The sequence below is a fragment of the Pelobates fuscus genome, chromosome 2 (genome assembly GCF_036172605.1).
Source record: "Pelobates fuscus isolate aPelFus1 chromosome 2, aPelFus1.pri, whole genome shotgun sequence".
Lineage (NCBI taxonomy): Eukaryota > Metazoa > Chordata > Amphibia > Anura > Pelobatidae > Pelobates > Pelobates fuscus.
The window spans coordinates 425,692,452-425,764,540 of record NC_086318.1 but is presented as its reverse complement, the minus strand read 5'-3'; the positions used below and the strand labels follow the sequence as shown (position 1 = coordinate 425,764,540).

The following is a 72,089-nucleotide window of genomic DNA, read 5'->3' as shown; positions in this document are numbered from 1 at the left end:
ACCGTGATGAAACTACAAGAGCAAAACTCACACATGTCTCTGAGACTAGACTTACTGGATGAAAGGACCCGCCAGAAGAATATAAAGATCAGAGGGGTCGCAGAAGCAGTAACAGCGGAAGAATTGCCGCACCTCATAAGACGCCTAATAACTACATTGCTCCCAGCAAAACAGGCGAAGCAATTCACACACGACGGCGCTTACCGTATCGCAAAATCCCCTAGGGCGCCACCTGCAGCACCCAGGGACATTATGCAGAACGAGGCAAGACAAACAAGCCTTGATGAGAGCTATCCATAATAAATCACCTATGGACTTTGAGACCCACAAGATCTCACTCTTCCAAGACCTTCAACGCACCACTCTAATGTGGAGAAAGACCATGAAACCCATCACCCAAAGGCTACAAGAAGAAGGGATAACATATAGATGGACTGCCCCTCGATCACTCACAGTAATTAAAGAAGGCATCCAGTTCAAGGCCACCGATGTGGCGGAGGCCAGCACCTTTCTGACAGCGCTTGGCATAGGAGACGCCCCGCAAGTGCGGAAGGCCCAAGCTACCAGTGGGACATGGGACGTTGACAACGTCACCCCCTTTGTCCCCCGACATGAACATGGAGCAGTGACATAGGGAATCACACCTCAGCCATAGATTGAGAATCTAGTACTCCTTTGACCCGACCTTCGTATTGAACACCCCCACTTCTACCCCCACTGCACCGATTAGACGAATGCCCCGGAAAAAGTCTGTGCCCACCATAGCCCTACTAATAGCGATGTCCATGAAAGGGCCCCATGTAGGCCTACTCCCTAGCACCCTTCCCCCCCAGAGTCCCCTCCGGTTAAGGAATACACTAGACCCCCAGCTAACAGACGACAACCAGCAACCCAGACTAACCGCTAAGGTCCCATATTCCAGTACTCTCCCCTCCCTGATGAGCCCCTAAGATACACTCAGGTTATGCAGACCTTCAATCTCCCATTATACTGGTATTTTTCCACAAATAGTCTGGACCATAGTTGTTCTTATTTTTTGATTTTTCATCTTATTTTTAAGTTTCCTTATGTATGGTATATGGTGCTTAATTGTCCTAAATATTTAGACACCCTCACTACCAACAAGGGGATCATTTACTAAGCGCTGAAACCTCCCTGTGCACCTCTACATAGAAATGGATACCTCGTTTGTTTCAGCAGATGATCACCACAGTAATAGTCACAATATTATTCTTATTTATTTTACTTAGTTTACAGATCATTCCGTTAATCAGTTAGCAACTTAGCTTTCTTTTATTTTCTTGTATATTGTCCTAAGATACATAGATGACTCTCGTTAGGGGGGTCTTACACCCCAGACGACAAAGCGACATCAGAACAAGCTTTACTAGTCATAGCCCCTAGTTTGTGGGCTATAGCCCACTGTACTTCTTTCTTGTAAAGCTTCAGACGGCAATAGCCATACATTGAGATAACTTGCTAATATAAAACTTTGATGAACCTTAGCTATGGTTACTTGAGTGTCACGAGTTTCACTGGAACTCCGATATAGATCAATCAACAGTGTTTAATAGCCTGCTCTCCTCTTGTTATATATATATACAACTACTTAGTCATGTTTTATGTTTAGTTAAGATAAATGTACGCTAAGCGACTCTCAAAAATATAAAAATGAGGCACTGAAAATAATGTGGAAATGTATCTAACGGTGCTATCGTTGTATCGATCCTACTCTGTGAAAACCTTTGCATTTCCCTTTCTTTATTCTGTACCCTTCATCCGTGCCTTAATAAAAGAAAGATTGACAAACAAAAAGTCCAAATCTCAGCCTTTTCAGCTATTTCTAATATTCAATGAGTGCTCGATCCTACTATCAAGCGATTTATGAGAGGTGTTATGTGTATCAGACCTTCAATAAAAAAAATTTGTTCCGGCTTGGGATCTACCCACTGTTCTTCGCAGCGTTGCGAGTTCTCCTTTCGAACATGTGGAATCCTCATCTATGTGGAATCCTCATTTATCCGGGATCTATCTTTAAAATGTATTTTCCAGGTTGCGATCAAATCAGCTCGAAGAGCATCAGAATTACAGGCCCGGTCCTCCGAACCGACCTTTACTCAGATTCTAGGAGAAAAATCGATATTAAGACCGATTACAGAGTTCCTGACGAAAGTCATCTCTAGATTTCATCTTAATCAGGAAATAATTCTACCCACCTTTTTTCCTAATCCACCGTCGGAAGAAGAAGTCTACTGGCATCATCTGGATGTCGTAAGAAGCCTGAAGGCATATCTTGAAAGAACTCAAACCTTTAGGAAGACTAACAGACTCTTTGTTATACCGTTCGGATACAGAAAAGGAATGCCAGCATCGATTCCTACAATAAGTAGGTGGATAACGTCGGCCATCCAAAAAGCTTACAAAGTGGCTGGTAAAGCTATTCTAGAAGGAATTAAAGCTCATTCAGCTAGGACTGTCTCGGTATCCTGGGCATCGTTGGTGGATGCTTCTCAATTAGGGCAGTCTCGGCATCCTGGGCGTATGCCTCGACTGAGGAAATATGCAGGGCTGCAGCTTGGTCTTCATCAAACACGTTTATGAGACATTATCGTCTGAATATCTCAACTAACGATTTTCAATCTTTCAATCTTCAGGGAAAGTGTTATTTCTGCTGCTTTGTCCCACAAATAAATGTAATCTTAGCATTAGCTAATAGCTTTGGAAGTCCCATTGGTGATGCTGACATGGATTAGCCAGAAAAACAGAAAATTAAAAAAATATTTACCGTAGTTTTCTTTTCCTGGCTAATATCCATGTCAGCATTAATAAATTCCCTCCCCTTTGCTTGGCTTGGACACATGACTGCCGGTATAGGGGAGGAAGGTCCTAATATATGCTAACTCAAAGTTTATTATTCCTGTCCTATCACCCATTGGTGATGCTGACATGGGTATTAGCCAGGAAAAGAAAATTACGGTATGTATTTTTAAAATTTTATGTTATCATGTGTAGTAAAGAAGCTGATCAATTCATCAGAACTTGTGATGTCTAATTTTGTTTACTCTCTGAGCGCACACACCAACGTAACTATATATGTTAAGCAGTCCATCAATTGCAGTACCAATTCAAGCCATAAAGGAACACTCTAGGCACTGTAACTACTCCTCATTGACATGGTCGTAGTGTGTGGAGTCACCTGGCGCTGTCCTTCCATTCAACGTTGAACCAATTTTAATGCTAAACAAGAGTCTCCAAGCAGTCCATTCCCTCTGTGCTGCTTGGGTTAATGAGGGAGTATTGAGTGACTGGCTACGATAGGTTGAGAGTGTGATCTCACTGCTTTCAGTCTATCACAGCGCCTATTGCTGGTATGAATCGGTATGGCTAGAAGGAAGTGTGTAATACCTTCAGTGGGGGCCAAGCTGTGGATGGCCAGGGACCATCATTCATCACTAAACTGCTTTACAATGGTTTAATGCAGAATAAAGGGGTAATGCAAGGGAGACTTCAGGAACTATAACTAATTCAATGAGCTGAAATAGTTATAGTGCTTTCAGGGTCTCTTTAATGTGAGCGAACTTATTTGGACATTTCTGGATAATCAAAACTTGACTATGTGGTGAGGTATAGTTTGTTCAGACCTTGTTATCATCCTAGAAAGGATAGCATGGTGGGGGAGATTACCATAACACAAGGGATCCAATTGATATAATGCATAATACATTGTGATATATGATCACACATATCTAGTTCTTGCAATTTAATGCGGCCAGTCATATGATACGAGACGTTTGTTTTCACGATAAATATAGGACATTATGTCAATTCTACACATGGTTTTGTAATTACACACCTGCTTTACAAAACTATCACATTGCTAAAAACAGTTTTCTGTCACCAACTATTGTTCCTGTTAGAATTTTCCTGACTGTTGTTGGTTGCAAATATGGCTCTTGTCTCTTTTTCATGGTTAATATAACAAACAAATACTATCTGTCCGGGCTTCCTTTGTGATGTGTTATAATTGCTGCCCCTCGGACTTTCATTCAGTAAAAGGCCACCAATTTGTGTTTATTTTGAAACCTGGTAATGAAGGTTTCTATGAAAGCCGATACATCGATATTCACGGTTTGAGGTCGTATGTTTTGTACGGTAATTGCAAACCAAACGTTTGGAAAGAAAAACATAGTGTAAGGACTGGACAAACACACAGACATTCATTAAAACTAGGACCGATAGCTATGGAGTTTTTTTCAGTGAAAAGCTGACAGCTTCCTAATACATTTAGCTGTTAATTATTAACTAAAAGTTACCCACTTATACAGGCACATTTTAACGTAGTGACAAATTGTCCTCCCTCTCCCCATTGAGGGCATAGCCCAATTTGCAGGTTAATTTGGGACAATGAAAATAATGTTTTTTAATAAACTCAGTTATCACTGCAGCAAAAATGTGATATTCTATATAATGTAAATTTGTATTTTTCAAGAAAACCACCATAATCACTACAATGTGAAGCAGATGGTAATCTATCAAAGCATTTATAATTTGACTCTTACATTGCTCTGTAGAGAGGCTTTGCGCTCTGATAAAGTGGGAGTTTTTATTAAAAAACTATAGTATAGTTGCTTAAAACCCCTTAAGGACACATGACATGTGTGACATGTCATGATTCCCTTTTATTCCAGAAGTTTGGTCCTTAAGGGGTTAAAGAGTTCAGAAGTGTGGGGTGGTGGGTGAGGGGGGGACTGACCGCCATGCTAAGCAGTCGCATCAACCTGGAGCTCTGGACCAAAATCTGAGTTTCAGCCCTAATTCCTGTCATTTGGCCAGGCTAACTACTTGCTGTAAGCCCATGTGAGCACAATCAAGAAAAAGCCGATTCTCTTGGTACAGCGGTGGCAGCTGGCAGCTGGACCGTTTTGCTGCCTAATCGGTGGTGTGGGCAGGGGAGAGGCGGCCGATCTCTCTGCCCACTGTTCCCTCAAACCAGAGCCTGCAGCGACCACAGATCACCTGCTATCCTCACCCAGGTATATCCCAGTACAAGCAGTGTACTTACGTTTGCTATAACAACCTGCAGAACATCTTGCAGAGTAAACAGCATGGACACTGTCCTGCCCAAAATGGCAGACGCCAGGCAAGTCACTGAGGGCCCCTCGACCTGGGCAAAGCTGTACACACAGATGCCCACCTCCCCACCTGCGGAACAGATAGTCAATGTGCCCTCATCTATAGGTGTCTCATGCTCCACGAGTGGTGGTGGCCACTGGAAGGCAGACGTCAATGGCCCTTTGAGACGAGGACGACATTAGGACAGGGCTCGCAGACTGACACAGAGAGCCCGTCTACCATACAGTCTTCGCCTTTAGGTGGGGAAATCAAACTGCTGGAGTACTTTAACAGCTGACCGTTCTTCTGTGCAGCCCAGATCATCAAGATATGTCTGTCTGTGCCAGCGAATACCTACTGCCTACGACACTCCAGGAAAGGAGAATATGAAGTGAAGTGTCCTTAGGGAGCTGATGGACGTCCTTGTCAAATCATTGATGCTTTAAAAGATGGGAGTACATTTGTATCGCTGCACAGGCGAAAAGCAAGGAGTAATTCAAAGTTCTGTGCCAGCAGGAGAACAGAGCACAAACCCTCTGGAACACACTTCCCGTAGCTGTCAGATTTTCCTCTGTTTTGCCTTCCTTTAAATGGACACTATAGGCACCCAGACCACTTCAGCTTATTGAAGTGGTCTGGGTGCAGTGTCCCAGGTCCTTTAATACTGCAATGTAATGTAATTGCCTTAGAGGGTTATCTCCACCTCTAATGGTGGTCTACCAGCGGCACTTGAAGCGCATGCATATTAGGTCCCCGCATCTGCTGACATTGGCAGAGGAGGAACCTGAACCAGCACCGAGGGACATTGGTGCTAGAATCAGGTAAGTGACAGAAGGGGTTTTTATTTTTTATTTAGCTAGGAACTCAGCAGGTCCAATAGTGCAGCAAAGGCCAGCAGAGTCGCTTTCAAAAAAAGGTAATAAAGTTCATTAACAGTTGTTGATTGGATCCAGCTGTCACGCGGCCTCGTGCCACATAGGTATACCCCCTTTGGGTGATTCCAGTGGTGCAATTCATGGAATTCCCCTTTTTAACCTGCTCAAAGACATCCTGCATCATGAGATGTTGGAGGTATGTAAAACCCCTGATCTGTTCTCCTCTCCAGTTTTTCATACACTAGTTGCATGTATGTGTCTATATTCTCACAGTATAACTCAGTTTTCCATGTTCCCAAAGGCGCTTCTATTGTGCACAGTCACCGGGCGGCTACTGATGCGGTCACACACTGACTCCATCACTTGGACTGCAGCCATGAATTAAGCACTGATGCGGTCACACACTGACTCCATCACTTGGACTGCAGCCGTGCATTGAGCACTGATTATGTCACACACTGACTCCATCACTTGGACTGCATCCTTAAAACTAAAAAGCAGGATTATAGGAACTCTGAAACGGCTATAGGGACATTGTAGTTTATTAAATAATATTTATTAGCATTTAGCACTTTGTGTCATGATTGCAAACAAAAAAAAACTGCCAGTATACTTAGAGTACATTTTATTGGAATCTGTTTAAACAAAACAACCAGAAGTGCCTTGTTAATGTAAATCATACAACAGTGATGCTTGATCTGCAAATAAAAGAAGGCATCACGGACTAATCATATCTTAGTCACCCTGTGCCCCAGTCATCTGAAACTTTGCAAGTCAAATGGTTAAACCTACAATGAAAAGCTTGGCCTGTGTGATCTTTAAAATAGATTCTTAAAACATTAAAAAAAAAAAAAAAAAACAAAGACAAAGAAAAAGAGCAAACAAACCACAAATGTCAATTCAAGATAACGTGAGTCAAGGATCCTATGAGGAATTAAAGGGACACGCTAAGTACCACAAGCACTACAGCTCAATGCAATGGTCTTGGTGCCTAGATGCAGCCCCTGCAGGCTGACCCTACAGTCAAACAGACAATTAATCAGACAACCACTTAAGGGACATATTCGCGAAGACTGTGAAAATGTAAAGACTTCACATTCGGCGCCATGACGACACCAAACGTAGTTAAATTGTAAAGAATTTCTAGAAAGATTTGCCACACATTGTAATGCTATTCTACGAGGAGAATTGCCCCACATGTGCAATATGCAAGTCTCATTGCTTCTCTTTGGGGACAAGTTTGATTGGCCGACATCAGTCAAGATGCTCTAAGACAAAGGAGGAGCAGTGGCTTCGGTGGGATTGGGACACTGCTGGATATAAGGTGAGTTTTACTTTATTATTTTACTTTCTACAGAGGGCCTCAATCTAAAAGGGACTAGAAACACTCCAAAATTATAATTATATACATGTATTTATAACGTGACCAAAGGTTCAGGTGCCAGGTACTCTCTCGAAAAAGGTCTGGAAAAATAAAATGAAATGTAGAAATCCACATTGTGTGTTTACGTCTTTCCTGGTACTGAGTGCCACCATCCTAGTTCCCTGTTAATTAAGAAAAATATTGCGACTAAATTGGAGAGGGAATTAAAGAACAAAATTAGTTGGGAATTACATATTAATACCTTGGGGGAATACGCAAGACAAAAACGTATTCCAAGGGGTCTAAGGGTCAGATTACATCCCACTCTTGGTAAAGATAACCTGGACCACTGTGAGACCTGGTATAGAATATTAAATAAATGTTCAGTGGATTTGATGGTTTTGACCATCGATACATTACAAAAGGAATTGGTGAAGTTAATTAAAGAAATAGAAAGCCTAGAGAGAGAATTAGAACTGTCAACTGCCCAAACAGAATTGGAGAAGCTAAAAAAAGACATAGAAGACAAACTGACACAATACCAGAGAGACACTGAGGAGTATAAAAAGAGGACGTTTCAGAGAGATACCAACGACTACCAGAAGGATCAGGTATACACGTGGTATCGCAATAATTATAGACAATTCAGAACAGACAGGGAGAAGCCCATTGCAAGATGGCGACAAAATTCAGATACACCATCCACGTCCTCCTCTGCCTCTTCCTCCTTTGGAACCACTTTTTTAGGCCAAAACACCGATCACAGAGACCAATCAGGAGGGGGGGTTACCACGAGAGGGACAAAAGACAGGAGGCGGGAGAAGCCCCCCAACAACAGGAGGAGAAATTGATATATAACCTCTCAGGTAGGCCATTATCACCACCGGAAGAAAAAGTATTAAATAAAGGTTTAACTTTTGTTCCTACCCCATCTCCATATTGGTATGAGTACGATGTTGCCATTTATAAATTCTTGAGACAACTTAAACTAAAAGCACATTTTTTTATCACAGATGGTGAAAGAGACTTACAGAGCCAGATTGGGAATAGAGACACACTAATGGAGACATCACAACTGTCGCATTTGACCACAGATCAATCTATCCCACTGGACACAGGTTTGAAACCTAAGAGTACTTATACTCCACACATATTTAATCAGTCAATTGACATATTTTCTAATTTAGTAAAGAAAGACATTAGAAACCTAAGGAAAAAGAGGCAGAGGAAGGGTAGATTTTACCAACAGAAACCAAATTTCACTAGGAAAGAGTGGCAAACACTAAATACCCTAAAGGATGATAACTCAATAGTCATTAAGCCCGCCAATAAGGGTGGGGCATTGGTAATCATGGATAGGGATTACTACATCAAAGAAATTAGATCACAATTACATGATATAACGAGTTATCAACAAATAGATGGAAATCCCATTCACCGCTTACAGACCATTTTAAGTGTACTTAACAAGGATGCCCTGAAGAGAGGCATTATCTCTGAGGGAGAGTTTAGGTATATGAACAAGAAATACCCTACTATTCCGGTCTTTTATACTCTCCCGAAAATCCATAAAAATGTAGAAGCCCCGCCAGGAAGACCCATAGTCAGTGGAACAAATTCAGTCTTACAACCGCCAGCGGTAATCCTTGATAAATATCTGATCAAATATGTACCACAACAGAAATCGTACATTAAAGATACGAACGAATTTCTGAAATTGATAGATAATCTCATACTGGAGGAACATACAGAGGTCTGGCTAGTCACACTAGATGTCCAGTCGCTATATACTTCAATTACTCATGCCGATGGCATAAGGGCAGTGGAGTGGACACTAGACCAAGATGATACATTAACAATACACTCTGATACAAAGAGATACATCTTGGAACTATTACAATTTGTCCTTACTGAAAATTACTTCCTATTCGAGGATAAGTATTATAGACAAATAAAAGGGACCGCCATGGGCTCGAATGTAGCCCCTACCTATGCTAATATGTATATGAATAGGCTGGAGGAATTGTGCATATATACTACTCCACTATTCAAAAAGTGCATTACATGGAAGAGATTTATAGATGACGTGTTTGTTTGTTGGGGTGGGACAAAGACACAACTAGATACATTTTTTGACACTTTAAACGTGTAAGACCCCAACATTAAATTTACAATAACCTGTGATACAGGATCCGTACCATTCCTCGATACCCGGGTACATTTACTGGATAACAAACTATATACCAACATTTATACCAAACCCACGGATAGGAACAATCTCCTCGAATATTCGAGTTACCATCCCCAACACCTTAAAAACGGTTTACCGTACAGTCAACTCCTAAGGGTTAGGAGAATAATTTCACAAGAGAGTCAAGTTGAACCAGGACTAGATGTGATCTGTAAAAAATTTGTGAATAGAGGTTATCCACCAGATTTAGTTAACAAGCACAAAGAAAAGGTTCAACTCATGAATAGGAATGAAATACTTAACCCCACTAGAACCGTAAAGAAAATTGAGAGAATACCCTTCATATCCCCGTACACACCCTATAGTAGGGACATTAAAAATATTATTCTAAAACACTGGAATATCTTTGAAGGAGACATTAATCTTCCCATTGAGTTTGCAAATCCTCCACTGTTCTCCTATCGTAGGGCACAGAATTTGAAGGATAAACTAGTTCATTCGGACATTGGAAGTAGCAAAAAACAACAGAGATTTTTCTCCGAACCAAAAAAAGGCACCTTCCCATGTTTAAACTGCAGACATTGTAATAGTATCATCAGGGGTGAATACTTTGCCCACCCTCTATCGGGTAAACAATTTAAAATTCCAGATTACTTTACATGTAACTCAGATTATGTGGTGTACATATTGAAGTGTCCCTGTGGTTTTCTTTATGTTGGAGAAACTATAAGACCAGTCAAGGAGCGCATTGGAGAACATAAGAGAGACATTAGAGCTGCCATACAAAAGGGTACATGTGTTAAACCGGTGCCGAGACATTTTATACAACACGGTCACAGCGTTAATCAACTACGCTTTCAAGTGATCGATACCGTCAAGCCCTTACGTAGGGGTGGTGATAGACAAAAGGCACTCTTGTGTAAAGAGACCAAGTGGATCAGTATCTTGGAAACATTACATCCACAAGGCTTAAATGAGGACTATGATCTTAAACATTTCCTATAATAATCGTTGAATCAATATGCTCTTCGTGTAGCATTGATTATCCGTTATAACATTTTTATTTTATATTTCTTAATATCAGACAATAACCAGGATTGGTCCGCCTGGCTCCCTGATTCTCTCTATGGCTCTGACATTATTGACCAACGTTGGTCCGCAACCCGATCAGAAAAACAAGGGGTCCACATTCAGAATAACCGCGGATATATTTCATGAGTTACACCACTGGTGAGTATGTCTCTTTGTTAAAGAAGTGGCGGACAGTTCATCTCTGAGGGACTGTTACAGTGGTGCAGTACATTTCAAAATAAAGGAACACATGCTGGTATTCTAATCTAGGTACTTCCATATAATAGTAAACACGTCTCACAAAAAGCATAATTGAAGTATCTCTTTGAGACATACTACCAGGCATTTGTGTCTTTAAAATTAAATACAATTGTACTTGTATATTCTTTGCCCTATGGTGTATATATTTCCCTCTGTGTAACCCAGGGATGCATTTTCTTTACATAAGAATCTCAACAATTAACTATTATTGCACTTACAAGGTATTAGATTCCTTAAATTAAAACATTACATATTGGGTCACTACCACACTCAGACAGAGAGGTAGTACATAGGTAGTACATAGGTAGTACATAGAAATTAGATTTATCTAAGGGACTGTCTCTTTAGATACAGCGGACAATTGTCTTATTACCTGATCGCTATATGGATATATATTCCCTTCCAATAACTAACCACACACTAAACATACTATTCATCATAATCTTTGTTTTTATTTTTCCACTAATGTTTTTAAAGTTCTTTATGTCTGTGTCAATAAAGTTGGGATGAAGTGTAGGCTCACAATTGTATCAATAAAGTTGTTTCAAGGACTCTGTGCAATGCAGCACATTCATGCCGAGCCAGATGTGACGTCATATTGGTGCGACCCGCTAGAGAAGGTGGGCGCACTTTATGGATTTAAAAGGCACCTCACACCTTCTCCCTACAGGGCCATTGAAGGGAACGTAGGATCCCGAGCGCGCAGCCCAGCACCCCACCGACGACGTAGTGAGACCCCCTGCCTCATCCAACAGCACAAGAGGACTGTCTGGAGGTTTCTTCAATTGCTGCAAACTGAAAAGAAAAAACGCTTACCTTTGGGTTTTTCCAATCGTCAAAGACAGGATTTCTGAATTCAAGATTTGGTGAGATCAAACCATAAACCATAAAGCATTGAAGAGACACCTATATACTATCATCAGTGTGTACACACTTGGACTGTAAATACATTCTTTTTTTCTTTTTCTCTTTCTTTTTTTATTCTTTTTTGCCTTTTTTTATATTTTTGAATATATCTATTTTTTCTAATATACACATTCTTCAACATTATTTTGCTGATGGACTTCTGTATATATTGTGTACAGCAGGTAGAGGGCTCTCTACCATACAGTGCCTTGCGGCACGCTTTCAACTGACGGATTGTATTGGGTTTTTTTTTGGTATTGTTTAGTATATTCATTTTAAGGTACTCATGGTGAGATTTGATATACTTTATTCACTATAGGATACTATTTTTTGAGATATTTATTATCTCCACAAATTCAATAAATTAATATTTGCTAGTATCTGCCTTACATTACTCATTCTTATTCTTATTATAGAGTGCGGTATCAATTGTTGTTATATACCCTGTTAATTAAGGTTATAAAACTATTTTTGGGGGGCGGGGCTCAGCCGCCATAGTGAACGGACACATGATAGCTGAGCTCTCCTTATAAACTGGGAAAAACACTTTAAATACTAGCTCACAGCTAATTAAATTGAAGTATATCGACCTCAGGGGGTACAGAGAGGCTACCGGATACCAAATGCTTTGATGTGCCTTAAAGGGACGGAATATCGGCTTGAAGTATTTGCTACCTAGCAGGACCTGATTGGGAGTGGCGGCCGACCTCCATGCAGGGAACCTAGCAGACTACGTGGTGGACGGAGCCCGGTGGGGGTTATCCCGGTCCCAGCAGAGCTTTTTTTATAAGCACACTACCTTGACACCAAACTCGAGACCGATTGTAGCAACTCATTCTGCCCAAGATGGCGACGGCCTCTCCCCTGGACACACAGGTCCTGGGCCTAGAGCAGCAACCAGTATGCAGCTATGTTGAACAGGGCCTACAGCGCTTGGACGAAATGCTCAATGCCTTCTGGGCAACACTACAGGCCCACATGCAAAAGACATCACAGAGGCCTACTATAGCTGAAAGGAGCACTGTGGCGAGGAAGGGGGTGCCTTCCCTGGGCAAGCCATCAACTACTCACAAACCAGCAATGAACGGCCATCCGGGGTCGAGAGCCCCCCGAGGAATAGCCCTCAAGTGTCAACCACAGCGACCGAAGACCCTCCACCAAGGCAAGCAGGCACCATTTGGATCTTCCACCTACCCCGGTAGGAGCAAAGACCTGGCACCACAGCGACTACAAATGCCATCCGGACCGCACCCTACTCCAATCACTCACAGGGATCAGCTGAGCTGAGCGCCGGTCATTTCACCAGTGCCATGCCCCACTGACACGAATTAACTGAATTAACTGTACATGATAAGTCCAACAATGCAGTAGCATATCAGATAGCCTAGGCCTAGCAGCAGCATCATATTAAAACCATAGCCTGTATAGCACTATTATTTAGTCACTAAAACCACATGTTTAGCCAGTTATACTACATTGCAAGCTTAGCTGCTGTCCTATGTTGTTGATTTTTTTTTTTTTTTTTTTACACAATATTAATCACTAAAGCATGAGCAGTCGGGTACTAAGCCATGGGTACTCAGTTCAGTCTAAAATGCCCTAGCCTGACCCTTAGAGTTAAAGGGACTCTCCAGTGCCAGGTAAAGTTCCTGGCACTGCAGGTCCCCTCTCCCTCCCACCTCCCATCCCAGGTTGCTGAAGGGGTGAAAACCCCTTCAGTCACTTACCAAAGGCAGCAACGATGTCCTTCGTCGCTGCTTCTTCCTCCACCACCGCTCCTCCCCTTCATCACGTCAGCCAGCAGGGGAGACTGATCACGCCTCACGCGCATTAGACCTCTCCATAGGAAAGCATTGAAAATGCTTTTCAATGCTTTCCTATGGGGGTTTTAGCGACGCTGGAGGTCCTCACATCTATGGCACAGATAATCTGTGCTATGATCCCAGAAGTGCCCTCTAGTGGCTGTCTAGTAGACAGCCACTAGAGGTGGAGTTAACCCTGCAAGGTAATTATTGCAGTTTAAAAAAACTGCAATAATTACAGTTGCAAGGTTAAGGGTAGTGGCAGTTGGCACCCAGTGGTCTGGGTGCCTAGAGTGTCCCTTTAACCCCTTCACGACGGGTGACGGACGAGGTCCGTCATCCAGGGGATACCCTTAACGACGGGTGACGGACCTCGTCCGTCACGCGGTAAAATTAACCCCAGATCGCCGCAATCGCGGCGATCGTGGGGTTAATGGTGCTCCGGTCTGCCTCTGCATTAGAGGCAGACCGGGAGCACCGGATCGGGCTGTCAGAGTACATGTGCCCGCTCTGACAGCATGCCAGAGCGGGCACATGTGCTCTCTATACTCACCTCCGCCTCCCTGCACTTCCGGGTTCAGTGTGAAGTGCAGGGAGACGGATCTTCAGTGATCCTGCCCCCTGCTGTTAAAAAAAAAAGTTAAATTAAAATCCCACCCCCCCTTTACCCATATTAATAAAAAATTAACCCCTTCCCTGCCAATTGATCACTGACTACAGTGATCAATTGGCAGGGATTACATTTTAATATGATCTGATTTTTTTTTTAACCCCTGAGGGTTAATTCTTTTTTTTTTTAACCCTCAGGGGTTAAATTTATTTTATTAATTAATTTAAATATTTTAAAATTATAAATTTAGCTAGCTGGGGAGGGTGGAAGTTAGTGGGGAATTGGGGGATTTAGTGTTAGGCTAACTAGGGGTTAACGTTAAAAAAAGTTTTAAAATAAGCTTTAAAAAGTTAAAAAATTAAGTAAAAAAAAAAAGTTTTAATAACGTTTAAGTAAAAAATAAAAAAAAAATAAACCCTTTACCCAGTCCAAATAAAAATTAACCCCTTGCCTGCCAGTCTATCACTGCCTACAGTGATCAAAATACAGATCACAGTATTATACTGTGATCTAATTTTTTTTTAACCCCTGACGATTAACTTTTATTTATTTTTTAACCCTCAGGGGGTAAATTAATTTAATTAACTAATTTAAATATTGTATAATTCAATATTTTGCTAGCTGGGGTGGGTGGGAGTTATGGGGAAATGGGGAATTTACTGTTAGTGCTGCTTACTGCTAGTTAGGGGTTAACGGTAAAAGAAAAAGCTTAGAAAAATGTTAAATCTGTAAAAAAAAAGTTTTACGAAAGTTTAGGAAACTTTAAAAAAATGAATAAGCAAAACAAAAGTTTAAAAAATAGTTTTAAAAAGTAAAAAAAGTTTTAAAAAGTAAAAAAATACATTTAATAACGCTCATTACCACTACACCTGGTACAAGCTAGCGGAAAAATGATCCCACGCTAAGGTTCAAAATATGCCTTTTGAAATACCCTGGGATGTCTTCTTTAAGAAATGGTATGGCTTTATGGGGTATTTGGATTATATAGCCTGGTAAAATACTCTGAAATGGGACATGGGCACAGCGTAAAAATTTAAAGTTTGAAAAAAATGGAATGGCTGTGTCCCAAATGTGCCCCTCCGATGTCCACATATACCTGGCAAAGGTACATACGGGGGTATTTTTGTACTCAGCCGACATAGCTGAGCAACATATAAAGTATTATAGAGTGGTGGTACACAAAATGTTTGCAAAATATACTGTGCAAACTCACTTTGTGTGTCAAAAAGGCAGAAAAAACGCTTATTACCACTACACCTGGTACAAGCTAGCGGAAAAATTATCCCACACTAATTTTCAAAATATGCCTTTTGAAATACCCTGGGATGTCTTCTTTAAGAAATGGTATGGCTTTATGGAGTATTTGGATTATATAGCCTGGTAAAATACTCTAAAATGGGACATGGGCACAGCGTAAAAATGTAAAGTTTGAAAAAAAATGGAATGGCTGTGTCCCAAATGTGCCCCTCCGATGTCCACATATACCTGGCAAAGGTACATACGGGGGTATTTTTGAACTCAGCCGACATAGCTGAGCAACATATAAAGTATTATAGAGTGGTGGTACACATAAGGTTTGCAAAATATACTGTGCAAACTCACTTTGTGTGTCAAAAAGGCAGAAAAAACGCTTATTACCACTACACCTGGTACAAGCTAGCGGAAAAATTATCCCACGCTAAGGTTCAAAATATGCCTTTTGAAATACCCTGGGGTGTCTACTTTAAGAAATGGTAGGCCTTTGTGGGGTAGTTTGAATTTAAAACTTACGAAGATGCTTGGAAATTGCACATAGGTCCAGCGTCAAAATTCAAAGTTCTGTAAAAACTGATATGGCTTGGTCTCCAATATGCCACTGTAGCTTCACAAAATAGTGCCAAAGACATTCATTGGGGATGTCTTTTTACTCAGAAGACTTAGCTGAGCATAATTTGAAGGTTTTGAACTTAGTGGCACATATGAAATATACAAAATGCCCAGCAAAAATGCAATCCGTATGTCAAAAAATGCACAAAATTATTTTTTACCACATACTTTGGCATGTAATGGTAAAAAAATGGGGGCATGTTAAGGCACAATATGCACCTTATGAGATACCCTGGAGTGTCTACTTTTACAAATGGTAGGCCTTTGTGGGGGTTTTTGAACAGTCAAACTGTTATAATACCCCAAATGGAAGCATAGGCTCATTAAATCCGTCTCTCAAAATTCTACTGTGAATACTGAAAAGGACAGGTCTCCTGTATGGCACTGTAGCTTCACGAAATAGTGCCATAGACATACAATGGGGGTGTCTTTTTACTCAGAAGACTTAGCTGAGCATAATTTGGGGGGTTTGAACTCAGTGGCACATATGAAATATACAAAATGCCCAGCAAAAATGCAATCCGTATGTAAAATATGCACACAATTATTTTTTACCACATACTTTGGCATGTAATGGTAAAAAAATGGGGGCATGTTAAGGCACAATATGCACCTTATGAGATACCCTGGAGTGTCTACTTTTACAAATGGTAGGCCTTTGTGGGGGTTTTTGAACAGTCAAACTGTTATAATACCCCAAATGGAAGCATAGGCTCATTAAATCCGTCTCTCAAAATTCTACTGTGAATACTGAAAAGGACAGGTCTCCTGTATGGCACTGTAGCTTCACGAAATAGTGCCATAGACATACAATGGGGGTGTCTTTTTACTCAGAAGACTTAGCTGAGCATAATTTGGGGGGTTTGAACTTAGTGGCACATATGAAATATACAAAATGCCCAGCAAAAATGCAATCCGTATGTAAAAAATGCACAAAATTATTTTTTACCACATACTTTGGCATGTAATGGTAAAAAAATGGGGGCATGTTAAGGCACAATATGCACCTTATGAGATACCGTGGAGTGTCTACTTTTACAAATGGTAGGCCTTTGTGGGGGTTTTTGAACAGTCAAACTGTTATAATACCCCAAATGGAAGCATAGGCTCATTAAATCCGTCTCTCAAAATTCTACTGTGAATACTGAAAAGGACAGGTCTCCTATATGGCACTGTAGCTTCACAAAATAGTGCCAAAGACATACAATGGGGGTACCGTTGTACTCAGCAGAAGTAACTGAACACATAATAAAACTTTGTACAGGAATAGCACACACCAACTTTACAAAATACACATGAGAAGTTCTTTGTTATACGTTTGTGTGCGAAAACCCCCAAAAAACACAATTTTACTCCAATATTTAGCAGAGGTTGGCGGTAAAATGGCTACGTAGAAAGTGTCAAAACAACCTTAGGTAAATAGCCTGTGATGTCTACTTTATATAAATATATACTTTTGTGTGGCAATTTTGTTTTATTTTATGGCTATTAGGCTTACAAGACAAACATACCAAATTCTAAAATCGCTCCACATTAAAATTTTATTTTACTCCTTGTGCTTTGTGACCTGTAACTACCAAAAAAAACTGAAAATCCCAGACACATTATATATTCTGTAAATCAGAACAAATAAATGAATTTATTTTTAATTACTTTCCTTAACCTGCACTAATTATGCACACATTATGATTGCAAAAACTGTAAAAAAAAAACCAATATTTTTCTTTTTTTTGCATTTTTCTGTATTTTTTTTATAATAAGTAAGCATTTATATATATATATGTTATATCAAATTAAAGCCCTTTCTGTCCTTTAAAAAACAGTATATAATATGTGTCGGTGCAATAAATGAGAGAGATGCAAATTGCAGTTGAACGCAAACAGCAAGAAAATGCAAAAATTGCTTGTGTCATTAAGCGTAAGTCAAGCTTCTGAAGCTCTGTCCTTAAGGGGATAATGCCAGTTTCTCTGTCATTTTATGAAGCGTACAAAATAATCTTGTTTACTTCCCTATAAAAAAAAAAAAAGCAATGTTTTTGATGCCATACTATTGTTACCACGCAAATTCAAATCTGTTTGCACCAGCTGTTGTGGCAGAGCAAACCTACATGTTCAATATCTGCACAAACAAAATAAGGAATTATAAAAAAAAAAATATATATATTCTTTGCACCTCCTTGATTAAAGTAATGTACAGCAATGTCACAGCACAGGTTAGGATTGCAGGAGCCCACCCTTGGCCTTTCCAACTGAGTAATGGCACAAGGCAGGGCTGTCCGCTATCTTGTCTTAACCCCTTTTGCAGACATCCCAACATACACGGTGTGAAAGTGGGGAGACAGGGACTTCTGGTATCTGCCTATGGGGATGATGTTCTATTAACTAGAACTAACCCAAAGGACTCCATAGCAGCTCTGAAAGAGGTCCTTGCACAATACGGTCTAATCTCGGGTACAGGGCGAATATGGATAAGTCCAGTGCCCTCCTAATAGGGCTGTCTACGGCAGACAAGGCAGGCATCCATTCACGAGGCCCGCCACCACATCCAAATACAGAACTGATCCATTAAATACTTAGGACCCATCAAAATTATACAAACTAAATTATCCTCCAATCATGAAACAATTGAGGAAAGATATGGAGAGTTGGATAGATAAGCACATATTGTTGATCAGCCTATTTTACTCCGTTAAAATTAATATTTTAGCTCGTATACTCTTACCGTTTCAGGAACTCCCGCTTTCCCTGACTAAAACCGATCTGGCACCTCTACAGAAAGCAATTGGCTCATTTGTGTGGCAAAATAAACGACACAGGACCTCTAGAAACACACTGTATCGCCCCAAAACACGCACTGGCTTAGGCCTGCCACGTCTCCATTTTTACTACTTGGCAGCACAATTGCCCCAAATCACTATGTTGCATCTCCCCTTGGAAAAACGGAAATTGGTCGATCGAGTCTGACTTGATGGGTGCGGACTTCCCACAGTTTCTCATATGGGTACCAAGGGAACAAAGTGCGCTACTGCGAACATCCTGCCTGGCTACCCTAAATTCACTTAAGATCTGGGACGCCTCGGCCACAAAATTTTATCTGGCTTTAACTCCCTTCACTGTTAATGTCATTCCTACGAAATAAAGCTTTTATACCTGGCTTGATAGCTCATGACTCAAGAAACCTAAATTGCAGGCTTGCAAATGATATACCACCTATTTGAGGGGGGGGGGGGGGGGGTGGAGGAGGGAGACATTTGACTCCATCTGATTTTTTTTTTTTTTTAGATATTTACAAATAAAAGACTTCGCACAACAACTGTATATCAGAGAACCAGCCCTTAAATCTATGACATTCTTTGAATGGATGTGTCTGAACTAATCTATGCAAAAAGGCCTTATCACCTTGTTGTATGCTCACCTCTGCTCAGAAACCAAAGAATGGGGACAGCTGTCCTACGCTGAACAACGGGAGAGAGATCTAGGGAAGGTACTGGAAGTTCTAGAATGGCAGAACATTTGGGAAGCTAATTCCACCACGTCAATCTGTGTACCCCCACCAGGAGCAATCGTTAAAAATAATGTTTCGGTGGTACACCACGCCAGTAAAACTATACCTCATGAAAAAGGTCACTACTGATGGCTGCTGGACGGGATGTGGCCCTAGAGATACTCACTTGTCTAATGGATGATTTAACAGCCAGAGTACAGGGATTCCCAAAGAAACATGACAAAACATAAGAACCACTGGTGAATAGCAATTTATTTTTTGGCTCTATTCGCGGATCAAATTATTTTCTTGGCTACAACAATCACTTTTTTTCAATAAAAATGTTCTGGGCGTTTTTCTGTTTTCCCCAAGTGTAATTACTGTTGGCTTTATGTCAATAATGCATTATCTGTTTATATAACTGGCCTGTTCATACCTGATTTAGCATTACGTGTTATATAAGAATCTCCAAGATAAAATGGTTATGGCTGTTGGTTGTTTAAGTGTTTATTGTATTAGTTTGTTCCCTACTCTGTATATTTTTCCATCTATTTCCTTCTGCTGGATTACCAGCGTGATTGGACAATGTATTGTATTGCAGGGGAGAGAGGCATGTTGAGTAAGTTTCCTGTTGGGTCATTCTAACCCCTGGGTGGTTTAACCCTTGAGTGTTAACAAAATCTGACTTGTTGCCAAATCTGGCACTTTTAGTTTTTTTTATTTTATTTATTTACATTATATATTGTAATTAACACAGTGGCTCAGTCTGTATTGGAGCCATACACACAACTTAGAAAGGGTCTTGTCCAAGTTGAAAGGAAACTATAGGCCAAGACTAAAACATGTATTCCTAGCACTATAGCTCCCTAGGGTGCCTCCCCCGCTGCACAGAAACCTTTTGTCACTTACCTTTTGTCAGGCCCCGCTTTAGCTCCTCTTTTCCCAACGTCAGGGACCGAAAGCGCATGGAACGCATTAGATCAGACACATAGGAAAGCATTGTAGAATGCTTTCCTATAGGATTTTATGTTACGCTTGATATCCATAGCGCGAGAGAATGTCCACTGTCAGTTAGGCGACCAAATGTCACCTAAGTACCTTGAATCGCCTCTACTGGCTTTCTGGTAGAAGCCACAAGTGGTGGCGTTACCCTGGATAGTAGTTATTGCAGTTTCTCAATAACTACAAGAATTACTATTGCATGGTTAAAGGGACTAGGACAGTGCACCCAGACCACTTCAATGAGCTGAAGTGGTTTGGGCGACTATAGTGTCCATTTAAATATCAGATTTCTGCATACCTCCCAAAATTTCCAATGGACAGCAAAGTACACTAACTTAAAGGACCACTCTAGGCACCCAGACCACTTCAGCTTAATGAGGTGGTCTGGGTGCCAGGTCCTTCTAGGGTTAACCCATTTTTTCATAAACATAGCAGTTTCAGAGAAACTGCTATGTTTATGAATGGGTTAAGCCTTCCCCCTATGTCCTCTAGTGGCTGTCTCATTGACAGCCGCTAGAGGGGCTTGCGTGCTTCTCACTGTGATTTTCACAGTGAGAGCACGCCAGCGTCCATAGGAAAGCATTATGAATGCTTTCCTATGTGACCGGCTGAATGCGCGCGCAGCTCTTGCCGCGCGTGCGCATTCAGCCGACGGGGAGGAGAAGAGGAGGATCGGAGGAGGAGAGCCGGAGGAGATCTCTCCGCCCAGCGCTGGAAAAAGGTAAGATTTAACCCCTTTCCCCTTTCCAGAGCCGGGCGGGAGGGGGTCCCTGAGGGTGGGGGCACCCTCAGGGCACTCTAGTGCCAGGAAAACGAGTATGCTTTCCTGGCACTAGAGTGGTCCTTTAAGGATGTAACCAGTGGCAGGGCTATTCTGAGGTTACTTATGAATAAGAATTTATAAAACTAAAATGTAACAGAACAAGAACAATGCATCTTATTTACACAGACTGATTTCTAATCACATTTATTGTAGTTTAACCCCTTAAGGACCAAACTTCTGGAATAAAAAGGGAATCATGACATGTCACACGTCATGTGTCCTTAAGGGGTTAAAGACACATTACTGTGAGTATTATTGCTGTGCTATGCACTCAGACACACCAAAAATATGGATCACCTAGAAAAGAGGAACATTAGGATAGAAAGAGAGACAGAGGGTGTTGGGGACACTTGAGAGGTATGCATCTAGAACTCTTGAAAAGGAGAAACACAAAAATGTGTCATTTACCCCTTAAGGACCAAACTTCTGGAATAAAAATAAAAGGGAATCATGACATGTCACACGTTATGTGCCTTTAAGGGGATAAAAGGCGGTCCTCTAAAATAATCGTTCAGACACAGTTCAATTAGGTTTGGGCTCAACGTGACACAGTTAAAGAGAAAAACTGAACAGGATATACTTTAAAATTCTACAATTTTATTTTTGAAAGAAAGACGTGATCTACAAAAAGACCACTTATCAAAATGTGGTTATATGAAATTTAAGTACATGGGTTTAAAGTCACTCGAAACAAACCACGCTTATTGCATCATATGCCTCTCCTTTTACCAACACCACCAGCAAAACAGAAACTATGATAACAGCTGCAAGAGTGATAAAATGAGATACTATCACTGGACCACCAACAGTGAAACGATTACAACCAAGTAATTGGAACACAATAACTTGCTTTAAACTAGACATTAAAGAAGGTCTTAGCCCATGAATTTGAGGTGACAACCAATTTGTGCAAGTAAAACTAGTTTTGATTTTCAAGGAATGTATGTATGTTCCCCGTGAAATGAGAATGGTTTTGGTACGCTTCTCTTTATGCAATGGATCATCTGGATAAAGGGCATATACCCATTTGGTGTTAACCGATAGGGGGGAAATAGACCCGATATATAATTCGGACGTCCATCTCTTGAAACGACTCCACAGGCAACAAGTTGGTGAACGTAACAAGACTGAGGATTTCGGATTTTTTCCCCCAGAGATATTAGGAAAGCAAGAAAGCTGCTTAGATAGAGCATGTGTTACCGCAGCATGGTACAGTGTGATGCTAATGTGAGAATAAATCAGACTTACAGAAGATTCAAAAGGGATAGGATATAGTTAACTTTATTTGGAGATTACGTTTTTTTAAATATAGGTTTTTCTCCCATGTGACTCCCAATTCCTGGTCAGACACTGAATGCCAAGGAATTAAGAGCAGATGAGTTCTCCCACAGGACATCCCTCTGTTTTCTGCCCATAGCCACCACAGTATGTGCTTTGGTTGCTATGGTAACGGATAGCGTTGGCTAAGGAGTATAGGAACAGTGACATGATGTCACTCAATTCAGACGCTGGCACACCATGGAGGTTGTTTGCGCTGCTTGGGAACGGGAACGTGTATCACAAATTAGGTCTATTTTAAAAACAGACGTAAATTATTACTACATCTATATTTTACCCTGCACGCAGCTCTTCTTCAAAATGTGCGGAGGAGGAATGGAGTCGCTAATGCTGATCTTTCTTTATAAACAGATTAGGCATTGCATGCATCTGCCAAAGACTTGTGTAGACTGTACATTTCTTAACTAATAAAATACAGAACACAATGCATCTACGGTGCAAATACTTGTGTCACAAGTTGAGTCAAAATAAAGTAAAGTAAATATAATTCTTAAGAAACTTCCCTATAAAAAGCATACATAATATTTGTCAGGCCTTGCTATTAAGCTATGAGAAGAAAATAATGAGATGATCCTAACACACACCATCACAGCCGCAGCCAGGGGTGGCAAAAAGACAGATTTTCACCTGTTAACCTTTCATGATGTTTTGCTAGCTGATGTTCCACCATTCGCCAATTCTTCCTGGGCTGTATTTGTGTCGTGCCAGAGTGTTTAAATACAGGATTATCATTCTATGGAGAGTGTCTGGGAATGAAGGTTAAATTTGTGTTTACTGTTGGTTTTAAACACCGGTGTGTATTTGAGTGCAGTGTTGGCGTTTGCAGGGATATATTTGCATAAACACAAACGCTACCATACTCACAGACACTGCTACACACAAACGGTCGCACAATGACTCTTACATGCCAATAGCATACCATACACATGGTACGAATGACTGGTTATATTGCATCTGTAAAACAAACGTTAAATTGTTGACATCACAATGATGTGTTCCTTTAAATAGATTGTAAAACCTTTTCCCAATACAATGAGCATATAAAACATGGGCTTACGTAAATCATTCACTAGACTGGTAATGACTAACTGGGGCAGCGCAAACCGAACATGCTGAAAGTTTTCTTCACTGAAGAGTTCCATTTATTAAACCAGTTTATAATACAATGACCAATTCTTACACAAGGATTGCAGACGTTAAACCCTTCCATCTCATAATGAACAGTGTTGTTCATTGTGTGAATTGCTGGGAGTTCAAAGCATTTCAAATTTGAAACCAAAATAGCCAAACTTAATTCTGATCCAAACAAGTCAGTGTGTAGCACAATAAAATGAAAGACAAAATTGGTTGTAAGGATAGTTCAGAGTAGACAAATGTTGTGATGGTATACATTGTGTGGGGAGATGGGTTCATTTTAAAGAGAAGTCATTTAAAACTACTCTATCAATTTTAAAACATTTTTTACATTATTTTTTTGCAATCAATTTTGTGTCCCTTCATTTCTCCTTGTTTTATTTTATAATTCACCTTAGGGTTTTTTTTGTAAAAAAATAAATAAATAAAAAAAAACCACAAAAAAAACCAAACATAGGGACTATTTGTTTCCATGGTGAGCATAATCTATGGCAATGATAGAGGGGGGGGAGGGAAGGGGAGTGGAGTAAAGTTTAATTTCAGTTGCAAAGATAATTTACCCACAAACCATCAATCAAAAGAATCCGGACAAGGCAAACATCATGGACAGGGGAGAACAAAATGGAGGCACCAAGGTATAAAATGCGCTTTAAATTGGATATTTCTGTGAAAGAGGCACACATTAGACATTGTGTGTTTAAGGAGATGAGAACACTTACAGACAAAGTATTTTCAAAGAATAAAAAATAGCTAAAGTAGTTCATTTTTACACCACCCCCGGGTTAGCCCCCCCATTTTGAGAATTTTAACAAAAGATTATTCCATTTGTTAGATCTTTGTTAGATCAGGTTTGATCAACGATTTTTTTTCGTTAGATCTACTTTAAATTATGCGATATTAACAATTATTGTCAGGGGGGGCTAACCCGTAGCCAGCCCCCCCTCAACAAAAATTTGTACAAAATGTTGTTGATTATGATAGCTCTACGTTAGATCAGGTTTGATCAGGCAAAATTTTTGTTAGATCTAGTCTAATTACTGAGATATTGCATATATAATTAGGGGGGGCTGGCCCCCCCTCAACTGAAATTGTAATTTTTTTTAATTGATTTTGGTAGATATTCGTTAGATCAGGTAAGATCAACAGTTTTTTTCGTTAGATCTATCACGCAAGAGGCGGTATTCACTACTAAACTTTGTGGGCGTGACTACGGGTTAGCCCCCCTCAAGTGAAATTTTAATTTTTTTTAATTGATTTTGGTAGATATTTGTTAGATCAGGTAAACTCCAACCAAAATCCTAAATTAGGAGAATATTTGTCTGTGGTATCTCCTGTTTATGATGACACCTGTGTCTTGACATGAAAATCAACTGGTATTTATGTGCAAAATCAAAATAAGATTGTGAATACCGCCTTTTGCGTGATAGATCTAATGAAAAAAACAGTTAATATTACCTGGTTTAATCCACCCCATCCTCCTCACACTCTACACCCTTATCCACTTTCTACCCTTGCATTCATAAAATGTAACTGTTCACAACAATGTAATGAAGCCATGTAAAGCGTTACCAGTTTGTAAGCTACAGACATCACGATTTTGCAATTGCGCTTGTACATTCTATTGTTACGAATATCTATCAAAATCAATTTCACTTGAGGGGGGGCTAATCCGTAGTCACGCCCACAAAGTTAAGTAGTGAATACCGCCTCTTGCGTGATAGATCTAACGAAAAAAACTGTTGATCTTACCTGATCTAACGAATATCTACCAAAATCAAATTAAAAAAAATTACAATTTCAGTTGAGGGGGGGCCAGCCCCCCCTAATTATATATGCAATATCTCAGTAATTAGACTAGATCTAACAAAAATTTTGCCTGATCAAACCTGATCCAACGTAGAGCTATCATAATCAACAACATTTTGTACAAATTTTTGTTGAGGGGGGGGCTGGCTACGGGTTAGCCCCCCCTGACAATAATTGTTAATATCGCATAATTTAAAGTAGACCTAACGAAAAAAATCGTTGATCAAACCTGATCTAACAAAGATCTAACAAATGGAATAATCTTTTGTTAAAATTCTCAAAATGGGGGGGCTAACCCGGGGGTGGTCATTTTTACTGTGAATATTTTAAGAGACGCCATCTTGTTACATGAAATTCTTCAGTTGATGGGAGGGGGTGCTCAAATGGCCATTTTGAGTAGTGAATGAACACTGGTACATCTAGTAAATAGACATTTTACTAACATTAATTTACATCTATCACAGAACCACTACCCATGCCTTGCGAGTGTGGGCTATTCAACTAAACGGGGGACATAGGCCCCCATCCATGAGTGGTGGGTGGGGGCCCTAAATGACAATAGGGTACCTATTGTCCCCCCCCCCCCCCCCTCCAAAATACATATATAAAGCAGATGAGGGCACTAGATTTTAGACACAAACATAGAAACATTTAAACCACATCTGAAATGTCCTTGCCTCTATTTTAAAATTGCCCGCCTTAATATTTTAATGATTCTTCATGATATTGCCTTCAAGTTACTGGCTAGAAAGGCGAGTATTACGTTAAAATTATACTTGACAAAGGAAGTGGAGATTCCTTAAGCTCCATCCGTTAAGATTTGTTGAGCGTAGGAAAAGTTCATGAGACAAAAAGTAGTCTCCTTAAGAGAAATTGATCAGAAAAGATTTAGAAATTGGAAGAGAAGTAGAAACAATTGGAGAAAGGCAAGTTTGGGGGGGTTACATAGTTGCTTTAAGCTGGTTATTTTTCTGCTGCTGAGTAAAGTAATTATCGTAATACAATTAAATCCTGGCAAAATTTGAATAAAAAACATTTGATAGTCTGTATGAGGTAGACATTAAGCACCTGTAATAAATGCATGGGATTATTCAGTAATACAGATTTTAAAAAGCAGGAAGTTTAAAAATAACAAAGTTGTCTGGCAAGCTTCTATATTTAAAATGTAACCTTTAAGGGGGGCGGGGCATGGCCGCCATGCAGACAAGTTGCACATAGAGAGAGCTCCTGACAAAACCCACTAAAACCACAAAAATAACGACTCTCCACTCGAGAGACCAAGCAAAGACTCTGCCGGAGTAACTCTACACGCATGAGAGATAGCTTTTTAAAGGCATCTCACTAACCTACCGGAGGTCGCACCCTGAAGCCTCTTTGGGCCTACTCGCGTGCGCAGTCGAGAAGATACGGCCGGTCTCCCGGCTGCCTATACTGCTGGGGCACATAAAGGTGAAAGGGGCCCCCTGTACTCTACTGAATGCAGAGGGAGCTGAGTCCCGGTCCAGGAGCGCCCCTGCAGAGACAAACACCGAAGGCAAGAAACAAGTCACTGCACTGGGCATAGGCTAAAGGGACTACCTCTGTGCCTCATAAGCGGGCATGCCTCAATGGGGACAGTCAGCAGTCACTAGTCTACCCCCATCCTAATGGACAGTACGGGACGTTTATTTTTCTGTTTTTCTCAAACGCACTTGTTAACATGCGAAGCAGAGTGGCCGGTCTCCAGCTCAAAGCCGCCAAGAGGCATAGGTTGACTCAGCCTGATACCAACTGGGCGCACAGAGTATGGGTCTTACTAATTTTCATTTTCCCAGTTTTTTCCACCAGCCCTCTCTGGACTGACTGTGCATGATTTTGCTGCCTAATTACTACTTAATGCGACATACATACTTAATACAGCGGGAACCTGATCTGCCATAATGGTGGTCCCCAAATAGGATATTCCACTATGTTTTATTATGTTCATCTTGGTACTTAACAAAGCGAGACTTTAAACGGTTGTAACTATGGCATAAGTATAAAGGTTAGCGAATGAATGTTGCATTAACTCTTTGTTTATCGGGATGCTTGTACTTTGCATATCTCCATTAGCCCACTATCGACTAGCTCTGAGTTACAAGACGGCGCTGCATTATTACCATTATTTGTACTGCCCCTGCCTTATCTAAAGTGGCAGTTAATCCTTTGCACCTAACCACATGTTACACACAACATGTCGTCTAGCTGACACACCCTCACTGTCCATGCCTGCAACCAACCTACTTCATGCCTTTTGCTTTCATGCCACTTAACGCCCCTGACAATCTCTCCTGTTACGCACAGGGCAACTGACATACCCACCATAGCGGCACTCATACAACTGCTCAGTCCTAGGGGCATCACTATACTCATAGGCTTAAACTATGCTTAGCTTTTGAATGATATTACCCGAAATGTCTATTTTGCTTCTCGTAGATACCAGCCTGAATGGACCTAAAGCTACAGATTGTTTTACCTAGCCTGACTTCTCGTTTTTAAAAAGAAAAAAAAAAAAAGTGCTGATAATGATTGCCATGTTATTGATACTCTTGTTTTATTCCATCGGCTTGTATTTGCTGTTGTGGCAATATAAGCGTGTTTTGTTATTCTAAGCACAATAAAAATAAAGAATTGCAAAAAAAAAAAAAGTAACCTTTAAATCCAATGCAGTAAATATACACAGCTGCCACACAATCTGGAGACACTGAAATTCAGTTTGTGGCGGACTGTCCTGTTACAAGGAAACCAATACCACCTTTATATACACTGTCCAGAGTTCAATTATGACACCGCAAGTGAGTGATTGCAGGTTTGTCCTAAATTAACCCCTTGAGGACGCAGGACGGTTCAGGACCGTCATCGGCATTTTTGCGTTGCCGACCGACGACGGTCCTGAACCGTCCTAAATTTAAAATGTACTTACCCGATCGCCGTCGTTCCCCCGGCGGCGATCGGCGGTGCTCCCGGTGTGGGGAGACTGCCTGCAGCCCAGACAGTCTCCCCATGGCGGTTTAGGACCCCTGGGGCCATGTGATCGCCCAACAGGGCGACCACATGGTCACAATAGGTGTCCTAGACTCTGCCTGCAGGGGGACTGTCTGTGCTGACAGGCAGTCTCCCTGCTGCTGTAAAATCATAAAAAAAATTAAAGTTATAGTTAATAAAAAAAAAAATATATTATATATGTGTATATATATGATATATAGACATATATTATACCTATATAATATATGTCTATATATCATATATATAATGTCATGCTAAGTGTATTTTTATATTAATATGTACATATATTAATATAAAAATACACTTATAATTAATTTGCACACGTATATATATATAATATATATAATAACTATATATATTGTATATATATATTATTATAAAATACGAATAATAAATAATTTAAATTAAATTAAAAAAATTAAAAATAATAATAAAAAATTGAAAAAAATTTATATATCTATACGAAATTTTATTCTAACTGTATTTTGATATTAATATATATATATTTATATCAAAATACACTTAGAATGAAATTGTATATATATCTATGTATATTTAAATAAATAAAAAGAATGCGAACTATTCATATGTCGATATACAAAATTACATAAATAATTATATAAATATACACGTAGACTTCAAATATATAAATATGCATATATATTTAAATTCTACGTGCGTATTTAGGCAATATTTTGACATAATTAAGTTATTTTATTGATTGCAATTTAAGGGACCTGCCTGCCAACCCAGGCCGAAAGACCAGAGAATTTAATTTGCTATCACTGTATTTTACCCTGTAACGTTCTACGACACCCTAAAACATGTACATGGGGGGTACTGTTTTACTCGGGAGACTTCGCTGAACACAAATATTAGTGATTCAAAACAGTAAAACATATCACAGCGATGATATTGTCAGTGAAAGTGACTTTTTTGCATTTTTCACACACAAACAGCACTTTTACTGATGATATAATTGTTGTGATACATTTTCCAGTTTTTAAACACTAATATTTGTGTTCAGCAAAGTCTCCTGAGTAGAACAGGACCCCCATGTACAGGTTTTATAGCGTTTTTGAAAGTTACAGGGTCAAATATATAGGTCAAATATTTTTACATTGAAAATGGCCAGGTTGGTTACGTTGCCTTTGAGAGCATATGGTAGCCCAGGAATGAGAATTACCCCCATGATGGCATACCATTTGCAAAAGAAGACAACCCAAGGTATTGCAAATGGGGTAAGTCCAGCCGTTTTTAGTAACCACTTAGTCACAAACACTGGCCAAAATTAGCGTTCAATTTAGTTTTTTACTTTTTTCACACACAAACAAATATGAACGCTAACTTTGGCCAGTGTTTGCGACTAAGTGGCTACTAAAAAAGTCTGGACATACCCCATATTGAATACCCTGGGTTGTCTACTTTTAAAAAAATATGTACATGTGGGGTGTTATTTAGCAATTTATGACAGATAACAGTGTTACAATGTCACTATTGATACATTTTAAAAATGTATGTTTTGAAACCGCAATATCCTACTTGTACTTATATAGCCCTATAACATGCAAAAAAAAAGCAAAAAGCATGTAAACACTGGGTATTTTTGAACTCAGGACAACATTTTGAATCTATTTAGCAGTTTTTTTCCATTCGCTTTTGTAGATGAGTAAAAGATTTTTCACATAAAATTCAAAAAACGTGTATTTTTTTCAATTTTTCATCATATTTTTTCATTTTTTTTAAATTAAATTAGATGAGATTATATAAATAATGGTATGTAAAGAAAGCCCCTTTTGTCCTGAAAAAAACAATATATAATTTGTATGGGAACAGTAAATGAGAGAGCGGAAAATTACAGCTAAACACAAACACCACAAAAGTGTCAAAAAGATGCCTGGTCGCAAATGTACAACATCGCAAAAAAAGTCCAGTCCTTAAGGGGTTAAACAAAACTAACAGCACTGAATTTTTTACTATTTTTTTTTTTTTTATTTTATTTTTTTAAATACTCCTTTCATGGAGTATTGAAAGCAAATATCTGTAAGCATTATAAATATTTGGACCTTATGCTTTAGGGAGGGAACGGATTAAAAAAATAAAATAATTGCAATGTAGCGAGGTGGAGTATACAAAGGGAGGGGAGATCAAGCTAAAATAGTAATAACAAATTATACATGCACCTTGGGTCACCGTGCTTGAAAACCAACATCCTCACCAGAGCACAGAAAACCATAAAGACAGTCGGTTTTCAAACACTGGCCGACCAAAGGTGTTTGTATATGTCTAAAGGATACAATAATACTAAAAAAGGTAGTGATGACATAAAAAAAAAAAAATAATAATAATAATAATAATAATAATAATATCAGCACAAGCGTCTTATTTAGTCCAGAACACCCAATATCAATTCCGTGCAAAAAGGTCAAAACCAGAAACCAGAGAAAGATAACAAAAGCAAGTTGTTGGCAGTGTGAAATCAAGAACCCTGGGAATAGCTTCATGTCTTTTACATTCAGCCACAGGATCCTGGACAGGCATATCACATCCCAGGGGTTCAGACGGTTTCCGGTACTTCAACAGTACTAATCCCCATGTATACGTGCTGTAATGAAAGCCATCCCCATTTGATTTTTTTTTTATTTTGACCCTTTCAAATACAAGAGTACGTTTTTTTTTTTTCTTGGATTTTTTTTAATTTTAGGGACTGACTTTTATAGGTCTGAGATCAGAAGGTGAAGAACAGCTATAGTTATAAAAAAACTATAAGACCTCGGGACATATTTGGAAACAAGTGAGAACCAAGTTATATTTCCTGATTAAATACTCTGCGATAATTCAGCAGAACTTAATACTTCACTAGAAGTTTGTTGCCAAGAATTTGACAGACTCTTTTCTGCAAAATTAGTTCTAATTCACTGCAAAAAGTCAATATGGCACTGGTCTATCCACAGGTAATACTTTTAAGACCTATTGCCACCATAGCAACTGAAAAGGCTACACCAGCCCAGAATTTCTTACATCGGCACAGCATCCATAGGTGGTTGGGAGCCCCAACCAAAGTTAAATGCCAATGTTCCACATCAGAATACAGGTCTATGGGGAACAAACTGATATGATGGCCTAAACACCAATTTGTACTTAACTTTTTAATAAAGGGTTAGGTACTTAAACTGTTGTGAAGGAATAAGGAGTTAAATGTTGCCTACATGTTACACAAATAGAATATTACTGGAAGGTTTATATATTGTATTCCTAAATAAAGCGGCACTGGATAAAAGGATTCATTTAATGTTTTAATAAGTCATTACAAGAAAATATTTTATAATACTGACAACTTGACAAAAAAAACCTAAAGAATTTTTTCAATGAGTGTAAGGTGGACAACAAGATGGTTACTAAACAGTTACAGTGTTTTTAAAAAAAAAAAAAAAAAAAAAAAAAAAAAAAAAAAAAAGCAGGATTTAAAGCTTGATAGTGCTTAGAGACAAAGAAATCAACATAATATATGAATATTTTGTAAAATAGATCCGCTACTCCCAGATACACAGGCACTGGGTACCTTCATTTAATTTAAACAGATTTGTCACCGTTTCCATTTTAGTAATAGGAACTAAAGTAACAAGCGAACTGCAAGTTTTAGGTCAGAATAGCAAAGATGGAGACCGCACAGTCTGACTAAAACTTGCAGTTCTCTGATCTGTTCTTTACAATTCCTCTTAGTGGAAAGAAAAAAACCCCACAAACAACGGTTTCTCCAGGACAGGTACCCTGCCAGGGATGAGGAACATGTTACATTGATGGATATTCTCCCATGACAATGTGTGAAGTGGAAAGACTGGATACAATGAAGGGTTTCAATGTTAGGGATGTGTACTTTGAGAGGCTGACTCCAATACTCTGCCCTGTGAAGGTGGCTCGGTCACTAAATCCAATCTAAAGTCATACAATGGGAAGTCCAGGTGTTGTTATACAGGTTAGAAACAGGGGAGGGGGAGGGGGGGGTGTCATTACAGTGCATCTTTTTACACACTTTAAATAAACAACAAGTCAGTGATCTGCAGAGATAATGTAAACCAAACATTACACATTATGCTTCTAACATCCAACTGACCTGATCTGAAATGCTTCTGAGAGGTAGCACAAATTAAACATCCCACACCAAATAGTCATGGTGTTTAACTTACCACAACTGTGGTATAGAATCGGCTAACCAGGCAAAGACAATAAATTACTATGAAACATTGTCTTGAGCACAAATAAGACTACCGGTTGGCAAAGCGTCATGGGAGTTGCAGTTTTGCAACCACTGTAAAGCTGTTCTGGAGTGGAACCACTTGTTGTACAGACTGTTAAACTATGTGATATTAACTAGGTCATTATGCCAACCCAGGCTGGTTACTAACCTTCACCCAGCTATCCGACTTGAATATCTAGCAGCCTGGAGGCAATGACCCAGTCAATCTAATAACTAGCTAGGCTGCAGATGCTTCAAACTGATTTTGAGGAATGCAAGGCGTTTCTCTACAGACATAGGCCACACAGTCTCTGGCTGTTAAACACATTCCCATTAGGATCACTCTTGTTTAATTTCTCCTTTCAGTTTTCTTTTCATGCGAGAGTATGGGCTGAGGGTATCATCCATGATAAAATCATATAGCACCTTGACCCAGGATGTGTACTGGGGTAGGGAATCGTAGTATTCAGCTGCAATTTTCCGCACCTGCAAAAAAGGGAAAAGGGCACGCATTACATTTACATATATCAGAGTGGGGTTCTCACAATCCGAAGACATGGATTCATGGCCACTAGAATTGCTCTGCTGGACTTTTAACATTATGCCAGTTCAAGCTCTCCCTTGAAATGCCATTGGCTAAACACAACAGCCAATACATAAAGTAGGGACTTCTTACATTATGTGAGTACTATAGGCAGGAACATGGCAACAGACAGGTTTGTTTTAACATTTGCAAAGTCAGGCAAGAGATGGGGAGTTGTTTCTATATATTGAGCCACTCCTTGCTCATAAACCTTATCTTCAGGACCTCTACCCAGATCTAGAGAAAAATTGTGTCATGAAATTTCCCTGTAACCCCCACAGGATATCCTGAAACAGCTGTGCTTTTTGTAAATGCATCTGAAGTTTCTGGTAGGAAAACTATTTTTAAATTGCTTAATACGGAGATAAATGCAGCGTACACTGCTAAAGACATAGAATAATAATAATAACTATTACAATGTGGCTGAAACTTATAGCTGCACAACATTTTGAAGCACAGAGGGCACTGCGATTCTTGCTTTCAGCAGTTTGATTATTATTGCAAATGCAAAGTAAAAGGTGGAGCTAGTGAGTATTTTTAATTTTACAAAACTTTAATAATGTCCAGCATCCATATCAAGCTGTTACACGCACTGGTGATCCAGCTTCGAACAAACGTTGCTCCTCTTCAGAGATCACTCAATGAGTTCTGGTCCATTCCAATGCTTCTCAGAGCACTGGGGACCGACAGTGAAACATTCACAGCGTTTGTGTGCGTGATGTTGATAATTTAAGACTTAAATACTGAAAGTCTACAACGAGGAAGTGCCTTGAGGGCTTCTGCAAAATAGCAATTCTTTACATTGCCTGACTAAAGAGGGTTTAAGCAATCAAAAACTTTATTAAGATGAAGTGGTTTTGGTGCTTAGAGAGTTTCCTTAAAGCTGAAGTCCTGCGCATTAGGACATCCATAGGGACACTATAGTGTTTGTAGGACAGCTTTAAGTTTCTGACACTAGTGTCCCTTTATTCACTTTAGTACCATGGTAATGGCTCGACAAGTCCCAGACGCCAGGTCGCCATGGCGACTAAGAATTTGCCCTGGCGCCTGGGATTGGTCAGCCCATTCCCTCCCTCCTCCCGCAGGGGAACTGCAAGTTGGAAGGGCAGCATATAAAGACTGCCAGCTTGCCGCCTACCCGCCCCAGCCCGCATTCCTCTGAGCCCGTCCACCCACATCCCTTAGAGCTGGCCTCCAGCCCGCCTTTTTACACAGAGCCGGCTGCCTGCCCATTCCCCTGAACGCCGGGACGAAGTAATTACACTTCCCTTTACTTCCTCCCAGCGCACAGAGATCTGTACCGGGGTGAGGAGACCAGAGAGGAAGGGGGAAGAGTCTGGAACAGCGGCAGCTGCTCCATCAGCCGCTCACCTATTCTTACTCACCTATTTTCCAAACGCTATGCTGTCCTCACAGCAGCTGGCCCACCTCTATAGCTGAGATGATCAATTACCAGTCAGCATCTCCTTGTAGAGATGCAATAAATCAATGCATCTCTACGGGGAACGTTCAGCGCCTCCATGCAGCACTGAGGTATGAGACATTTTAGTGTCCGTTTGAGTGACAGCCACTAGAGGTGTTACTAGGCAGCAATGTAAGCACCGTCTTTTCTCTGAAAAGGCAGAGTTTACTTTGAAAAGTCTGCAGGGACAATCCATAGACACCAGACCACTACATTAAGCTGTAGTAGTTCTGGCGACTAGTGTCCCTCTAAGAATTGTATTTTTGTTGCTGAGGAAAAAAAAAACAAAAAAAAAACCAAAGGCTCCTGACCTTTTTAGCTGGCTCCTAGAGTGAAAGCAGATTTGTCAAGCCCTGATTTAGCCCTTTGCCACAAGTCAGTGTTTGTTGCTCACAAGGCTTTCTACTATTACACAGAGAAGAAAAAAAAAGAAGAAAAAAAAAAAGTGTTTTTCATGTCCTGAAAGTGATTCTAACACCAGCCCTCCTGGAAGAACATGAATGTCCTCAGATGCTATTCAAGCCCCGGCTTTACTTATAATTTTTTATCAAAGACTACCAATTCATTCCAAGATTTTACTTCAATTAAGAAAGAAAAATAAAAAATAAAAATAAAAATAAAAAATAAAAATAAAAATAAAAATAATAATAATAATAATACACCTCAATGATCACATATAAACTTTGAGAGAAGACAAGACAAACGTTCTTACCAAAGGCAGGTTCTTGCCCGGAACGCTGGGGAAATCATGATGCTCATTGTGGTAGCCAACATTGAAGGTTAGATAGTTCAGTGGCCCATAATAGGAATAAGTTTCGTGGCCTTTTAAAAACATATAATGTTCAGCTATAAAATGTCCTGAAATTGGGTGGAGTCCAAGGCCAAGTATTGAACCAACGAGCATGTATACTATAACCTTGATTCCCAAGAAATGATAGACCACAATGTCAAAAGCAAACTGCACTAACAGATTGATCAATTCCAGTTTTGAAATGGGCTTGGGATTGATGCAGAGAGGTCGGATGGTATAAAATAGGGGCTGTAGGATGATCCAAATAAGTTTCCGAATTGGGGTGCAGAAAAACCAACCCTCAAAATCTGTGGGGATGTCCACATCGATGCCGTCCCCACCCAGATATCGGTGGTGGTCCATGTGGTAACGTTTAAATGAGATTGAGTAAGGAAGTCCAATAGGCAGATTGGCAAATATTCCAAAGCAGCGGTTCCACATAGCTTTGCAGTTACCAAAAGCACTGTTGTGAGAGATCTCGTGGATAGCTAGAGTCATCGAGTGGCTGATGCAACTTCCAAACACGTAAGTCCAAAACATGAGCCATTTCCAGTCCAGGTCTTTTACCAAATAAAAAGCTATAAACTGGGTAAAAACCATGCATGACACAATCCACACCAAGTTGTAATCTGGCTTCATGAGAGCTTTTATTTCAGGATATTTTGCTAAAAAGAAAAATAAATATTAAAAAAAAAATGAATATTAGTCAACCATAACGGTCACAAACACACTTCTTTGAGTATGGAACTTGTGATAAAAGGATCATGCTTATCTAGCGCCACTAGAAATATAGGCTAAAATGTTAAGATAGTTTTAGTAAACCACCCAAACACAAATGTATTTATACACATTCCATATAGAGGCCTATAAAAAAGGTACATGTTAAAATATGTATTACCCCAACAATCCACTACCTTTAAAGAAATGTAAATATCTGCTACTCACACACCTACACATAACCTTTGAATGTGGCTTATCTATAGTCAAATGTACAATTAGAAATTCTCAATCATCTCTTAATACCATATGGCTTCAGAGACTAGTGATTTAAGCCTGTGCCATGACATCATGGCATGTGACATGCAATTCTTCTCTTCCCTTTTTAAAAACCATCTGTAACTAATTGCCATCAGCTTATGCAGAAGCCCACTAAGTGACAGTTCTTCTTTAATAATGGGCTCAAAAGTGGAAATTCATCCCTTGTGAATTTGCCATGGAACTTTCAGACTTAAAGCAGCAAGTGATTTATACTTTAAAGGCCAGAGTATATAATATAAAGCATTGTTAAAGTGTGGGGTACAGCACTGGGCCCTGCACTGAGAGTTTGGAAATACAATGTACAACTTCCTCACTTTCAAGGATAGTTGGTTGCACCAATATTGACGGATACAGTGTTCCAAGCGCAAGAGAAAAGCAAAACAAAAACAGGCTTTAGAAATAATATTTAAAGGAACACTATTCACAAAAACAACTTTAGCTTAACAATGCAGTGTGTATAGATCATGCCCCAGCAGTCCCACTGCTCAATTCTCTGCTATTTAGGAGTTAAATCCCTTTTGTTTCTGTTTATGCAGCCCTAGCCACACCTCCCCTATCGTAACTGACGGTCTGCATGAAAACAAAAGAGCTTCATCTTCAATCAGACGTAACATCAATAATCACACACGAGGCTCATGCAGGGTCCAGCAAGCTATTAAAGGACCACTATAGGCACCCAGACCACTTCAGCTTAATGAAGTGGTCTGGGAGCCTGGTCCATCTAGGGTTAACCCTTTTTTCTATAAACATAGTTTCAGAGAAACTGCTATGTTTATATTTGGGTTAATCCAGCCTCTAGTGGCTGTCTCATTGACAGCCGCTAGAGGGCTTGCGTGCTTCTCACTGTGAAAATCACAGTGAGAAGACGCCAGCGTCCATAGGAAAGCATAGTAAATGCTTTCCTATAAGACTGGCTGAATGCGCGCGCGGCTCTTGCCGCGCATTCAGCCGAGGAGGAGAGCTCCCCGTCCAGCGCTGGATAAAGAGGTAAGTTTAACCTCTTCCTCTGCATCCAGCCCAGCGGGAGGGGGACCCTGAGGTTGGGGGCACCCTCAGGGCACTATAGTGCCAGGAAAACGAGTATGTTTTCCTGGCACTATAGTGGTCCTTTAACAGAGCAGGTAATAAATTCTAAATTAAACAGAATTTGCAATAAAGTGCAAACATTAGATTACTCTTTACATGAAGAGTTTAGGAAAGCTCTGCAAGTCGCATACAGGGAGATGTGGCTAGAGCAGCTTAAAGGACCACTCTAGGCACCCAGACCACTTCAGCTTAATGAAGTGGTCTGGGTTCCAGGTCCAGCTAGGGTTAACTAATTGTTTTATAGAGGGGGGCGTGGCCTGACAAGCGAAGGAGACAGTCGCATGGCCTCCGAGCTCCAGCTTTACCGACGACAAAACTCAAATAATAAGGTGGACCCACACCCCACAAACGGCCGAGGAGACCCCAACTGCCACCCAATGGGCAGGAAAACAAAAAAACCGAAACCTGATAGACCCAGGCAGGGTATGGACATTGGAGACCTCTGGAGCCAGGCCTACAGCACACATGAGGCTAAAATGGCGTCCCTCCATGGCGGTTGCTCCGACTTCTCCGACGGAGCATCGGAGGAGGAAGAAGCCGACTGCACACCGCAGAAAGCACCGCCGACGGTCCGCACGGCACCCGCTTGCCCTCCGCCCGACACAACCCCGGCAACGCTACCCGCAATCAGAGAACTGATCACAAACCTCCAAATGAAAATATCGGCGGATGTGGCATTACTAAGAGAGGACCTGCGGGGCCTGACAGGCCGCATTGGCGCTGTAGAGAATACCCCGAGAGAGCAAGGCAGGCAGATGGCGGAGCTGAGACAGGAGGTGGACGAACTCAGACAACTGACCAGCGCACAAGTAAGCAAATTTGATACCCTGGAGGATAAACGGAGGCAGAAGAACCTGAAAATTCGTGGGGTGTCGGAGAACATACCGACAGAAGAACTCCCCCACTTTGTCAGGCGCCTCCTAACAGCCATCCTGACCCCAAAACAGGCAAAGGCAGTGCCACTAGATGGGATATTTCGAATCCCGAAATCGGCCAAAGCACCTCCCTCAGCCCCGGGAGACCTGGTGGTACAATTTCAATGTCACAAAGACAAAGCAGCGCTGCTGGCCGCCATCAGGGGGCACACACCCTACAACTTCGAAGGAATGGCACTCGGATTCTTTACAGACCTCTCTGGGGGTACGCTCGCCTGGAGACGAACACTCCGTCCACTCACCTCCCTCCTGCGCATGAAGAACATCAGCTACCGCTGGGGCCAGGCCCACACGCCGTTACTCCCAAGGGAAGACACCACCATCACAGTCCGTGACCAGCAAGACGCGGCAAAATGCCTACAGGCTCTGGGTCTCCCCCCGGACTCACTAAGCCAGGCGACACAGACAGCGGGAAGCCCGAACCCGCACGGCTGGGACCCCGCAGCCACCCGTGTCTTTATACCCAGAGCACCAGCCTCAACTTCTGGGACCACGGCTACGACTTGAGAACGACTTGGCCTCACCCCACTGATGCCCAGCTGAAAGCCGCCGCCTAAGTTTCAAAGAGACGCTATCCTGCCTACTATACCCTGATATGTAATGTTCTGTTTTCGTTTTCTTTTTTTGTTAAATGCATAATTTAAGAGAGACACACTTGGCCCCATGCGGACCCAAGGCCGCACTAAGCGGAACTATGACTGCCTGTTATATGTCGGACATTGAACCGAGATGTGCTGGACTCATTACTCCAACTACCCGATATACTTACCTGCTACGCAGCCAAGACACGGCTATTAAGATACTCAATTTAATTACTTGTTGGTCACACTCCTTTAGCAGAGAGGTCCATCGACCACGTTGCTCCCCCCCTCCCGCCCGCCCCCCCCCTGTACTTGTACTCACCTGCATAACAAAAATAAAGAATTAAAAAAAAAAAAAAAAACTAATTGTTTTATAAACATAGCAGTTTCAGAGAAACTGCTATGTTTATCAATTAGTTAAGCCTTCCCCCTAATTCTCTAGTGGCTGTCTCACTGACAGCCGCTAGAGGCGCTTGCGTGATTCTCACTGTGAAAATCACAGTGAGAGCACGCAAGCGTCCATAGGAAAGCATTATGAATGCTTTCCTATGTGACCGGCTGAATGCGCGCGCAGCTTTTGCCGCGCGTGCGCATTCAGCCGACGGGGAGGAACGGAGGCGGAGAGCTCCCCGCCCAGCGCTGGAAAAGGGTAAGTTTTTACCCCTTTCCCCTTTCCAGAGCCAGGCGGGAGGGGGTCCCTGAGGGTGGGGGCACCCTCAGGGCACTCTAGTGCCAGGAAAACGAGTATGCTTTCCTGGCACTAGAGTGGTCCTTTAAACAAAGTGATTTAAAGGGACACTATAGTCACCCAGACCACTTCAGCTCAATGAAGTGGTCTGGGTGCAATGTCCCTCAGGTTTTAACCCTTCAGATGCAAACGTAGTTTCAGAGAAACTGCTTTGTTTACATTTGGGGTTAAGCCAGCCTCTAGTGGCTGTCTTCCGGACAGCCACTAGAGTCGCATCTGCGACGCTGTTGGCATATTATGCCTTCATCACGCAGAGCATCCATAGGAAAGCATTGAAAAACGCTTTCCTATTGAGAGCTTGAATGCGCACGGCACTTGCCGCACATGCACATTCAGCTCCGCTGTCGTCGGCGGGGGAGGAGAGGTCACCAGCACTGGAATTAGGTAAGCTGCTGAAGGGGTTTTAACCCCTTCAGCACCACAGGAGGGGGACCCTGAGGGTGGTGACACACTCAGGGCACTATAGGGTCAGGAAAACAAACTATAGTGATCCTTTAACTCCTAAATGGCAGAGAATTGAGCAGTAAGACTGCAAGGGTGTGATCTCTACACAAAATCTGTTTCTTCCAGCTCAGAAAGCAAAGGCATCTTCACAAACATATTCCACTCCTCAATCAGCAACGCCACACACGAACACAACTACAAACGTATAGCCAGATGGCATTATACCCCATCACACTTAAGCCGCTTATTCCCTACCCTCCCGGACTCCTGTTGGAGGTGCCATGAACCTGGAGGCACCCCAGGACATATCTGGTGGCAATGCCCAGTCATTCAAACATACTGTCAAAGGATCATAAACCTGACCTCGGTGATAACGGAAACTAACCTCCCCTATCACCCAAAGTATTCCTATTTCTCATATACTCACAACCGATGGCCAAACCCCAGAAAACGCTAATCAACCACTTAATCACCGCAGCAAATATGCTTATCCCGATTTACTGGAAAAAACAATCACATCCGACAATAAGGGAATGGATTCAAAAGGTGGAATCTATAAGATTAATGGAAGAGCTACATTTCTCACTGACCCATTCATACTCTAAATACACGACATGCTGGTCGCAGTGGCTAACCTTTATGAACACATACTCACCTACCTTTCCCCCGGCAGTAGTGTAGTGTGTTGTGGCAGAAGCAGCCACAAGAGACTATTATTTACAATGTTATTTGTCCTTAGCTCTATATGTCAATGCATATAATGTATATTGTACCAGCATGTTAATGTAATCGGTTCCCGAGCCAGATATACTTACCCGGTTCGGGAACCGATTAAAAGTACCGAATGCCAGACCACCCTGCTGTGGTCGTGTGTCTCCCATTAAGAAGGAAACAATGTTACACATACCGTAATTGGGTTCGTGGGTGGCCGCCGTTCGCCTAATCTCCACGTGGCGGCGGCCATCTTACCTGCCGAACAGCGGTGTTTGGTCGTCGAGCGTCTGGAACTAAAATCGGACGCTCGACTAACCAGACACCGCTCAGACCTCCAGGATCGCCAAACCGTATGATTCAAACTGCCGAACGGCCCGCCGTTCGGTAGTTTGGATTCCCCAGACTAGGGGATTCATCCGAACAAAAGATTAGGGTCGGATGGCTGAGATGTTCGGCACTTTCTATTCAGTGAAATAGACCGACTACAGGGCCAGAATCTATGGAGCTGTTTTCGGCTACTGTGTCCCTGCAGTCGGTCAAATCTTTAAATGTCTGCAACTCCCGAACCCCTGGTCTGATCTGGGTGAAATTTGAATATGTTGCTCACCCAGAGCAGACCTACCAGGGGACCCCTCATTTGTCATCGTACCCCCCGTATTTAGGGGACATTCAGAAACTGGGGAAAACTCTGTTCCCACTAATGAAGTTACCTGCTAATCTAAGGGGAGGAGAGGGAGGGGAGGTGATTGGTTGTTTTAAGTTACCTCCCTTGCATGGGAAAAAGACATAAAAGAAATTGTGTGAATAAAGCTAACAGTTGACCTCCAAGCTATGTGTCGTCTAGTTCTTGGAGGGAAGGGATTGTAACTACGCTACCCGTTTTATACCTGTCTTGGGTTGCTGTTCCTGTCTACCAGCGGAGCTACCTTGGATCATACCTCTACTCCGCTACATGTGTATATTCTGACAATGCACACGGAACAGAACTGATTCACTTCACATGCAGCCATGCACAAACAAACTAGATAACTAGGCAAACAAACCATAAAACAAGAGAATACCGATATGGACTGCCTGCAATAGAAAGCACTTTCATTTTACAGATAAAGATATTTTCTGTATACCAAGTACCCCACCCACTATTCACAGCCAAGAGAGACAAGTCTAATAATTACTAGAAAATAAAATGTGATTTATATTGTTGCCTTTACAGAGAAAGGATGCACAGCTTTCACACCCAAAGCAACACAAATCACATTATACAAATTACAGAGGCCCAGATAGTAAGCTCTGTTGCAGGATCCAGAGGGCGGATGTTAAAAAGAGTTTGTTTGTGAAAAAGCAGGAAATGTAATCTATACATTGGGCTAGCAATTTTGCAAGCTCATGTGAGTACAGAGACTTTATTATTATTATTGCCATTTATATAGCGCCAACAGATTCCGTAGCACTTCACAATATTATGAGAGGGGATTTAACTATAAATAGGACAATTACAAATAAACTTACAGGAACAATAGGTTGAAGAGGACCTTGCTCAAATCGAGCTTACATTCTATAGACTTGATATTTGAATGTCCTGCCCAATCATAGGGAACATATTAAATACACTTCGACAATCCAGAGCCTGTGAAGAGACCGTAATACATACAGGGTTATGCACTGAAGTAAGAATGGTCAGGAATTCAAAGTGAATTTCTAATTTAAGGGTTAATTAGCTGAAATGAAATCATTCAGCAAGCCAGATATGTTTGTACTTTAGTTTCTCTGGCATCAATATGGGAAATTCACTTTAAATTCCCAATTTAGTAAATAACCCGGATAAACCTTTGTAACCCCTTGCTTAGGATTCCACGCTCTCCGTAGTATGAAAGGTTAGCCCTCACTGTTGTAACGAGTGAGCAGACTGACACACCTCAAACAGAAGCCTTAGTTCTTTAGCTATGCCTTCTGATCGCACCAAGCAGTATTGCTAATAAGACATAGCATATTTAATAACCACAAGAGGCTGCCTTTGGCCAGTATGATCCAATTCATTAAATTGAGTGTCATGCATCTGTTAAATTTTACAGCTCTACTGCAAATGCCTTTACAGCAGTTATAGCCTATGAGGGGACTTCGTGGAGATGCCAAAAACTGAAAGTACACAAACCCAGGACCTCACTTATACTATATTTGACAGGATTCTTATTGACATGCAGCCAAATGGCACTTTATTATTGAATCTAAGAGTGTCAACTACCCTGTAGTGCTGTTAATCATGGGTAATTCCATATCAAAGATTGCCATACATGTGCAGTACAACTGGTTAAAAAAAAAAAAATCTGGGGGGCGGGGCCGGTCCGCGGAGCTGGACGGTCGCAACATGAGCAGCTCCTGTAAACTAACACTCTTTAATCCTAAAAAAAAAAACATGTTTTTCTCGCGAAAACACAGACCGGCAGCATGAATCTTCGGAACAAAAGGGGCACTGAATCCAGGGAGAGGCTGGCTCACCGAGCTACAGTCCCCTGGGGGACTGGGCAGAGCGGACGGATCGGCGCAGACCTGGCCCGTACCCCCCCCCCCCCCCCCCCCCCCGGGAGTGATCCCGGTCCCGATCCAGTGGCGGCAACAACAGGCCACCCAAGACCTAGCAGCTTCACCACCACGAGCTGCAGCCTCAACCTTAAGATGGCGGACGCCACGCGCGCCGACAGCCTGCAACAACCCAGCGCCCCCAACGCAAAGCACTCACAAGCACATGCTAGCCCGTCACCCACTACACCCGGAGGTAAACTCATATTCAAGCACCTCGACAAGATAGATACCCTCTGAGATGTGCTCCGGGACTCCGACCCCAGCTACACGGCGGGTCTGAAACCAGCGAAAGAGAATGGGGCACAACAAGCCAGTACCCGCATTGCCAGGGCCTACACAGACGGCACACAAGCAAGCACATCCACCTCAGACGTGCCGAAGAACCAATTTCCCACACGGAGAGCGATCCATGCCGCACTTTACACTGCGGCGGAAGACGTCGTAAAGCATACAGTCAGCCGGGCTGCTACTCCAACGCACTTCCATTACCTCATCAGTGGAGTACCCAGAATTAAAGGACTGCTCTATCGTGGTGAAGTGTGGAATGGGCTAAAAGCCACAACAGAGCTCCCTGATGTTAGGCTCCACGGGAGAATACTGTTCCCCGCCTGCCTCAACCTGTCAATCGAGGCAACAAGCAGGACTTATAAATAACGTAACCTGACATTCTAACGTAGCCGGACATATCAAAGTATGTGTGCATAAAGTTATTGCCTAGCTTAAAGGGTCCAAAGTGAAATAAGGTGGGTCTCTCTTACCATCCCCATACATACCACTACCTCCCCTACCTCAAAATTTAACTTGCCCCCAAAGCACAAGCCACCTTATTAAATAGGGGTACTTAGACCTTGGGCTGGCTACCTTGTGTGATGCGCTATCAGCGACCTGCAACCCACTGGGAATGTCTTAATTAACTTGCCATAACGCTGTACGTGCGACCTACAACACAAATGTTAAGCTGATGACTGTCTCATAAGCACTGTGACATAAAAGTATGTTCTAACGCACTACTAGTTCAGCTCGTTTGCATTAAAGCCTCACAATTTATGTAAAAATTCTGCCAACCTAATTGACAGGACAGGTTAAGCACGATCTAACGCACTCCTCACTGTTAATGTTACAGACCTAAACGACAAGACATAATTGACCAAACTTGTATGCAACGTATTGTATTAACTTTCTCCTAATAATACCAAAAATGTGCATGTTTCTCATCTACCCCAATGTAATCTATAAATTTGAAACGCTGGAGGATTGCCTTTGGGGTACCTCACACGCGACTGTGTTTATGTTTATGCACTAACAAAAATAAAGAATAAAAAAAAATAAAAATAAAAAATCTGATTCAATTTTCCAGTTCCCAGAGAGCTCTCATCAGATCACTAATTTGGAGGCCACACCATCATGCAAACAAACTGTAATTAGTCTATTAGGAGGAGTATTTACCTGCCATTAGCTGGATTATTGAAAGGATCACTATAGTGTCAGGAAAACAAGCCAGTTTTCCTGACACTATAGTGCCCTAAGGGTGCCCGACCCTTGGGGTCTCCCTCTCTTGGCGCTGAAGAGGTTAAAACCCCTTCAGCAGCTTACCTTAATCCAGCACCAGGCTCCCTCAGCACTGGTGACCTCTCCTCCCAAGTGTGCATTCAAACAGTCCATAGGAAAGCATTTCTCAATGCTTTCCTATGGACATTCTGCACGATGGATGCGAATTTCGCATCCAGCATCGCAGATGCGCCTCTAGCGGCTGTCAAGAAGACAGCCACTAGAGGTTGGATTAACCCTGCTATGTAAACAAATGTAAGGCCAAAGTGAATTCATTATCCAAGTCAGCTATGCATCACATTTATAGAATATTTGCCAACATTTGTTCAGATGTTTAGCGAATCTTGTTTAAGGAGCCCTTCCAAGTGATACAGTATGTTGATAATTTTTATGCTGTGTAACCAACGCAGAAAGAGATCCAAGGAAATGAATGACGCATGCGTGCAAGGTTAATACTGCAAAAGCCAGAGCCTGTTTTCAGATAACTTCATGTCATGACACATAGCTGAAGGGAGGGGGATGCCGAATATTTGCTGCACAGTTTTGGAAACGCACATCATTTTCTCCACTGACCCCACCCAAATGGTCTATAAACGGTCTCATTTTGTGGTTATAGGAAGCAAAGCATGAATGTGGTAGGACTCAATACCCAGAATGCACTTCCCACCACTAATTACACTGCAGAGAATAGGAGATTATTCTAGGCTAGGAGAAAATATAATCTAAATGTTATTAGATGGGGGAGAATATATGCTTCAACCTTCTTTACTGATTTACTGACACCTCCAGCAGTAAAGAAACAGTTAACACAACCAGTAAAAAGCAACCAGTCTGCTCAAAGTTAGGCATATAAAATACTCAAGACCCAGCAGCCTCCTTCCCCCGCTTGCTGTTTTTTTTTTTTTAGGATGCGGGGGTACATTCAAGAAGAGCAGAATTGTATGAATCAAACACAGCAAAACAGGAACCATTGGCAATCAGGACAATCCAGATTAAGTTTAAATACAACAGACAAAAAATATAAATTGTAAAATACAGGATGTTATACACAACCATCATGTCATTCTTGTCAGTCAATTTAAATATGCACGCATAGGCAGTAGATTAATTCACCAAAAGCGCCAACATCCCAAATAGTAAAACCATATATATGACCCACAACAATTTTAAAAAGGAGGAATAAAAAAAAAATAAAAAATGTGTGTGGGGGGGGGGGGGGGGGGAAGAAGAGTTCTGGTACGCCTTCGTCAATGGCCGCACTCTCCTTAGGATTTCCCCATAAGAAATCATTATATAATGCTTTCCAATGGGGTTTTGGGTGACGCTAGACGCATATGCATAGCGTGAAGAAGTCAAGCATCATAGCGGAAGTCCCTCTAGTGGCCTCCCAAGCTAAATATTGCAGTTTATTAAAAACAGTAATTAGTTTTGCAGGGTTAAGGAACCTAGGACAGTGCACCCAGACCACTTCAATGAGCTAAAGTGGTCTGGGTGCCTACAGTGCCCCTTTAATTAAGTTTAGATTATAGAAGCTTCAAGTTTGCATTTTGAAATGCTCAGAGACGAATGCATGTCAGAAATAAAGTGTCAGAAAAGCCGATTCCCGTGCACAATCATTTAGCGACCTACCCGTTTTACAACGCCTCGCACTTACGACCAGGCTGTCGTGGGGATTCCCTGTTCTGGTGTGCACGTCTATGTTGGGGAAACTTCCCCGAACATAGATGAACGCACGAGAACAGGGAATCCCTCTAATCCAGGGGTTCCCAAACTTTTTAGGTTCAAAGGGCCCTTAATAGTTCAGTATTTTTCCAAGGCACCCCAAGTTAAAGGGACACTATAGTCACCTGAACAACTTTAGCTTAATGAAGCAGTTTTGGTGTATAGAACATGCCCCTGCAGCCTCACTGCTCAATCCTCTGCCATTCAGGAGTTAAGCCCCTTTGTTTATGAACCCTAGTCACACCTCCCTGCATGTGACTTGCACAGCCTTCCATAAACACTTCCTGTAAAGAGAGCCCTATTTATGCTCTCTTTATTGCAAGTTCGGTTTAATTAAAATTTTCTTATCCCCTGCTATGTTAATAGCTTGCTAGACCCTACAATAGCCTCCTGTATGTGATTAAAGTTCAATTTAGAGATTGAGATACAATTATTTAAGGTAAATTACATCTGTTTGAAAGTGAAACCAGTTTTTTTTTTTCATGCAGGCTCTGTCAATCATAGCCAGGGGAGGTGTGGCTAGGGCTTCATAAACAGAAACAAAGTGATTTAACTCCTAAATGACCGTGAATTGAGCAGTGAAATTGCAGGGGAATGATCTATACACTAAAACTGCTTTATTTAGCTAAAGTAATTTAGGCGACTATAGTGTTCCTTTAAACTCTATTTGTGCCCAATGTGAACCAGCAAAAATAATGTAGGACTATCTGGAGGTATTTGGACTGCGAATTACGGACATTGCTCGCAAGATTTGTCAATGTCCAGATTTTCTAACGCTTCCAGATTACATTGAATGTTTACCTTGTGTGTCCAGGAGGGTGGCTTGGAGTCCTGGTCCTGCTGGGGGGGGAGTGAGGGTCTAGAGCTCTACGTGCTCCTCTCCCTCTCGTGCTCTCTGCATGATGCTGGGAGGAAGTGAGAGGCGGTCCCTTCATTCCAGCCGGCCGACAGAGGGGCCCAGTCATGGTTTTAAAGGACCGCGGCACTCGACCGGATCTCTGTTGAGTAGTAATATTTCCCCGGTGGTATAATCATAGCATTGGGGAAACATTCCGCAGCACCCCTGCGTGTACAGTTTGGGAACTGCTGCTCTAATCTATGTTCGGGTAAATTTCCCCAAGCATAGATTAGAGGGATTCCCTGCTCTGGTGCATTCATCTATGTTTGGAGATGTTTCCCTGAACATAGACGAACGCACCAGAGCAGGGAATGCCTGAACTCCTCACTAACCGACAAATTCATTCTATGACTGGGTCGTAGTAATGGAACCCGGTCGGTAAGTGAGGAGTCTCTGTATAATGAACCACCAAATGTGCATTGCTGCTGACACCGCAGCACACCATACTGAGTGAGCACCAAAGGAGCTGTCCACACAAGCAAGGTGATGGATCTACTTGATCAGAGACCAGTTTAAAAGGGACGTACATACAAGATCAAGAATTGGCCACGCAGCAAGGAGAGCAACAATGAAGCAGACGAATAGAGCAGGGGTCTGGACAAATAGCCTGAATGGACGAAGATAGAAGACCTATCAGCCAGATCTGTGGTTTCTGGAGCATGTGGCAAATGTCCCTCAAACACCTTTCAACCGGATATTGTTCAGTTCTGTGTAGATCTGACCATCTATTCCCATGCCAGTCAAAGAGGCAGTGGAGAGCCGTGCTAGAGAGCTGGTGGCACGCAGAGGAATCAGAGTCAAAGGCTCTCCACACGGGGGGCGCCAATGCGGTCAAAATAGCTATATCAGCTTAAAGGATCACTATAGTGTCAGGAAAACAAACTTGTTTTTCCTGACACTATATAAGCAGAGCAGCGCACGCATTAAAAATGCCCACATGAAAGCATTTCTCAATGCTTTCCTATGGACGTCCTGCGTGCTCAATGCGATTTTCCCATTGAGTGCCGGGGAAAGAGGCTGGATTAACCCTGCAATGTAAACATAGCAATTTCTCTGCTATGTTTACATCTGAAGGGTTAAAACCTGGGGGACCTGGCACCCAGACCACTTCATTGAGCTGAAGTGGCCTGGGTGACTATAGTGGTCCTTTAACAAGCAGCAGTTTAGAGCCAAGTACGTGCATGATAGGGAGCGACTGCAGATACTGCAAGAAGGAAAGGAAGCGTGCAGTGAGTGCCGCAATCTCAAGCAGACCAAAGCAGAAACAAAATACGGAAGAAAAACCAGCAGACCTGAAAGAATAAAGGCAACACACCAACTAGCAAAAGAACAGTCAGAGCACTGAATACACTTAACTGGAAGAAGCAGCAAAAACAGGATCTTGTTAAGGGGTTTATGTGCATAGCCTCATGATGATTGGTTGCTTATTACTGGTTATGTTAACCGTTTCTTTGCTGCCGGAGGCGTCTGTAAAGGTTCAAGTAAATATGAAGCCTCCTGTCTTGCAGTAAAATTTACAACTAATGGTTGTATCCACTAAACTGGGGGGAAAATTATTATGTGAAAATCTCTCCAGCTCAGTTATTTTGTTATATTATTTGCAATTCATCTATTTCACTCTAAATGTTCTAATTCCCTCACATTTTAGTGAACAAGACTTGTCCCCTAGGCATACAAGTTTTCAGTTGCCATTCGTAAACCCATTGCTGCATTCTTAAGCCATGTGTGTTTACAAATCTTATCTCCCCTGCAATGGCTGGTACTAGTTTATCTGGAGCTGAACAGTGCAAGTTACCATGTCATAGAGGGTCATTTCAAAAACACCTCACAAGCATAAGGTTTACACAAACACACAGGCAACTGAACTGCAGTTTCTAATTACACTTTGGTAGCCAAAGTGGTATATGCATGCCCTATATTGGGAGCATTACAACAGAACAAAGGTGCCCACAATCCATTATTACTGAAGCTGGGCAAAGATGATCTCAGCTCAATAGGTGGTAAATAATGAATACATTAGATAAAAATGTACAAATAAGCGATTCTATTAAAGGAAGACAATAGGGTCAGGAATACAGACGTGTATTGCTGACCATATAGTGTTAAAACCCCATTTATTGTAAAAATAAATAAAATCTATGGAGTGTTTTAGTAATTGACACTGAGCAAAAACAACTTTAGCTTAAAGGGACGCTGCAGGCACCCAGACCACTTCAGTCAATTGAAGTGGTGTGGGTGCTGTGACCCTATTGCACTTAGTGCTGCAATGTAAAACAATGCAGTTCCAGAGAGAAACTGCAATGTTTACATTGCAGCTCTAAGTCTGCCTTCAGTGGCTGTCTACCAAACAACCACTGGGGCGCTTCCGGATTCCAAACGGACACTTGGTCTGTTAGCGGGCGCTGGACGTCCTCACGCTCTGCATGAGGACCTCCAGCGTCAGATTTGCCCCATTAAAGAAAGCATTGAATAATACTTTCCTATAGGGTGGTTTAATGCGCGAGCGGCGATTGCTGTGCATGCGCATTAGGTCTCCCCCACCGGCTGATATCAGCAGGAGAGGTGTGTGGGCGGAGCCTGATCCAGTGCCAAGGGACATCGGCGATGGATTCAGGCAAGTGGTTGAAGTGCTTTTAACCCTTCAGGGAGGGCGTGAGGGACTTCTAAATCAATTGTGCCAAAAAAAAAAAAAAAAAAAACATCTTTCAAAAGTGTCCATAGGAAAGCCTTTCTTGATGCTCGGCGCGATGGAGGCAAAATGTGCCTCCAGCGTCGCAGATGCGCCTCTAGTGGCTTTCCGGAAGAGCCACTAGAGGCTGGATTAACCCCAAATGTAAACATAGCAGTTTCTCTGAAACTGCTATGTTTGCATCTGAAGGGTTAAAACCTGAGTGACCTGGCACCCAGACCACTTCATTGAGCTGAAGTGGTCTGGGTGACTATAGTGCCCCTTTAATGAAGCCGTTTTGGTCTATGGATCATGCCCCTGCAGTATCACTGATCAATTCAGTACCATTTAGGAGTTAAATCACTTTATTTATACAGCTCTAACTACACCCCTGATACATCAAGTTAGAATTAAGACAGATGTCACTTTCATTTCCATTCAACCACTTGGGAATTCAGTAACATTCTCATGGGAACAGCAAGATCAACACAAATCATAATGGGAAAAAGGCAACTGCAGTTGCATAATTTCATACGAAATGGGTACTTGAATAAACCTATATACATTCCAACCATAAAGGTGCTTGCAAGGCATTTGGCTAATGTACAGGCTTTAGCCACAAGCCCAGGCACGTGGAAACCCTCGAAGTCAAACTAAGCAATGAGGAAGTGAACTCAGATAAGTAAAAAACAAAAGAACGAAATACAGCAGATATTCAGACAGACTAACCCACTAAATTCATTTGAACATGCGCATGTGATCACTAACTGCAATACCAGCGTGGCAGCCTTTATAGAACTCTTCTAATGACTAATCTTCACATGCATAAAGCCACCATCTAACCGTTTTTATAGACTAGAGCACATGTCTATTTAATAAAAGCACCATACCATAACGGACTTCAAAATTCCACAATGCAATGTAAGTATCCACAGAAAGAAAGGTATTTACTATTTAACCTAAGGAACATGCCTTGTGCTGTCCTACTGCACCCCGCAGCAGCTGGACTACAAATCCCTCCCATAATAATCTAATAGCGCTATATAAATAAAATAGCTAAAAAAAAAAATAATAATTCTACCAGCCACAGGCTTTAACTTACAATGACTGCATACCTCTGAGAGTTACCCTGTATGGCCAAAAAGCAACTGAAAGTTGCATCAATCCAACAAAATGGCAGATAATCAGCTACTCAAAGGCATAAACAACAAGAAAGCACAAGTAGCCTAGATAGCAGGATAGGAAGCATGAGGGCCTACAGACAGGAAGGGTAATTATTAGCTTATTGTGAAATAATCCTTTGTAAATGAAGTTGTGTCCTGGAGCCAGACATTTGAAGCCTGGTACAACTATGCTATGCACACAGACATAGGGAAGGTGTGCTATATACCGTAACAAGCCAGGAGCTGCCATATGGCACACAATGAAATCCAGAAGCAGGGTTCTTTTCTGTACAGAATTTGTAGCTTCCTTTTAGTGCTCCTTTTCCAACAATGTTTCCAATACACTCGGCGTCAGGTTTTCAGTGCTTTCATGTTATTTGTCTTTAATGGGACACTAAACACCAAAACCACTACAGCCTGCAGTCTCTGAACAGTAAACATTGCCTTTTCTGAGAAAAGACACTGTTTCCAGTGTTCCCTAAGGCCACCTCTAATGAGTTTCACTCAGCATGAAGACATCGAACACTCCCCATAGAGGTGCATTAAGCTAATGCATCTCTATGAAAATATGTTCACTGGCACAGCATGATCCCCAAAGGAGAGCACTGGATTGGCTGAGATCTTTGTACTGATCTCAGCCATGGGTGGAGCAATAGCGGTGTCAGTTTAAGATACGTAAAACTTCTATATTTAACTTTGGGGTGGGGGGCTGTGCATGTCCGTACTTTAATGTGAGTGCTCATTTAAGAAAAAGGAAAAAAATGCTGAGAATGCATGTTTTTTTTCTTATTAATATTACTACCGTATTTTGTTCAATTTGCTTAAAGAAATGCCAGTATGAGTCACTGCTACCCCCAGTAGGCTCTGTGGACAATTAGTCCTTTCTACTACTGCCTCCCCCCCTCCGATGGGCACATACTCATTTCTCCCCCCCTCGCCACCTCAGTGGGCTCAGTTATCTCTACTCTCCCCCCAGTGGGCACAGTTATTTCTACTCCCTCCCCCCCCCGTGGGCACAGTTATCTCTACTCCCCCCCCCCGTGGGCACAGTTATCTCTACTTCCCCCCCCCCGTGGGCACAGTTATCTCTACTTCCCCCCCCCCGTGGGCACAGTTATCTCTACTTCCCCCCCCCCGTGGGCACAGTTATCTCTACTTCCCCCCCCCCGTGGGCACAGTTATCTCTACTCTCTCCCCCCCCGTGGGCACAGTTATCTCTACTCTCTCCCCCCCCCGTGGGCACAGTTATCTCTACTCTCTCCCCCCCCCGTGGGCACAGTTATCTCTACTCTCTCCCCCCCCGTGGGCACAGTTATCTCTACTCTCTCCCCCCCCCGTGGGCACAGTTATCTCTACTCTCTCCCCCCCCCGTGGGCACAGTTATCTCTACTCTCTCCCCCCCCCGTGGGCACAGTTATCTCTACTCTCTCCCCCCCCCCGTGGGCACAGTTATCTCTACTCTCTCCCCCCCCGTGGGCACAGTTATCTCTACTCTCCCCCCCCCCGTGGGCACAGTTATCTCTACTCTCCCCCCCCCCCGTGGGCACAGTCATCTCTACTCTCCCCCCCCCCGTGGGCACAGTCATCTCTACTCTCCCCCCCCCCGTGGGCACAGTCATCTCTACTCTCCCCCCCCCCGTGGGCACAGTCATCTCTACTCCCCCCCCCCCCCGTGGGCACAGTCATCTCTACTCCCCCCCCCCGTGGGCACAGTTATCTCTACTCCCCCCCCCCCGTGGGCACAGTCATCTCTACTCTCCCCCCCCCCGTGGGCACAGTCATCTCTACTCCCCCCCCCCCCGTGGGCACAGTCATCTCTACTCCCCCCCCCCGTGGGCACAGTCATCTCTACTCCCCCCCCCCGTGGGCACAGTCATCTCTACTCCCCCCCCCCGTGGGCACAGTCATCTCTACTCCTCCCCCCCCCGTGGGCACAGTCATCTCTACTCCCCCCCCCGTCGGCACAGTCATCTCTACTCCCCCCCCCGTCGGCACAGTCATCTCTACTCCCCCCCCCCCCCGTGGGCACAGTCATCTCTACTCCCCCCCCCCCCCCGTGGGCACAGTCATCTCTACTCCCCCCCCCCCCCCGTGGGCACAGTCATCTCTACTCCCCCCCCCCGTAGGCACAGTCATCTCTACTCCCCCCCCCCGTGGGCACAGTCATCTCTACTCCCCCCCCCCCGTGGGCACAGTCATCTCTACTCCCCCCCCCCCGTGGGCACAGTCATCTCTACTCCCCCCCCCCCCGTGGGCACAGTCATCTCTACTCCCCCCCCCCCCCGTGGGCACAGTCATCTCTACTCCCCCCCCCCCGTGGGCACAGTCATCTCTACTCCCCCCCCCCGTGGGCACAGTCATCTCTACTCCCCCCCCCCGTGGGCACAGTCATCTCTACTCCCCCCCCCCGTGGGCACAGTCATCTCTACTCCCCCCCCCCGTGGGCACAGTCATCTCTACTCCCCCCCCCCGTGGGCACAGTCATCTCTACTCCCCCCCGTGGGCACAGTCATCTCTACTCCCCCCCGTGGGCACAGTCATCTCTACTCCCCCCCCCGTGGGCACAGTCATCTCTACTCCCCCCCCCGTGGGCACAGTCATCTCTACTCCCCCCCCCCGTGGGCACAGTCATCTCTACTCCCCCCCCCCCGTGGGCACAGTCATCTCTACTCCCCCCCCCCGTGGGCACAGTCATCTCTACTCCCCCCCCCCGTGGGCACAGTCATCTCTACTCCCCCCCCCGTGGGCACAGTCATCTCTACTCCCCCCCCCGTGGGCACAGTCATCTCTACTCCCCCCCCCGTGGGCACAGTCATCTCTACTCCCCCCCCGTGGGCACAGTCATCTTTACTCCCCCCCCCCGTGGGCACAGTCATCTCTACTCCCCCCCCCCCGTGGGCACAGTCATCTCTACTCCCCCCCCCGTGGGCACAGTCATCTCTACTCCCCCCCCCGTGGGCACAGTCATCTCTACTCTCTCCCCCCCCCCCGTGGGCACAGTTATCTCTACTCTCTCCCCCCCCCCCGTGGGCACAGTTATCTCTACTCTCTCCCCCCCCCGTGGGCACAGTTATCTCTACTCCCCCCCCCCTCCCTCAGAGGGCACAGTTATTTCCACAGCCCTGACAGTCTCTATGCCGCCCAGGGTACTATACTGTGCAGACAGTTACCCTCCCATCCCCGTGCAGGGCAGTCCGTGCTCTCTCCCACCCCCCCGGGCTCCCAATGAGGCAGCCCCGGGTGACAGCCATACGGAGATTGTAAGAGACTGTAACGGTCCATTCCGGCTCTCACCTAGGATCTCCTTCCTGCGGTCTGCATGCGGCTGGTCGGTATAAACCCATTCGAAGTCCTCTCTGGCCACGCTGTTCCCCATGATTCGTGCGTTGTGAGTTCTGCGCTGACCGGGCACCGACTGACAGCCCCGCTCTCCGCACCGGAAACCAAGATCCCCAGCAGCCGCCTGACACGCCCACGTCAAGCCACGCCCGTCACGTGACGGTCTCAGGGCGTGACGGCGGTATCATGCAACGCCCCCTTTACATCGAACGCTCCCGGGCATGAAAAGTGAAAAGGTCCAAGAGCGACTGGGCACGTGACCAGCAGCTGTCCTTTCTTTTTTTTTCCCGTCTTTATTCTGTTTTCCAGCCAATGAGAGCTAGTCCCGCCCCCTGTCCTCATAGATATATAAACTGTCAGTTCAGGCATCTGTACCTCACAATGTGCGTAATGGCTGCTACAAGCTTCAGCTTTGCTAGTGGCAATACTGTACATTGTGTTGGCCAATGGATAGAGAATATATATATATTTTTTTAATTTATTTGATTTTAGTTAACAGACATACAAAACATACAAAAAGACAATACACGGTACACAATGCATTACCATCGACAGAAATATATATATATAAAGTGCATAGTTAATAATTTCTCTCCTTTGAGAGGATATTACTGCCTTATCCCTAATTCAAGGTTAATCCACCTAACTTATATTATCTTGTACTCAAAAGTGTCATTACATATCGTGGATCAATTCTTAGAGTTGGAGTGGAGTTATTTCTATATGTGGATTTCTCATGTTCTTCTTTTCGTCTCTCTTTCCTTTCTCTCACTTTCAATTCTCTCTTCTCCTCCCTCTTTACTTCACTCTTTACTCCTCTCTCTCCCAGTGGAGGCACTTCTTAACTATCTAATTTCATGTGCCTTCATTACTGTAATAGACTTAACATACACAAAACAATAATATGCATTGCAAAACCTTTCTTGGGGACCCTCCGTGAACCTTATATCTTAGCCTATGTTCAAAAAAGCAAATGTAAGATGATGTTATCCTAGTTGTTTTGTCCAGGAATTTGTCTGATCAATCTCTCTATTTTTTCCTTCCAGAATTTACTGACTTCTCTGATTTTTGTAGACTGGTACCCCAAGGCCTCCATAGTCAATTGGTATTGGACTTGTGAATATAATTGATCCTGTGTAAAAATCGCACTACTCTTCCAATTTCTTGCGATTATTATTTTTGTTGCAGCAACAAAGTGGACATATATAAATCTTTCTTTGAAGTGAAATAATTGTAGGTTTAAATGAAAGAGGCCGTTATGCTGACCTCTAGGAATATTTGTCTCTATAATATACTCCAAAGATTCAAAGGTCATGTACCACAAATTTTTAACTTTACTACATTCCCACCATATATGACCGAAAGACCCCTCTTTTTCATTACATCTCCAACACAATGAAGAGTTAGAGGTATACATTTTGGACATTCTGGTGGGAACTAAATACCATCTATTCATTAATTTAAATAATACCTCAAGGAGATTCAGACAGTGGATTATTTTACCTGTTTGAAATATTACTTGATCCCATTCAACCTTGGAAATCTGTACATTCATTTCGCTACTCCATTTCTGCATATTAACGTTCCTACTAGGTGCCTCAATTTGTAGGAGAGCGCTTCTTGCCTTCGACACTATTTGCGGTACATTATCATTTTTTAATAGAGCTGTCAGATTTTCTATTCCCTCTATGGGTCGATATAACAAAAATTGTTGGATAAAACCTCTGATTCTTAGGTAATTATACCACTCCTGCCTGGGTAGCGAATATTCATGTACCAGAGTTTCAAATGGTTTGATTTTATCTCCCAATATTATTTGATTTATAAGATTAATACCCTTCGTTGTCCATACACTTATATTTATATCCTTCATCCTTAGATGAATAATATTGAAGTTAAAATTTCCCAATATTTTATTACCTATTCCGCATTTCGTCCTCAACTTTTCCCATTCCATCAGAATTGATTGCAAACAACTATTTAAGGAACACACCTTCTTAATTCTTCATCTTGTTTAGTTAACCAGATTAATTGGTACAAATGATCTGTTTCTGTCATCTCCTTTTCTAATTGGTACCAACCCAGTTCTTCAGAACTTAAGAGTTGCGTTTTATAAATATGAAACATCATATTAGCTAAATAGATTGTATTAATATTCGGAAAATTTATCCCTCCTTTCCTAATTTTCTGCATCAAGAGTTGTTTATTCATCCTCGGCCTTTTTCCTTTCCAGATAAAGTTGTTTATATCTCGTTGTATCATATATAGCCATGGGTGTGGCATTCTCAAGGGAATCATGCGGAATAAGTAGGACCATTTGGGAAGTAAATATGAATTGACCAAATTAATTCTACCCCACCAAGACAGTTCAGTTTGTCTCCATCTTTTTAATGACTCGTGGGTTGATCTATATGTTTTTAAAAAATGTATTTGCAGGGGGCGGAGCCAAGCAGGCAAGCAGACCAGACGTGTTTGTTCAGAGCTCCCACGTCTGGAGGAGAAAAATGGGGATTAATGTCGGAATACAACCGCTCACAACCAAACCACTACGATACCCCTACTCAGGGGGGCTACCAATTCGAACGGTGCCCCTCACGAGCTCCTGCATTGCCAACCTGATGAAACGAGGCCTGCGGCCTACCTGGGACTCAACCGCGGGGAGACTGCCGCTCTCTGGGGCACTGACGGTGCCAGGAACCGCAGCGATACATCTACCCCCCCACCACGACCGGCGGGGGTTATCCCGGTCGAGAGAAAGCAACAGGACTCACCCGTCTCTCCCCGCTACCGCAGCACACACAGACAAGCCACTCAAATCAAGATGGCGGCGGCTGGCTGTGAGATGGAGACAGCAGAGCGGCAAAAAACACTGGAGCAGCGTCTGGACGACCTGCTGCAGAGATTCTGGCAAAAGCTTGAACTCAAAGCAGACCAACGCAAGCAAGCACAGCGGGGAGGCTCACCCTTTAGGGACAGACCCCACCAGAGGGAGACCCCTCGGCTGCAACAAGCACCGAGCGACACACACGTGGCTGGGCCCGCCATTACCATTGTGCGCGCCCTGTCGAAAGAACCACGAGACCCCCTGAGGGTGGACACACTGGGCCAACCACGGAGACCCACACCCCCCAGGAAAATGCGAAAAACCCACCACCGACGAACACAGCGCAAGCTGCGAGACGTAATCCGGCGGCAAGCCCAGCGGAGACCTGCTAGCCGCACACACCGACACCACCACCTGAGGGTGGTACTAACCCACACTCCCGGCACCCGAACCCAGCCACAAACCAAGACACGAGCCGGTGAGTTGGAGGGCAAGCAGCGGGGAACGAGGAGGGTGTCCTCGGGCACAGCAACAGCACAGCCAAGTACCCCTACTCCACGTAGCCCACCTAGACTGAAGGCCACCAGGGCTAAAGCCCGACAGCATCTCCCACAGCAGCTGAGGCCCCAGCGTTGTAACCGGCAGCACAGCGCCAGACCCCTCAGCACTCCCACAAGAGGAGGAAACTCGGACTCTGGCAGACACCGGGTTTGTGGCACAGTGATGCAGGCCTGCTCACCAGTCTGGGGCTGGAGGATCACCACTTCCCGTGCCTGCACAGCTGCGGCCCTGTACAGCCCATCAGCGCACACCAACATCTTCCCAGCGAGCCACAAAATGGACTATCTACTTCAGCACACCAGTGGCGTAGGGTGAAGGTTTGCAGTAGCCTCTATCCCTGCGGCCACCCGGTCAGAAGAGCTGAACTAAAGGGGTATTTACCTTATTGTTGCCCTATGCTCAGCGGTTTAAATGTATGGCTTAAAATGTTTTAGATGCTTTATAAAGCACACAATACTACACACACCTATGTCACACAGGACCGACCAGTCTAACATTGTCCCCACACTCAAACGCAGGTGACGAACACTCACATACCTGTCATAATTATACTTCTGGGAAAAAGTCATCACCAGCTACTTGTCTGATTTACATGATTATACCAGTCTAACTCTACCACCATGACACACAGGCCCAACATAAATATGCAATGTAGGTTCTTATTTGTCTATTGCCTTTCCTAAACTAGATACTAACATCACATGGTCGGTCCTTTCTGCACTTGCATTTACGTTACCAATTAAAGCTATAATTTTTGATGTTAAGCTATAATTTTTGATGTTCCTATGTTTAAAACCCGGTTACTTCACCATACCGGGACCAATCAAGCGTTAACTCTAATTAGTTTTAATGCTATATTGTCAAACTATGAAACTCCAAATCACCAACATAAGAATAATTACCTCTTTTGTTTCACATGCCTATCTAACCATCATCACGCCTAAAAGAATATGACCTTATTTGATTGTAAATTCCTGTCCTAATGTGTTTTACACCCCACCTCCTATAGAATGTAAGCTCGTTTGAGCAGGGTCCTCTTCAACCTACTGTTCCTGTAAGTTTATTTGTAATTGTCCTATTTATAGTTAAATCCCCCTCTCATAATATTGTAAAGCGCTACGGAATCTGTTGGCGCTATATAAATGGCAATAATAAATAAATAAAATAAATATGCAAATAGAAAGCATGTCTAGCCTGTATATCATAATTCTTCTCTTCTTGTTTTATGTACACTGTTATGCCTGCTATTACTTACAAAAATTGTGCTGTATATTCAAATGCCATGTAACTGAACTGTCTTGTTCTATTAATATTTCTTGCCAACGCTGTTGTGGCATTGGAGAAAATCTATGTTAAACTCATGCACACAAAAATAAAGAATTAAAAAAAAAAATGTATTTGCATTGTATCTTTTAAGTCATCAGTAATCATTATTTCCAGATAAGATATTGCCAGGGTACCTGTGGTCTCTACCTCCGAAAGAGGTAGAGACTTAGCTGTTCCTCCATCCAGACGGTCTGATGGCTCCCTTCCCCGCGGTCTATCCGGTCATGCTAGGCCGGCCGCGAGGGAGTGACTGCCTTTTACAGCATCTAGGCAGGAAGTAGTCATCAGGACACTCCCCCGGAACAACCTGTCAGTCAATGGCTGCAGGACCTTGGAGGCGTGGTTACTGCTCTGAACAGGGTATTTAACAGAGCTTCTTTCATTAGCTCATTGCCCTGTCGTGGTTCTAGCTTGTTCTAGTCACTCAGTGCTTGTGTATTCTATTATCCCTTTTGGTTTTGACCCGGCTTGTTTACCTTACTCTGCTTATCTCTGTTACCCTTGATTCGGCTTGTCTCTCGCTTACCTGTCTTCTGTTACCCTCGACCTCGGCTTGTCTTTGACCATTCTATACTGTACTACTTACGTTAGTCCGGCCATTCTAAGGTCCGGTATACGTATCTGGCTACTGTTTGTACTCTGCGTGTTGGATCCCTGTCCCGATCCTGACATTACGACAGGGCCAATGGATCCTGCAAGTACAAACAGTCAGCTGGCTTCTCCTGATCCTAGGTTTGAAGCCATGGATCACAGAATGGATCAGATGGCGCTTGCGCTACAGGCTCTATTAGCTTGTGCCAATAACCCACCAGAGGAGATACGTAATACCCCTGTTTCTCCTGTCGGTTCAGGTCTAGAGGTAGCCACAGTGGGTGCTTCTTCTCACATTACCCCCCCAGTACGCTATGGTGGGGCTCCTGAGAAGTGTCGTGGTTTTTTAAACCAAATTAGTATCCACTTTGAATTGCAACCTCGCTCTTATCCTACAGATAGGGCAAAAGTAGGATTTATTATCACCCTACTCATTGAGAAAGCTCTGAGATGGGCCAACCCACTATGGGAGAACGATAATCCATTAGTTTATAACTATAACGCATTTGTAGCTGCTTTTAGAAGAACATTTGACCCTCCAGGTAGAAAGGTTAATGCAGCCAGATTACTGTTGCGCCTGAGACAGGAGAACCAAACACTGGTGGATTATGCACTAGAGTTCAGGTCTCTGGCGGCAGAAATCAAGTGGAATGAGCAGGCGTATATGGATGTATTTTTGAATGGCCTATCTGATGTAATCCTTGATGAGGTTGCTACCAGAGAACTCCCTGAGAATTTAGAGGATTTAATTTCGTTCATCTCTCGTATAGATGAACGTCTAAGAGAGAGACAGAACACTCGAGAGAGGAACCAGAGACCTTCTTTTAGGTTAGCTCCCGCTGTTCCAAGTCCTGACTCCACGATATCTTTGCTTACTGAACCTATGCAGATAGGGTATACCCGCCTCTCTGAGGAGGAAAGACAGCACAGGAGAAGAGAGGGTTTGTGTATGTATTGTGGAGCCAAGGGTCATTTACTCTCGAACTGTTCTAACCGCCCGGGAAACGCTCGCACCTAAGTCTCTCTAGAGGACAGGCCTTGGGTGTTTCTATTTTGTCCTCTACTCCTGATTATAAAGATCACAGGCTTCTGCTACCAGTTTCCTTAACTTGGGGGAAGGAAGTAGTAAGGGCTATGGCATTGATAGATTCCGGTGCTGCTGAGAATTTTATCGACCAAGCCTTTGCTAGTAAGAACAATTTCCCATCCCAGCTAAGGGAGACACCTTTGGCCGTTGAGGCCATAGATGGTAGACCACTACTAGACCCTGTTATCTTTCGTGAGACCATACCCATTAATTTAAATGTGGGTATCCTACACGTGGAGAATTTATCTCTTCTGCTCATTTCGTCTCCTTCCGTTCCCATAGTTCTGGGGTACCCATGGTTGAAAAAACATAACCCTATTATCGATTGGGAGTTAGGAGAGATACTCTCGTGGGGCCAGGGCTGCCAGGATCGGTGTTTGTGCAAGGTTTCTCCATTAGCTAATATTAACATACCGGAGAATCCTACTCAGTCCACAGAAAGACAAATACCAGACCTTTACCTAGACTTAACGGCAGTGTTTGACAAGAAGAATGCCGATTCTTTGCCTCCACACAGGTCATTTGACTGTAAGATTAAGCTTCTACCCGGCACTATGCCTCCGAGGGGCCATGTATATCCTTTGTCTGTTCAGGAAAACTCGGTTCTAGAGGAGTATATTCGGGAGAATTTAGAAAAGGGATTCATCAGGAGGTCTTCTTCTCCGGCCGGGGCTGGGTTCTTTTTCATTAAGAAGAAGGATGGCACGCTGAGACCTTGTATCGATTACCGAGGCTTGAATAAAATAACTGTCAGAAATGCCTATCCTATCCCACTGATTACAGAGTTATTTGATCGTCTTAAGGGCTCCAAAATCTTCACCAAGTTAGATCTCAGAGGGGCTTACAATTTGGTGAGAATCCAGCAAGGTCACGAGTGGATGACGGCATTCAATACCCGGTATGGCCATTACGAATACACTGTTATGCCATTTGGACTATGCAATGCTCCTGCAGTATTTCAAGATTTGATTAATGAGGTACTTAGGGAGTTTCAGCATGATTGTGTTATTGTTTACCTGGACGACATACTAATACACTCTAAGGAGATTGAGACTCACCATAGACAGGTCAGAAAGGTATTACACAAGCTGCTGCAACATGGTCTATATTGCAAATTGGAGAAGTGCAGTTTTGATCAGTCTCAGGTAGACTTTCTTGGATACGTGATTTCTGGGGAGGGTTTTAAAATGGATCCTGTAAAACTTCAATCTATTTTAGACTGGCCCTTGCCCAAAGGACTCAAGGCTATCCAAAGGTTTATTGGTTTTTCCAACTAATATAGGCGCTTCATTAAAGGATACTCCTCTATCATTGCGCCTATTACCAATATGACCAAACAAGGGGCTGATACTAAGTTCTGGTCTAAGGAAGCTCTGGGTGCTTTCAAGACTCTCAAGGAACTTTTTGCCTCGGCTCCCATTCTAGTCCATCCTGATACGACTCTGCCTTTCTTGCTCGAGGTCGATGCCTCTGAGACAGCAGTTGGGGCTGTTCTGTCTCAAAGGTTAGGGGTGGATAAACCGTTACACCCTTGTGGTTTCTTCTCTAAGAAATTTTCTGGGCCTGAGAGCAGATATGACATCGGGGAAAGGGAACTGTTAGCAGTCATTAAAGCCTTAAAGGAGTGGAGACATTTGTTGGAGGGGACCCTACACCCTATTACGATTTTGACGGACCACAAAAACTTGTCCTATATTGGGGAGGCTAAGCGCTTATCCTCTAGACAAGCTCGTTGGTCCTTATTCCTGACTCACTTCAATTATGTACTGACTTACAGACCTGGTTCTAAAAACTCTAAAGCCGATGCATTATCTCGCCAATATGAACCTTCTACTGTACCTGAACCAGTTCTTTCTTCTATAGTTCCGAAATGCAATATCATTGCTAATACGAATCTCAGGATTCATTCTCCATTACTGGCCGAGATCGTTAAGTTGCAACATCTAGCACCTAAACAGACTCCTGCTGGCCGTCATTTCGTTCCTCCTGCTCTTCAACTGGAACTTTTACAGTGTTTACATAATAGCAAGATGGCGGGACATCCTGGTATTCGCAAAACTTACGCGTTGATCTCTAAGGACTTCTGGTGGCCTGCTTTACGGAGGGATATTGAGGAGTTCATCGCTGCATGTGAAGTTTGTACTAAAACCAAACAACCCCATACGCTTCCATGTGGATTCCTGCAACCCTTGGAGGTTCCAGAAAAACCATGGTCCTGTTTGGCCATGGACTTTATTGTCGATCTACCTATCTCTAAAAGACAGACTGTTATCCTCACCGTGGTTGACAGGTTTACTAAGATGGCACACTTCATTCCCCTGCCTAAACTCCCGTCTTCTCCCGAATTGGCAGAGATATTCGCTAAGGAGATTTTTCGCCTACATGGGATACCCTCTCAAATTGTATCGGACAGAGGCTCCCAATTTGTTTCCCGCTTTTGGAGGTCCTTCTGCTCTCAACTTGGTATTAAATTAAACTTTTCTTCTGCCTATCATCCTCAGTCTAACGGAGCTGCTGAACGTACCAACCAGAAAATTGAACAATATTTACGATGCTTTGTTTCTGAACACCAGGATGATTGGGTCGGTTTGATTCCTTGGGCGGAGTTTGCACACAACAATCTCGTTTGCGATTCTACTCATTCAAGCCCCTTCTTCATGAATTATGGTTTTCATCCGTCTATTCTTCCTTCGGATTCCCCTTCCCAGGGGGTGCCGTCGGTTGATGTTCATGTTGCCAATTTGAGGAAGTTGTGGGATCAAACTCGACAAATCCTTGTGCACAACTCTATGTTGGTCAAGAAACACGCTGATAAACGTAGAAGGGCGGCTCCGGTCTTTGTTCCAGGTGATAGGGTATGGCTGAGCACGAGGAACATCCGTTTAAAAGTGCCCTCTATGAAGTTCGCTCCTCGTTATATTGGACCCTACAGGGTGCTGACCCGTATCAATCCAGTTGCGTATCGTTTAGCTCTTCCTAATACCTTACGCATCCCGAACTCGTTTCACGTTTCATTGCTGAAACCACTCATATGTAACAGATTTTCCTCCACAATAGCCCCTCCTCGCCCCGTTCAGGTGGAGGGTCAGGAGGAGTATGAGGTTAACTCTATTATTGATTCTCGAATCTCCCGGGGGAGAGTACAATATCTGGTTGATTGGAAGGGATATGGTCCTGAGGAGAGGAGTTGGGTACCTCAGGAGGATGTTCATGCTCCCCGTCTCCGCAGGGCGTATCACTCTCGCTTCCCATCTCGTCCCGGTTCATTCCGCCCGGTGGGCGTATCTGAGAGGGGGGGTACTGTCAGGGTACCTGTGGTCTCTACCTCCGAAAGAGGTAGAGACTTAGCTGTTCCTCCATCCAGACGGTCTGATGGCTCCCTTCCCCGCGGTCTATCCGGTCATGCTAGGCCGGCCGCGAGGGAGTGACTGCCTTTTACAGCATCTAGGCAGGAAGTAGTCATCAGGACACTCCCCCGGAACAACCTGTCAGTCAATGGCTGCAGGACCTTGGAGGCGTGGTTACTGCTCTGAACAGGGTATTTAACAGAGCTTCTTTCATTAGCTCATTGCCCTGTCGTGGTTCTAGCTTGTTCTAGTCACTCAGTGCTTGTGTATTCTATTATCCCTTTTGGTTTTGACCCGGCTTGTTTACCTTACTCTGCTTATCTCTGTTACCCTTGATTCGGCTTGTCTCTCGCTTACCTGTCTTCTGTTACCCTCGACCTCGGCTTGTCTTTGACCATTCTATACTGTACTACTTACGTTAGTCCGGCCATTCTAAGGTCCGGTATACGTATCTGGCTACTGTTTGTACTCTGCGTGTTGGATCCCTGTCCCGATCCTGACAGATATTATGTTTTTGTTACAATTAAATTTATATTTGTCTCTTATATATTGACAACATTCTCTAGAGATATTTATAGCTATATAAGTGGATTTATTTACATTTATTTTATAGTTTGAAATCAAACCATATTTATCTACCTCTTCCATCAAGGCACCAAGCGATTCGACAGGGTTGGTTAAGGTCAAAATAAGATCATCTGCATATAGATTTAATTTGAATTCTTTCTCTCTATAGCTAAAGCCTTTTATTTGAAGATTATTTCTTATATTAATAGCTAGTATCTCCATTGTCATAATATATAAAATGGGCGATAGGGGGCAACCCTGTCTCGTTCCATTTTTTAATGTGAACCAGTCAGCGCATATATTTGGAGCCACTGTTCTTGCTTCTGGGCCTTCATATAGTGCCAGAATTGCTTTAAGCATCCACCCCTGTATGCCAAACTTTTCCATAGTTTTCCTTAAGAAGACCCAACCGACCCTGTCGAAAGCTTTCTCTGCGTCTACTGCCAAAATAAACAGAGATGTTTTATTCCTTTGAGCTGCATCTATCAGATCGAGTAATCTTCTAGAGTTGTCAACTGGATCTCTCCCCTGTATAAAGCCAATTTGATCATTTTTTATAATCTTATCCATGACTCCCTTTAGTCTATTGGCCAAAACTGATGAAAAAATCTTAACGTCCGTGTTGATTAAAGAAATAGGTCTGTAATTTTCCACCTTTAAGGGATCCTTATTTTCTTTTAAAATTGGAAGGATATTTGCTCTTAACATCTCAGGGGGAAATTTACCTACTGAGACTATTTCATTAAACATATTGGTTAAATGACAAACTATATGGTTTTTAAAGGATTTATAAAATAAATTTACAAAACCATCTGGGCCTGGCGTCTTATCTGGTTTTAAATTGTTTATTGCTGCCTCCACTTCCTGGACTGTAATAGGAACATTTAACTTATTTCTTTGCTCCACCTTAAGTTTAGGTATATTACTGTTACTCAAAAAATCCTCATCATTCATTTTCGAAGGAATTAAATTATACAGGGCCTCATAATATTTATTAAATCTCTCACCTATTTTTTTTGGATCTAGATAAACCCCTTCCTCATCCACTATCTTTACTATTTTATTGGAGCTAATTTTATCTCTTAATTTTTTAGTCATAATCCTGTTTGCTCGGTTTCCTTTATAATAGTAATTCGCTTTCAGTTTCTTCATAACCTTAGAGTTTTTTTCTATAAGGAAGTTATTAATTTTATTTTGGATTTTTTTCAGGGCATCTGCATTTAATTTAGAAGGAGACTGCTTATTCTCATTCGAAGCCTTTTTTAATTCCTCTTGAAGTTCCAGAAAAAGTTTATTATTTTGTGCCTTATACCTTGTTTGTATACTTATTATATTGCCTCTAATGGTAGATTTAAATGCACACCAGTTATTTGTATATGAAGTGTCATTTGGATCATTTTCAAGAAAAAAAGTTTCAATTTGTTTTTCTAATATATCAATATGGATCTTAGATTTTAACAGATTATCATTCATGCGCCAGGTTTCACGATTGATCCTGGTCCATTGGTCTTTCGTCTCCCACATATTAATACTGTGGTCTGACCAGGTATTATCCAATATCTTACAGTATTTGATATTTGATAATGTTGTTATGTTACCCCAAACCATATCGATTCGGGAGTGGGACAGATGCACATGCGAAAAATAAGTATATTCCAATGAGTCAGGATTAATCGTTCTCCATAGATCGAAATAGTCAAAGTTAATCATGTTTCTCTTAATAGATTTCGCTAACTTATCTGTTCTTTTTTGATGTAATAAAGTTACTGTTGACTTTTTATCTAGTATCGGGTCCAATACACTATTGAAATCCCCAGCTACCAGACACATGCCTATTTTAATAGGTTCCATTAAACCCAGAACTTTTTTTAGGGTTGGGGCGGGAAAATCATTAGGAAGATATATGTTCGTCAGTGTGTAGGGTATCTCATTCAGTTTACAGCAAACTATTACATATCTACCGTTCTTATCTATAATTTGATGTAATATGTCTACTTTTAGTGTATGGGAAAAGACTATTGCTACACCTCTTTGCTTTTTCCCACTTAATGAAGAATGTATCACAGTAGGGAAATTTTTACCCCCCCAACCATGATTATCCGTATCTGACCAGTGGGTTTCTTGAAAGAAACCCACTTCTACTTTATTTCTTAGCATGTAGTTATATATTAAAGATTTTTTATTTGAAGTATTTAGACCCTGGACATTAACCGAAATCATCTTAACCATTTTAAATCATAGACCCTAAATACCACTGTCCCCAAGAGAGTTGCAATGCATTTACATAGAACACAAATAGTCCATTTATCATAGACCAAAAATAGCCTTATGGGCAATACACCCAGTCTGACCCAACACAGCCTAGCTCCTAGAGGGTTGTCTCTCAACCTGCCCCCCAAGGGCCATCTATGTCCACGTGATATGATATCCTTAGTTACCATATCTCGGTATTTGTGTCAACGAAAAATTGACACTTGGTGGGGCGATATAGTATCGAGGTGACCAAAAATCCTATCCTATTCCTTAATTTGGGAACACTCTACCATCTTGGATGACTACTTTTCCTCCCCCTCCCTTCTCTTTCTTTTTCTCCCTTTTTCCCTTTAAGAAAAAAAAATAAAAAAATACATGATTTATTTACATATATATTCCTCATCAATTTATGTATACCCCCACCAAATTCGTATGAATTTAAGTCTACTGAAACACAGCCAATCAACCCAAAAACTGTATAGGTTTCCCCACAGTGTAACACAATCAATCCTTTTATAATAATAGTTCTTCCCCTACTACTTGTGCATATTACCAATTACCAATACTACTGGGTTTCTATTACATCAGTGCTGAAAAAAAAAAAAAAAAAATTCCCTAAGCCTTCTTTTCGATGCTTAGCAAAACTACTTAAACCCATGACCGATATACCATTGCTTTTTATAAATTCCCTGTGTAAACTAATCCATCCTTTATAGTACTAAGTCTTTCCCAGGTTCTTACCCGTGTTACCAATATATCTAACTTCCTATTGCATCAGTGCTTATTCTATAAATATTAATTGTAAAATTAAAAAAAAAAGGAGAGAGAATCTTCCTAGTCATAAATAAAAGTTATAATTGTCCTCTTTCATCCGGAGAGCTTCAAGGCTTCTGCAGTTAATAATTGTTATGTTGGTCCTGGTGTTAATGTTTCTTCCATCCATTTTCTCAACGCGACCAAAGATGTAAATTTTTCATTTTTTCCCTTCCAGAAGATCCTTAAACATTTGGGGAATCCCCATATATATTTCACTTCTTTAGCTCTTAACTCAATTAATTCTTGATTGAAGCTTTTCCGCCATGTTCTTGTGGAAAAAGATAGATCTGGAAAAATCTTCAAATTCTTAAATCTCTCTTCCAAGACCGGATTATTTCTTTTTTTTTTTTTTTTAATTCTTTATTTTTGTTGACAGGAAATAACGTACACACATCGAGAACATCACATAATGCATATCCATCGTCATACATACAGCATATGTGGTTCAGTAATTCAATACATGTTGACAGGAAATAATGCACTCACATCGGGAATATCGCATTATGCACAGCCATTGACATATATACAGCATTTTGGGTGCAGTACAGTAAAAAAGTATGCCTGTCAGTATTCCTCGGTACGTTCAACTACTAACTGCCAACTTTAGTTGTAAAAGGTTATGAACGAGAAAAAGTGTGTAGTGATTGCCTAGGAACCACCACTTACGACTTTTACTAATGCCGCATGTCCGTCTGAAGTCCTCGGTATGTCCAGCTACTGGCCGTCAACTTTTAGATTTTATGTGGGTATGAACGAGAAACCCTAAGGAAAGAATTAACACCTGTACCTCTGCCAATGGACAGTGACACCCATGCCGCAGGATTGTATCTGTTCCCAGGGGGCGTGCTGCTATCACGTTAAGAAGGTGCGTATTAGCAACGGTGAGGTACCTACGGCAGGATGCTATATGTTTACCACACCCTGTCCGCCGGAGGGGCCATAGGGTCCCCTGCCGCAGACAGCAGTGTATGTTCTCATCTAATACCGGTGACCGGTGGGATCCTCAAGGGTTGTGGCGTGTATGCCTCTAAGCCCCCCTATGTCAGGAGTGCCGTCCTATTTGTATCTCTACTTGCTCACAGTACGAGAGTAGAGGTGTTACAGAGAGAAATAGAGATAGGGAAGGGAGAGAGAGGTGAGAGAGTAGAGAGGGGAGGGGGCTGGGGGGGGGGGGGAGGCGAGGAGCGATGTCTCACTGCTTCCCTATCACACAGACTCTATGTCCGCTAAGCAAGTCAGCCCAGGGGGCAGGCCTCCCAAGGAGCCCATACTTTCTGGAAGCGTGTTTGTGTTCCTCGAACTCTTGCTGTCAGATCATCCATCAAGTAAACTTCCCTAATTCTGTTAATGACTCCGTTAATTGGCGGTGTGGATTGTTTCAGCCAGTCCGCCGCAACTGCCCTCCTGGCTGCCAACGTTATCTTATGAATAAGGGCTTGTTCATGCCTAGTCCACCCGTCTATTGATCTGCTAAGTAGGTATACCCAAGGGTCTAGGGGGGGAGCTCTGTTAAATACCTGGGCTAGGAGGTTTTTGATTTGTTGCCAGAAACTTGCGATCAAGGGGCATTCCCACCACATGTGTATGTATGTCCCTTTTACCCCGCACCCTCTCCAACATACATCTGTAGGGGTCCTGTTCATGCGGTATAGTTGGACAGGAGTTGTGTACCAGCGGAACATCGTCTTAATTGCTTGCTCCTGCAGGGTTACACAAACAGAGGATTTATGGTTTGCCTCCCATATTTCCTGCCATTCTATCCCTTCCAGCTGCTCCCCTAGGTCCCTTTCCCATTGTTCCGTGTAGGCTAGCACGCTCCCCTCCCTAGTTGTCGAGCAGATGTGAGCGTGGAGCCGGGTAATCAGGCCCGTAGGCATTTGGTCTTGGGTGCATATTTGTTCGTAGAATGTCATGGGTTTTCGAGCCGCCTCCCTGACCCAGGGCTTTTGTACAAAATCTTTTATTTGGATGTATCTAAAAAAATCGGCGGGAGTGAGATGGCCTCTTTGTTGTAAGGCATCAAACGACACTATCTCCGAGCCCTGCACCAGCTGTTGTATGCGTTGCAAGCCTATACTTTCAAGATTCCTGAAACTACGCGCTGCCATGCCTGGTGGGAATGCTCTATTTCGTAGGTACGGCATTAGTGGGGATGGGGAAGATGCCAATCCGTATCTCTGTTGAGCTCTGTCCCACAGATGAATAGAGTTCAATATCGCTGGACATGTTGATCTAATGATGGGTCTATGTGTTCTGGGAACCCATATGAGTAGCTGGGGGATGTCCGCCCCCACCATCAAGGATTCCAGCTCCACCCACTTCCTCTCACCAGGTGGCGAGTGCCATAGAGCTATTTGCGACAATTGTGTCGCCAAGTAGTACCCATATAGGTCGGGCAGTCCAAGACCCCCCCTGTCCTTTGGCCTATGTAATGTGTGTCTCGCTACCCTATGGCGTCTGTGTTGCCAAACGAAGTTCCCTATCGCCTGCTGCAGCGGCGCGAGTTGTGTCTTAGATACATGGATGGGCAGTGACTGGAAATAAAATAGAATCCTGGGCAGGACATTCATTTTGACTGCGTGGATCCTCCCTATCCAGGATATGGGTCGATCGTGCCAAGTTTCTAAATCCCTAATGAGTTGTTTCACCAGGGGGGTATAGTTTTGTGAATAGAGTTGATCGGGAGCGGCAGTCAGTTTGATGCCTAGATATTTGATCGATTGGTGATCTATTCTTATGTGGTGGGCCCTCCGCAGAGCTGCCAATTCGTCGGTGGGGATCTCGATGGGGAGGGCGCTGGATTTAGTCATGTTAACTTTGTAGCCAGAAACGGCGCCATAGGAGTCTAGTACCACCTGCAAGGCCCGCATTGAGGTGGCGGGGCTAGTGAGCGTCAAGAGCACATCATCCGCGTACGCTGACACCAAGAACTCCCTGCCTCCCACCCGGGTCCCCTGCACGTCTGGGTGACTTCTAAGGGCTTGAAGAAGTGGTTCCAAGGAAAGAACAAACAGGAGAGGGGACAGCGGGCACCCCTGTCTGGTGCCGTTGAACAGCCTGAAGGGCCGCATAGGGGCACCCGAGATCTTCACCTGTGCCCGTACATTTGTATACATTGCTTTAATCAGAGTTATAGCCTGGTCGGGGAACCCCAGGTGGGACAAGAGTGTGAACAGGTACGTCCACGTGACTCTGTCGAACGCTTTTTCAGCGTCTAGGGAGACTAACAAGGTTTTTGTGTGCGTAACTGTCTGTTTCCAAATAATATCAATATTCCTGCGGGTATTCTCAAACAGCTGTCGACCCTGCACAAAACCCACTTGGTCCGGGTCAACCAATGTGGCCAGAAAGGGGTTCAGCCTCGTTGCCTGGATTTTTGCCAGGATTTTCATATCGTGATTAATCAGCGAGATTGGTCGATAGCTACTCGGGAGTGTCAGGTCTCTGTCGGGTTTGGGCAATAAAACAATGGTCGCTAACGACATGTCTGAGTCTGGAGCGCTCCCCTCTCGA

The 72,089-nt window shown here is 42.8% G+C and overlaps 1 protein-coding gene across 1 annotated transcript; it reads right to left on the bottom strand.

The window, feature by feature from the left end:
* Window positions 1-31,943: 31,943 nt before the first annotated feature.
* On the bottom strand, window positions 31,944-55,457 carry DEGS1 (delta 4-desaturase, sphingolipid 1). Its single transcript, XM_063444049.1, has 3 exons — window positions 55,160-55,457; window positions 35,663-36,405; window positions 31,944-33,391 (listed from the first exon to the last, which is right to left on the bottom strand). The coding sequence occupies exons 1-3, from the start codon at window positions 55,239-55,241 to the stop codon at window positions 33,245-33,247; spliced, it is 972 nt and encodes a 323-aa protein (XP_063300119.1). The 5' UTR covers window positions 55,242-55,457; the 3' UTR covers window positions 31,944-33,244.
* Window positions 55,458-72,089: the final 16,632 nt, after the last annotated feature.

Bases quoted from the DNA above. Each gene is read 5' to 3' on its own strand.
- DEGS1 (XM_063444049.1), bottom strand. From the start codon at position 55,241: ATGGGGAACAGCGTGGCCAGAGAGGACTTCGAATGGGTTTATACCGAC. The intron at 36,406-55,159 runs GTGAGAGCCGGA...TTTTCTTTTTAG, and splicing joins CCGCAGGAAGGAGATCCTAG to CAAAATATCCTGAAATAAAA. The intron at 33,392-35,662 runs GTAAGAACGTTT...CCTTTTTTGCAG, and splicing joins CGGGCAAGAACCTGCCTTTG to GTGCGGAAAATTGCAGCTGA.